Consider the following 72,089-nt stretch of genomic DNA (forward strand, 5'->3'; position numbering starts at 1 on the left):
GGTATGGACTGATTTTTTAGAAATAAAATTTAATAAGATTAAAGAAATATTTTTAATGGACATAATAATGACGATACGCATAAATTGGTAATTAGAGTAGAAGATAAAAAAATTTTGAGTAAAAACTTAAAAGAAAAATGTAATTTAAGCTTCATAATTCCTAATTCAAATTAAATTTTTAATGGAAAACAGGAAATGAATGTAACCAAAGTCACCAAATCGGAAATTGAATATCAGTGAACATTATAACAGGGATGAATGGGCTAAAAAGCTGAGTGGAAGAAAGGATATTATATATGTATTAAACATACTACTTTATAACATCAATATTAAAAATACTGAAAAAAAATCTATCACACGCGTATACGTGTCGAAAACACGCATTTAGAATATATATATGTATTTTTAAAATAGTATAATATGAATAATAAGATATATGATTTAGAACTAATTAATAATAACACACGAGTTAAAATAAAAATTAGATTAAATTGTAAGTAAAACAAAATTCAAACACTTGAATACATCAAATTAAGGTTACTAAATAATGCAATTATTTATCATAGTGTTGTCATCAATGCTAAGTCGGGGTTGAGTTAATTTATGACACCATCTCAATCAACAATATTATTAATACAATTGATGGACGTAATAAAGCGCGCATAATAAAATTAAAATGTATAAGTAAATCAAAATAAATATTTGATTGAGTGGTAAATTTAAAGTTTTCTAAATGTAATTGATTGACATTGTAACACCCCTATCCCGTAACCGTCGCCAGAATAGGTAAGGGGCATTACCGGACTTGTAACTCATGTCAGAACAGTAAAATTTTGAACTTTTTCTTGAAATAAAGATCGTTCGTTTAAATAAGTACTAAGCACAACCAGAGGTAAAATTTAAACTTCACTAAGTAAACATTCAAAAGATGCCATTTTCGCATGGCTTATATACATTAACCAAAGATATTCTTCCGCCACTAGTCTATTCTATACATGCCATAAGATAATCCAAAACGTAGCAGTACCAAACAATGGATAGTGATAGTGTGACTAGTTGCTGATGATCCCCGAGCCTGTAGCTTCCAAATGAGATCTATAAAACAGAGGAAACAGAGTAAACGGAGTAAGCATTACAATGCTTAGTAAGTTTTAAGCAGTGTCAACAGATATCAATCAAATTATAACATAGTTGTTCGTATATTTTATTTCACTCTTCCTTCGGGCATACCATCCCTTTTCCGAATATGCACATCTCATTATATACAATAGGCAGATAAACTTTCATATAAAAGTGAGCTCATGTGACATAGATATATCGTATGATTTCACATAACCTCTCACACTGATCTGATGTCACATAATCATAGGAATAGTCTCATAGATTGCTCTCTATGCATCACATAACTACCTTATGATTTAGTGCAAATCAAGCTCACATATAAACTTGGAGTACATACCTGTTTAACCTTTCGCATTGAATATATTTATAAGCAATTCTTATTACGAAGTCTTACCCGGGCATAATCTCCACACGAAGTTATCGGGTCTTACCCGGACAAAATCCCCACACGTAGTCATCGGGTCTTTAGAGCTCGGATATAGTACGAGCACGAAGCTTACGGACATTAATCAGTGATAATATTCTCGCATAAAGCCTGCGGGGTTTTAACCCGGATATAGTGCTGACACAAATGCCCTTCGGGACTTATCACATTTATACACTTTCACATCCATCACGTTGGCCACTCGGCCCTGTCACATATATACACTTTCACATTCATCACATCGGCCATTAGGCCTTATCACATATATACACTTTCACATTACCAACCCTTTTATTCATACACAAAGATCAACTTAGCCAAAGGGCGGTAGCTCATTTATCAACTGAGCGAATACTTATTTGTAAGGGCTCAACTAATTCAAAGCACATACGAAACATACCTCAATGTTGGGATGTTTCAAGCGTATTAACTGAAATTTTTACAGCAAGATCATTCATTCCCAAATCACATACCTTCGGAATTTAACCGGATATAGCTACTCGTTCAAATGCCTTCGGGACATAGCCCGGTTATAGTAACTCGCACAAATGCCTTCGGGACTTAACCCGGATTTAGTAACTCGCACAAATACCTTCGGGCTTAGCCCGGAATTAGTATCTTGCACAAATGCCTTCGGATCTTAGTCCGAATATGGTCACTTAGCACAAAGCCTTCGGGACTTAGCCCAGACATCATTCAAATAACCATGCACATTTAACAATAAATCATGGCACATTCGTATTTCATTTTCGTTAGCAAAACTCAAACACAAGACACTTATCATTCTTGCAATTTCGGCTCAATAGCCACACACAAAGAGCATGATTTTGATTTGCTTAAAACATGATCTAATCAAATCATAATTTAAGCTCTATTACTCAAGAACTTACAATATCACGATTTAGAATTCAAGTATGGGTTTAATCAATAGCTTGTGAGCAACTAAAACAAGTTTATCAAGGTTCACAACATAATCTCAAATTCAGCACAAGCTTTTTTTCCTGAGCAATAGTCACTAAATTATTTATAACTGGAGCTACAAAACTCCAAATCACTTTCCGTTAATTTTTCCTGAATATAGACTCGTATATCTTCCACCCATAAAATTTCCAGAATTTTAGGTTTGGCCAATCAATACCAGATTTTTCTTAAAGTTTCCCCTGTTTCACTGTTTGACTAATCTGACCACTCTTCACTACGAATCAAATTTCTCATTTTACAGAATTCAAAATGTGTTGTATTTGATTTCATTTGAAACTAGACTCATTAAGGAGTCTAAGCATATAAATTTTATCTTATAACCATTTTTTTACAATTTATAATGATTTTCTAAAAACAGAACAGGGGATTTCAGTGTCATTCTGACACCGTTTCACACAACTTTAAATATCTCATTATCGGAAATTCCTTTGCTTACACGGTTTCTTTTATAAGAAACTAGACTCATTAAGCTTTAATTTCATGTCTCATTCAGCCTCTAATTCAAGTCCATAAATTTATGGTGATTTTCTAAAGTCACGTTACTGCTGCTGTCCGAAGCAGGCTATTTCAAATTACCCTTAAATTCCCAAGCTCAAACACTTAAGAACTTACCATTTGAGCTTAGAACATATCATGGCCACATCATATCTTATTAAATCAACTCATCATGTCCTATTATAATTGAATTTACTCAACGTTTAAACACTTAAAACTTACCTCGGATGTGGTCGAACAATTTCGGCGACTATTCGATCACTTCTTCCCTTCCCTTATCCAACTTTGGTCCTCTAAGCTCTTGAGCTCTTTCTAAATATTCTCCAAGCCGAAATCAAACAAAGAAATTTTTTCTTCTTTCTAATCTCAAGTTACGGCAATGGTAGAGTGAGGATGAACCAACTTTGTTTTTATCACCCATTTCTTTTAATATAAGTTCATATTTCATATTATTTATTCATTTAACATTTAATTTATTAATATAAAAGGCATATATTTTGTATCCCATGCTCCTTATTTTATCATACTTCCCATGAAACACTAACTTAACATGTTTATGACATGTTCTTGCCCATCACACTTGGTCTACCATACTTGTCATGGCCGGCCACTACTAATTAGGGGGGAAATTGACATGCAAGTCCCCCCCTTTTTATTTCATGCACTAATAGATCCTTATGCTTTGACCTATCACATTTCAAAATTTTCTCACATAAGTCCTATTTGATAAAATTCACTTACTATTAACAAAATTCAAACATGAAATTTTCACACATGCATATGTACATATAATGAGCATCAACTATGACAGTTAATTATCTTTATGACTCGGTTTAGTGGTCCCGAAACCACTTTCCGACTAGGGTCACTTTAGGGGTGTCACAACTCTTCCCCACTTAAGAAATTTTCGTCCCCGAAAATTTCTACCGATGCATAGTTTAGGATAACGTCCTCATATTGAATTATATCCACAAAGACATTAGCTCATTGATAGCAATTGTAATTCATTATTGATTTCGCATCGATTTATAAAATCATTTTCTTATCTTAAAACAAATACATAAACATTTCTACAAGTATGCACATATATCTCATTTTCTTGATTTCATAAGTAATAATCACTTAACTTAATTCACAAATGCATTTCAAACACATATTAAACACATATTAACATGTATAATTCACATAATCAACTCACATATTTGTAACCCACATTTTCATTCATGAATAAGCTGTAACCTAACCGAAAGTACACATATACTCAAACATCCCAATAAATATCCTTTATAACTTTATCACATCTCAATATTCAACTTAACTCATTTCCAAAAGAAAAGTCAACTTCCACGTACCTGAACATTTAGTTCATTTAGCACATTCAATCATAGTTAACGTTACCCGTATACAGTCGAATAGGCATAAAGCCTAATATAATACACTGGCATGAGATTTATTCTAGCGCATAACTCGTATATCCAAAATTATCAACATTCATCAAAAATTCTTTCAAACTTTCGAATGTCGAAACTTAATCAAAATAATTTCTTGAACAAGATTAACAAAATAGTGTCCATTCAGCAATAGCACATATAGCTCTTACAATGCCATATCCTAGATATGGTCTTACATATTCTCACATATCGAGCCGATGCCATGTCCCAGACATGGTCTTACACACTATCTCAAATCAATGCCTTCGTCCCAAACGAGGTCTTACATGAATTCCACTTCACACGCTTAGTGCCCACTGACCGATCTCGCACTCATAGTGCTCGGTTAAAGGAATTCGCACACACACAGTGCCTCTAATTATTCACATACATAGTGCTCTTATTCATTCGTTAATACACATTGATATGACTTAACCAAGTCTATAAATATCATGTATGTACACTTTTAAACATATCATCTCATTTAAATTTGAATTTGTATAGTAATGAGCACTTAAACTTTGCTCAAATTACCGGCACGAAGCCTACTAGGCACGAAGGCCCGAATACACGTCACCAGCATGATTACTCTTCGGGACCTAGCCCGGATATAACACCAGCACGAATGCTCTTCGAGGTTTAGCACGGATATATTACTAGCACGAATGCTCTTCGGAACTTAGCCCGGATACATCACTAGCATGAATGCTCTTCGAGACTTAGCCCAGATACATCACTAGCACGAATGCTCTTCGAGACTTAGCCCGGATACATCACTAGCACGAATGCTCTTCGGGACTTAGCCCGGATACATCACTAGCACGAATGCTCTTCGGGACTTAGCCCGGATACATCACTAGCACGAATGCTCTTCGGGACTTAGCCCGGATATATCACTCTCAATTCTCATGTACATATACACATATAGCAATACACATTAGTATATCATTTACATTACTTGAATGCAAACACAACATGCTTATCGACCATTCAACTTCCAGTTCCATAGCCACATACAAAAATCACATTTATAGTCATAACACTCTTTCAAAATTGCATCACTTATACCCTTATAATTCAATCCAAATCGAAATTCAAATACGAGTACATGATACGTACCTGATCAACTTAATAATTTAGGCATATCTAAGTGAAGTTATATCGCAAATTCTCATAGTCAGAAGCTTGCTACAGCTCGATCGGGATCAAGATTCATTGCAATACAACAAACGCATTTTAATAACCAAAAATCATCACACTATCATTTTATCACTTTATGGCATGTATAAATAGACTAAAGCGTGCTACGTTAGTCCTAGAATCGACTAAACCGTAGCTCTGATACCAATAAAATGTAACACCCCTATCCCGTAACCGTCGCCAGAATAGGTAAGGGGCATTACCAGACTTGTAACTCATGTCAGAACAGTAAAATTTTGAACTTTTTCTTGAAATAAAGATCGTTCGTTTAAATAAGTACTAAGCACAACCAGAGGTAAAATTTAAACTTCACTAAGTAAACATTCAAAAGATGCCATTTTCGCATGGCTTATATACATTAACCAAAGATATTCTTCCGCCACTAGTCTATTCTATACATGCCATAAGATAATCCAAAACGTAGCAGTACCAAACAATGGATAGTGATAGTGTGACTAGTTGCTGATGATCCCCGAGCCTGTAGCTTCCAAATGAGATCTATAAAACAGAGGAAACAGAGTAAACGGAGTAAGCATTACAATGCTTAGTAAGTTTTAAGCAGTGTCAACAGATATCAATCAAATTATAACATAGTTGTTCGTATATTTTATTTCACTCTTCCTTCGGGCATACCATCCCTTTTCCGAATATGCACATCTCATTATATACAATAGGCAGATAAACTTTCATATAAAAGTGAGCTCATGTGACATAGATATATCGTATGATTTCACATAACCTCTCACACTGATCTGATGTCACATAATCATAGGAATAGTCTCATAGATTGCTCTCTATGCATCACATAACTACCTTATGATTTAGTGCAAATCAAGCTCACATATAAACTTGGAGTACATACCTGTTTAACCTTTCGCATTGAATATATTTATAAGCAATTCTTATTACGAAGTCTTACCCGGACATAATCTCCACACGAAGTTATCGGGTCTTACCCGGACAAAATCCCCACACGTAGTCATCGGGTCTTTAGAGCTCGGATATAGTACGAGCACGAAGCTTACGGACATTAATCAGTGATAATATTCTCGCATAAAGCCTGCGGGGTTTTAACCCGGATATAGTGCTGACACAAATGCCCTTCGGGACTTATCACATTTATACACTTTCACATCCATCACGTTGGCCACTCGGCCCTGTCACATATATACACTTTCACATTCATCACATCGGCCATTAGGCCTTATCACATATATACACTTTCACATTCATCACATCGGCCATTAGGCCTTATCACATATATATACACTTTCACATTCATCACATCGACCATTAGGCCTTATCACATATATACACTTTCACATTCATCACATCGGCCATTAGGCCTTATCACATATATATACACTTTCACATTCATCACATCGGCCATTAGGCCTTATCACATATATACACTTTCACATTCATCACATCGGCCATTAGGCCTTATCACATATATACACTTTCACATTACCAACCCTTTTATTCATACACAAAGATCAACTTAGCCAAAGGCCAGTAGCTCATTTATCAACTGAGCGAATACTTATTTGTAAGGGCTCAACTAATTCAAAGCACATACGAAACATACCTCAATGTTGGGATGTTTCAAGCGTATTAACTGAAATTTTTACAGCAAGATCATTCATTCCCAAATCACATACCTTCGGAATTTAACCGGATATAGCTACTCGTTCAAATGCCTTCGGGACATAGCCCGATTATAGTAACTCGCACAAATGCCTTTGGGACTTAACCCAGATTTAGTAACTCGCACAAATGCCTTCGGGCTTAGCCCGGAATTAGTATCTCGCACAAATGCCTTCGGATCTTAGTCCGGATATGGTCACTTAGCACAAAGCCTTCGGGACTTAGCCGAGACATCATTCAAATAACCATGCACATTTAACAATAAATCATGGCACATTCGTATTTCATTTTCGTTAGCAAAACTCAAACATAAGACACTTATCATTCTTGCAATTTCGGCTCGATAGCCACACACAAAGAGCATGATTTTGATTTGCTTAAAACATGATCTAATCAAATCATAATTTAAGCTCTATTACTCAAGAACTTACAATATCACGATTTAGAATTCAAGTATGGGTTTAATCAATAGCTTGTGAGCAACTAAAACAAGTTTATCAAGGTTCACAACATAATCTCAAATTCAGCACAAGCTTTTTTTCCTAAGCAATAGTCACTAAATTATTTATAACTGGAGCTACAAAACTCCAAATCACTTTCCGTTAATTTTTCCTGAATATAGACTCATATATCTTCCACCCATAAAATTTCCAGAATTTTAGGTTTGGCCAATCAATACCAGATTTTCTTAAAGTTTCCCCTGTTTCACTGTTTGACTAATCTGACCACTCTTCACTACGAATCAAATTTCTCATTTTACAGAATTCAAAATGTGTTGTATTTGATTTCATTTGAAACTAGACTCATTAAGGAGTCTAAGAATATAAATTTTATCTTATAACCATTTTTTACAATTTATAATGATTTTCTAAAAACAGAACAGGGGATTTCAGAGTCATTCTGACACCGTCTCACACAACTTTAAATATCTCATTATCGGAAATTCCTTTGCTTACACGGTTTCTTTTATAAGAAACTAGACTCATTAAGCTTTAATTTCATGTCTCATTCAGCCTCTAATTCAAGTCCATAAATTTATGGTGATTTTCTAAAGTCACGTTACTGCTGCTGTCCGAAGCAGACTATTTCAAATTACCCTTAAATTCCCAAGCTCAAACACTTAAGAACTTACCATTTGAGCTTAGAACATATCATGGCCACATCATATCTTATTAAATCAACTCATCATGTCCTATTATAATTGAATTTACTCAACGTTTAAACACTTAAAACTTACCTCGGATGTGGTCGAACAATTTCGGCGGCTATTCGATCACTTCTTCCCTTCCCTTATCCAACTTTGGTCCTCTAAGCTCTTGAGCTCTTTCTAAATATTCTCCAAGCCGAAATCAAACAAAGAAATTTTTTTCTTCTTTCTAATCTCAAGTTACGGCAATGGTAGAGTGAGGATGAACCAACTTTGTTTTTATCACCCATTTCTTTTAATATAAGTTCATATTTCATATTATTTATTCATTTAACATTTAATTTATTAATATAAAAGGCATATATTTTGTATCCCATGCTCCTTATTTTATCATACTTCCCATGAAACACTAACTTAACATGTTTATGACATGTTCTTGCCCATCACACTTGATCTACCATACTTGTCATGGCCAGCCACTACTAATTAGGGGGGAAATTGACATGCAAGTCCCCCCTTTTTATTTCATGCACTAATAGATCCTTATGCTTTGACCTATCACATTTCAAAATTTTCTCACATAAGTCCTATTTGATAAAATTCACTTACTATTAACAAAATTCAAACATGAAATTTTCACACATGCATATGTACATATAATGAGCATCAACTATGACGGTTAATTATCTTTATGACTCGGTTTAGTGGTCCCGAAACCACTTTCCGACTAGGGTCACTTTAGGGGTGTCACAGACATTGGTCCAAATTGCACCATATACATATTTTTATTTTTTTAAAATTAAAAGGGCCAAAATATACGCAAGTAATATAACCTTTTATAAAATATAAAAAGGTCATTTTTATAAATTTCCTAACTGAGTTGGAACCCGATTGACTTATGATACCAACTTAATAAAAGATTTTTATTAATAGTATAGGTCTCAAATAAATAAAATATATATAGACTAGAGGTGATCATGGGTTGGGCTACTCGGCCCGGCCCGACGGCCCGCCTGAAAAATGGGAGGGTTCGGGTAAAAATATAGGCCCGAAATATGGTTTGAGTAAAAAAACGAGGCCCGTTTAGAAAACGGGCCGGGCCTCGGGTAAAACTATTTTGGCCCTGGCCTGAATTATATATTAAATATGGGCCGGGCTCGTGCTTAGCAATTTTTTTCGGGCCTATTTTGGGTCGAGCCAAGCCCAGGCCTAGAAAACAGGTTTAAAATTTTGTCAGAGCCCGACCGGGTTGATCACCTCTAATATAGACAAACTTAAATGGATTTAAATTTATTATTTACAAATATAAATAAATTTAAACAAAATTTAAAACTCACATCTCGAATCGAATCAAATTTAAACAACTATTTATAATAAAAATAAATTGAATTTAAATCTGAACCAACCCAACCCTTAACACCTCTAACATTAGCGAAGATGGAGTAGATTAACTTGTTTAGAAGGCACACTGTACGAACATCTCCCAGTAGAGAGAGAGAGAGGTCACAAGCAAAATAAAAAATAAAAATCACCTTTGCTTTTACAATTTCATTTTCCAAAAAGAAAGTTATGAAGAAAACAACAATTTGTTACACTAATATGGACACCTCAACTTCTGCTTACCCGTTTCTCAAGTCAGACCACGAAATAAAATTTAAATATAAATTCAGATTCCTTCATACCGGGTTTTATCATTACACAAAAACTTAATGCTTTTAGTGTGCCAAATTGGATATTTAGATGTGGTTAGGTGAAAGATAAATCCATAGACAGCCAAAGCCATTTAGGGTTTTAGGCCATTCATTAAAAACAACAACAACAACATATTACGGACTTGGGGGGAAAACCTGCCATGGATGGATTCTTAAAACTTGGTTTCAAGGTCTTCTTCCTGCAGCTGTCTCCCTAACTTCCATCTCGTTCTTAGGTCATCTTCATTTTTAGTAAAGAAAAAAGCTGGCTCACTTTAATATAACAACAAATGTCAATATTTCAAGAATGGAAAAGACTCCATATTATATGTTTCAAATCATAAATAGAGAATATTTATTTAAAAATATCATATCATATCAATTCTAGTTTTAATTCTTTTAAATAATAATTAAAAATAGAGGATGAAATTACTGTTGAAGATTTCAACTGTGATTTGGAAGCCAAATATCTAGGGGTAACTATTTCATATATGTGCTTTTCCCAAAGCATCTATGCTAATCTTAAAAACTAGATGCTGGAACACTCAGATTTCAAGCTACAGTGTGATTAAAAGAAAAGTCATATATATGCTACAAGAATATGCACTTTTTTCCCCCTTAACTCATTCCTGGCATATTCTCCACATTAAAAGAATCAAATGCTTTAAAAAATAAAAATGTAGCTTGAGAATTTTTATAGCTCAGATTCACATAATCGAGCTTACCAAGATCCCCAGCTTTCCACTTCATGAACGCATTTCGTGTCACTGTCATGGATGCGCTCTACCAATAATACATGTATAAAAGTTTCTATGTTTTATTTTAAATATCAAAAACTTTTAAAACCACGTAATAATACAAATAAATAACATGTTAGACATTGTTAGTAAAAAGGGCGTTGTTAAAAGTAGAATCAACACAAAATAATTGGTACTTAAGTTGATGGGCACTTATCCAAACACTAAATGAGGAAATAGAAAAATATATAGATCACATGAAAATGATCATGCAATTCGATTACGCTATGTTTGTGGAGCCTAATTCAGTAAAAAGTATGTACTTTCTTCAGCAATTATAATATCAACCTACTCAATCACACACACTGTGATCATTTCTCTCACTCTTGTACTTTAAAGATACAAACCTCTCCCCACTATGATCACCCCTGTGACCACAACAGTAAAACCACAACGACATGTTTTCTTTAAAAATAGCACTCTTACACCTCTCCATAACAGATTAAGTGTCTAATTTTCAGTACATTTTCTATGATAGTCTCTCAAATATATAGACATGGATTCGAGACTTGCTTACAATCCAATATCTAATAAATCCCAATAAAATAGTAATATCTATACAATATAATAACATGTAATATATATATGATCTATTAAAGTTGTGTGACCCAAATTCTAAGAGATTGCTTGCAAGTCAAGTTAAACAAAATATATCTTCTTTCTAGAAGATTTAGTATTTATGAGTATAATATATTTAGCATTTATTAGCATAATATATTTGACTTTGATTAGAATTAGGTTTTTTCAACTTATAAATTGATGTAGTCGAAACTCCTCTTGTAATTATTTAAATTTGACATAGTGAATTTTCTTCTCCTCTGCCCGTGTTTTTTTTCGAAACGGTTTCCACGTAAAAATCTGTGGGTTCTTTATTTTTATTTATTTTTTCTTTGTGATATATTGTCGTTACCGACGTTCTATTTTCACAAATTGGTATCCGAGCTTCTGGGTTGTTCATCTCGATCATGGTAATGGCGTCTTTGAAGTATGACATTTCACTGTTGGATCGCAACACCAGATTTGCGTTGTGGCAGATTAAGATGCAAGTAGTTCTTGTGCAGATAGATTTGGAGGATGCCCTGCTAGGGATAGATAAGATGCCTTCGACATTAACAGATGAAGAGAAGAAGCGTAATGATCGAAAGGCGTTAACATAATTACATCTGTATTTGTCTAACGAAATTTTACAGGATGTGATGAAGGAGAAGACCACCGCTGCATTATGGAAGAGGCTAGAACAAATATGTATGTCGAAAACTCTAACCAGCAAGTTGCATATGAAGCAGTGTCATTATGCTTGTTTAGAGGAAGGTATGTCTGTGCACGAACATTTAACACTGTTTAAAGAAATTCTCTCAAACTTGGAGGCCATAGAGGCTCAGTATGATAAGGAAGATCTAAGGTTGATTATACTTTGTTCGTTGCCCCCGTCTTATTCAACCTTTAGAGACACGATTTTATATAGCTGCGAGTCTTTCATAATTGATGAGGTTTATGATTCTTTGAGCTCGTATGATAAGATGAAGCATCTTGTGATTAAACTCGACTCTAAGGGAGAGAGTTTTATTATTCGTGGGAGACAAGAATGGAATACTGATGATGATCGTGGAAGGACACAGGAACGAAATCCTCGTGGTAAATCTAAGGGTAGATCGAAGTCTTCAAATAGAGGTAAAACTTTTAACTTCTGCAAGAAGAAAAGACTCATTAAATCTAAGTGCTATAAGCTATAGAACAATATCAAAAGGGAGGCTACGAATCAAAAGGGAAAACAACCAAAAAATTCCAGTGAAGCTGATATTGTAGAAGACTACAGCGATGGTGAACTTCTAGTCGCTTTTATCAATAATTCTAAAGTGAGCGAGGAGTGGATCCTTGATTCAGGCTTCACCTTTCACATGAGTTCCAATCGGGACTAGTTTACAACTTACAAAACAGTGTCTGAAGGTGTTATTTTGATAGGAAATAATGTTTCGTGTAAAATTACAGGTGTTGGAACGATTAAAGTTAAGATGTTTGACAGAGTTGTCAGAACACTTAGTGATGTGCGACATGTTCCAGAATTGAAGAGAAATTTAATTTCGTTGAGTACTCTTGATTTAAAAGGGTATAAATATACAGCTGAAAGTAGGGTTTTGAAGATTTCCAAAGGTTCCTTCGTTGTGATGAAAGGGCAGAGAAAGACTGTCAAGTTATATGTTTTGCAGGGTTCTACTGTTACTGGTGATGCAGTTGTCGTTTCCTCTTCTTTGTCAGATGATGATATCACTAAACTTTGGCATATGCGCCTAGGGCATATGAGTGAGAATGGCATGACGAAATTGAGCAAAAGAGGACTTCTTGATGGGTAAGGAATTTGCAAACTAAAGTTCTGCGAGCACTGCATTTTTGGGAAGCAAAAGAGAGTTCGATTCACTAGAGGAATCCATAAAACGAAGGGAACGTTGGAGTATATTCATTTTGATCTGTGGGGGTCATCCAAAGTGCCTTCGAGAGGTGAAGCTAATTATATGCTAACTTTTATTGATTATTTTTTCAGAAAAGTTTGGGTGTTCTTCCTAAAGTAGAAAAGTGATGTGTTTTTCACATTTAAGTCTTGAAAAACTATGATTGAAAAACAGACGGGAAAATAAATAAAATACTTTCACACAGACAATGGCTTAGAGTTCTGTTCTGATGAGTTTAATAAATTGTGCAAGTTAGAAGGGATCGTGTGACACTTGATAGTTCGTCATATGATACGCCCCGGCCTCGGTGATGAGAGTCGAGTCGTTGATGTACTCGATCGTGAATTGGAGTAATATCAAGGTTTGTCGAAGATAGGTTAAGAAAGAAGGGATAAAGGCTCAAATTTAGTTCAAAAGGGGTTATGAAGTGTATTGAGGATGATAGGTGAATGAAAACCAAGTATTCAAGTTGAACCAACACAATATAAGTGTGTTAACCCGGGACTTATACGAATACTTAGGAAAGGTCAAATGTTGTATGGATGGAAAACGAATAAAATGGAACCTTGACCCACTATCAAAGATGATAGGAACCTCGGTATAACTTGAACGCCACACTTTGGATGCAAAGTGATAAGTTCGGATAAGAAGAATGGGTTGACGCCACAAGGGTTACTTGATAAGTCAAACTAGTCTTTGGAGAACAATGAGAGTTGTAAACAATCTCACAAAATGTAAAAACATTAATTCAAGGTTCTTCCCATTTTACAATGAAATTTAACACATATTTATAGGCAAAACAAAAGGGTAGCCGAATGGGTAAAATTGGAAGCCAAATTCGGCCATGGTGCTTCCTTAATTTGTTTCTTAAATTATGCGTGATGTTGGCCAAATGCTTCCTTAAATTCTTCCATGAATTATGCATGATGTTGGTCAAATGCTTCCTCAAATTCTTCCATGAATTATGCATGATGTTGGTCAAATGCTTCCTCAAATTCTTCCATGAATTATGCATGATGTTGGTCAAGTGCTTCCTTAATTTGTTCCATAAATTATGTATGATGTTGGTCAAATGCTTCCTTAATTTCATGCCGTTCACCTCCACATTAATTCGGCTTTTATGCTTGTTGCAGTCCACCTCTTCTTTGCCGTCCATGTACATTGTCCTAGCAAATTCAACAAATTTACTTAGCTTAAATCGCACACATTAAATAATTGTAATAAGGCAAACACATTTATGCTAGGTAATAATTAAAACAATTTAAACATGCAATAAACAAACATAATTAAAATGTCCAGATTTCTTAATTAAACACTTAGTAATTATTTGAGCTAAAATAACTAACTCAACTAATTAATTTATTCCGGCAAATTAAATTAAAAGAGCTAAAGAGCTAATAACGAGCTCAACGAGTTAAATTGAGCTTGAATGAGCTGACTTGAGCACGAATGAGCTAACTTGAGCTCGAATGAGTTGAACCACACGAAAAGAAATTCAAATGAGCTAAAAATTAGCTTCATCTTGCACTTGGGGCCCTCGTGTTTAGGCCAATCTCGACGGCGTTGGGTTGTGACATTACATGATGCGATCAGGATCACATCATCATACTCCTTAGCAAAACAGCGTTGTAGAACGAATAAACAGAACGATCATGGAGAAGGTTCGATATATGTTGTTAAATGCCAATTTACCAAAGTCGTTTTGGGCTAAAGTAGCCTCCACTGCATGTTTTTTGATCAATCGATCTCTATCTGTTGCCATTGAGAAAAAGACTCAACAAGAGGTATGGTCTAGTAATCCTACTGACTATTCTGATTTAAAGATATTTGGGTTTCCTATGTATGCTCATGTTGATAATGGAAAATTGGAACCGAGATCCATTAAATGTGTTTTTCTTGGTTATAAAGCTGGTGTAAAAGGGTATAAGTTATGGTGTCCTGAAAATAGAAAAGTTGTGATTAGCAGACATATTGTTTTTTGATGAAACCGCTATACTACCTAACTTATCTCTTAAAGACTCTTCCAATAAAGAAAATCAAAAGTAGGTGGAGCATCAGATTAATTTAAAATCTACAACAGAGTAGACTCCTCAAACTAGTACAAAAATTTAGAATATAGTTGCTTCTTTACCACAATACTTTATCGCCAAAAACAGAACTAGAAGAGAAATTAAACCTCCAAAGAAGTATGCCAAGACTGATCTAGTTGCTTATGCTTTAAATGTGGCTGAAGATATAGACGCAAACCAATAACCATCTAATTATTTTGAGGCGGTTAGCTGGGAAGACTTAGAAATGTGGATGTTTGCTATGCAAGAGGAGAGAGAATCACTCCACAAAAATATAACATGGGATCTTGTGAAACTTCCTAAAGGTAAAAAGGTTGTTCGTTGTAAATGGGTGTTTAAAAAGAAAGAAGGGACTCTAGGAGTTGAAGAACCCAGATATAAAGCAAAATTTATTGCAAAGAGTTACAGTCAAATTCCAGGAGTGGACTTCACAGATGTGTTCTCCCCAGTTGTGAAGCATAGTTCGATTCGAGCTTTGCTTGGTATTGTGGCCATGCATAATTTGGAGCTTAAGTAGTTAGATGTAAAAATTGTATTTTTACATGGAGAACTTGAGGAGGATATTTACATGCAACAACCAGAGGGTTTTACAGTCTTAGAAAAAGAGGACTATTTTGCTTGCTAAAAAAGTCCATTTACGGTTTGAAACAGTCACCAAGACAATGGTACAAGAGGTTTGATTCCTTTATGACTTCTCATGATTTCAAAAGAAGTAATTTTGACAGTTGTGTTTACTTTAAGAAAAACAGTGATGGTTCTTTTGTGTATCTACTCATTTACGTTGATGACATATTGATAGCAGCAAAAGATAAATGAGAGATAAGAAAAGTCAAAGCTCAACTAAGTGAAGAATTTGAGATTAAAGATTTGGGACCAGCAAAGAAGATAATTGGTATAGAGATTCTTAGAGATAGAAAAGTAAGTAAATTGTACCTAAGTCAGAAGGGGTACATTGAGAAAGTTCTTTGCAGGTTCAATATGCAGAGTGCTAAGCCTGTTAGTACTTCTTTAGCAACCCATTTCAGACTTTCATCGGCTTTGTCTCCACAATCAGATGATGAGATTGAGTACATGTCACATGTTCCATACTCTAGTGCAGTGGGATCTCTAATGTATGCTACGGTTTGTTCACGTCCAGATTTATCATATGCAGTTAGTGTAGTTAGCAGATACATGGCGAATCCCGGTAAAGAACATTGGAAAGTAGTTCAGTGGATTTTAATATGCTTATGAGGTACTATTGATGTTTGCTTACAGTTTGGAAGAACTAGAGATGGAGTCATTGGGTATGTTGATGTTGATTTTGCTGGAGACCTTGATAGAAGAAGATCTCTCACATGTTATATCTTTACAATTGGAGGTTGTGCAATCAGTTGGAAAGCCACTTTGCAAACTACAGTCGCTTTGTCTACCACTAAAGCTGAGTACATGGCGATTACTGAGGCTTGTAAAGAAGCTATTTGGTTGAAGAGACTCTTTAGTGAACTTAATGAAGACCTTCAAATCAGTAAAGTATTTTGTGACAGTCTGAGTGTCATCTTCCTTACAAAAAAAATCAAATGTTTCATGAGAGAACAAAACACATTGATGTTCTATATCATTTTGTTCATGATATTAATGCTCATGGTGATATTGTTGTGAGCAAAATTAGTACTAATGAAAATCCTGCAAATATGATGACTAAGTCACTTCCTATAACCAAGTTTGAGCATTGCTTAGACTTGGTTGGTGTTCATTGTTGAAGTTAAACCCTTAAGGGGTTTTATGGAAGAGGTGAAAAATTTGTTCGTTGATAATTTGTGTCAATGTGGAGATTGTTAGAGTTGTGTAACCTAAATTCTAAGAGATTACTTGCAAGTCAAGTTAAACAAAATATATCTTCTTTCTAGAAGGTTTAGTATTTATGAGTATAATATATTTAGCATTTATTAGCATAATATATTTGACTTTGATTAGAATTAGGTTTTTTCAACCGATAAATAGATGTAGTCGAAACTCCTATTGTAATAATTCGAATTTGACATAGTAAATTTTCTTCTCCTCTGCTTGTGGTTTTTTTCTCGAAAGACTTTCCACGTAAAAATATGTGTGTTCTTTATTTTTATTTCTCTTTTCTTTGTGATATATTGTCATTACCGGCATTCTACTTTCACATGAACTCTTAGCAACTTAAAATTGTAATCCAATTTAAAATCCATAATCCAAGAGATTGTTTTGAGAAATTTCAACCCAAATCAATTATCAATATTCATACTCCATAGCAGTATGATCTTCCGTAACAAGTTAGATGCTTACCAAGAAATCAACATAGCCCAAATATAATGTTTAATAAATTGTCAACAACTAAATATGAAAATTGTCACCACAAAAATTAGGTGGATAGGGGAGTAGACACTTCCTTCAATACTAAATTATCAATTATATATATTAATAGAAACAATGATAACATACAATATATTTGAACTATATGTAATTTTATTTATACAATTTCTAAATTTTATTAATAAAATTCAATTGTAAGTCATGAAAGCCAACACCAACCATATATTACGGTATAGTTGTGATAAATTTGGCTAAGAAACTATTCTGGGAAGCATATATAATTTAGGGCTATAGTAGCTTTCTAATGCTGAATTATGGGCAGAATAATGAGAAACAGGTTGTCCCATCCAGTGCTAACCGCTTAGAAAGTTAAAATGACAAAAAAAAGGTTGAAATGATGACGGCCCATATGAATTTTTCTTACCCTCAACAATATCTCAACCAATTACGTAAAATCTGAAATAAAAGGAACTTGGAATCATAATTGTTATTTTGGGACCACTAGGCTTCACTTGAAGAGCTTATATAATTAAGGTAAGAAAACTACATACCCAAAATGGGATTTCTCAACCATGCAGCAAAACAATTAATTTTAGCGAAAGGTCATAAATTATCCAAATATACAAGTACTTTAAGAGTTGATGGTAACTGATAAACCATAGCCTTGGATATATGTGCTCCACTGCACTTTTTTTTTTGCCTTTTTAAGTTCAACTTAACTATGAGCTTAGATTTCCCAAGGACATTCGTTTACGAACGAAATAATAAATTATTTAACCACTTGAAGTGGGCATATATACAGGGGCTCAGCCAACCTCCAAAATAATTGATGCTGGATCAATGGAAGAGCAAAGGTCCGGAGACTTGACTCATCAGCTTTGGAGATCCATTCAACACTTGGCTCCATCTAGATTTCTGGTTTTGCTTTATGTATATAGAATCTGTAGCTTTATTTTGTTTTTCTTCGTAAGTTCTCTTGATTTTCTTTTAATTATTCCACCGTCCTCTTCTTCTTCTTCTTCTTCTTCTCCTATATGAATAAAAGAGGAGGCATCTTACTAGCATTCTGTCTGATTTTGTTTTCTCTCCCTCTCATAATGTGTGTAAACACAAAATGCATACTTTTTTTTTCCCATCGAATCGTGCCTCTATTTGCTGCCATTTGTTTTACTTTGTTTGATAATAAGGAGGAGAATAATTTCAATTTTAATCTTATCTTTTTTTATCAAAATTCAAAAGGGAAGAGCAATATAAAATATAAGCGTATAGCTAGTGATACTCTTGTTGTGTATTAAAATCACCCATCAAATTATTAATAAATATCCAATCTGCAGTTATTTTTTAAGGTAAATATTAAATCATGGCAACATGGTCCCGTACGTAAGAGCGGCATGTTTGACCTCATTTAAAGCGGCACCATTGGTATAATAATAATAAACAACCTTCTTGTCTGGGTAATACAAAACGCAAACCAAGCGTAGATAAAAGTGAAAACTCAGTTTACTAAAAACAAAACCAGATTCCATTAAATGTACTTTAATTGTGAAAATAAATATTAGACAGTACTATACAACTACTACACAGATTTCCAGCAGATTGTATACTATTGTGCCACAGCAGCAGCCTCTCTACCATTGGAAGTTGAAGCATATGGCATTTTCTTTTTCCTTTTTTGAATTTAGTATATGTCGTTTTCAAGTTACAACTATATATTCTGTATAAGGTTTATATAATCTTAATTTTTTTTATATAACATTTAGGGTTGTCGATTCAAGTTTAAATTAAATTCAAACTTAATTTCGATGAAAATAATTTAAATTTTATATGTACTTTAATTTTAATAAATTATGTATACCAATTTCATTTAAATAATTTGATTTTGCCGGGAGTTAACTTTTTTTACATTTTGACCTACTCAATATTTAACTAAATTACATAATATTTATTATCAATTATTTATATGTAGCCAAGGACTAACCAGTAATGACAATGAGTAAGTGGATCCCTCCCCAAGTTAGTATAATGGTATTATTGAATATTTTTTTTGACAATTTTTTATAATAATTAATATTATTTTTTAAATTAAATATAAAATTATGTAGTTATGTGATTATATTTTATATTACCAATCATTATATAAAAAAATGTCATATAATTACACTCTGTTAATTAAGTATATTTTTAAAAAACTCCTTATAATTACAAAATAACGAAATTATTATCCTAATAATTATACTTCCATTAATATACAGACACACTCTAATTATTCAAATATGTGATATATAAATACAATTAGGCTTTCTGAAATGGACATATAATGATTGCTTGGGAAGTATTTTTTAATTTTGGGGTCAGAGGTACGTAATTATTTTTCTACCAATTTAATGTGAGATGATGCCCAAAACTCCCTCCGTCCAAATATAAAATCTCCGTTTCTAATTGGCACTTAAAAACTGAAAACAAACTAAAGCCGTCATTGGGGAGTTTTAGAGTATCCTAAGCTTACCGTATCATTTATACACATAATTTAATTTTATTATTAGTATGACGTGGACTTGCCGAAATGAAGGGCTGAGATTCATTCCTGGGTTTCTGGCTCTTCTTTTATCTGCCCCATCTCCACTTCTCCACTTCTTCACCTGTCTGTTTTCCCTTTGGAGACCTTTTTGTCAAGAAAATAACGAAAGAAGAAGATGCAGCTAGGGAAGAGACCGAGGCCGAGGCAACCGATGAAGAGAACGACAAGCTTGATGGAGATCACTTTTGATCTAAACACAAGCAACGTTGCTGAAGCAGCTCCACCGCCTGATCCACTTAACCCTTTTAAAAACCACCCTAAACAGCAAGCTGGCGTTTGGGGTCCACAGATACAGGCTGATGATGGAGGTTTAGATCAGCGGTCCTTGGCGACGGTGTCACCTAGAGTTCATAGGAGACACTTAGCTGATTTTATGGAAACCCCTCATTTCTTAAGGTCTTGCGGTCTTTGCAGACGTCGCCTTGTTCCTGGACGTGATATTTATATGTACAGGTTATTTATTTATTTTTCCCTTCCTCCTCTTTTTCTTTCTTTCTTTCTTTTAAAAAAATGGTATATTTTGATTAAATATATATATGTTTAGTACATTATCTGACAATTTTTTTATAAAGTAAGAACAAAGTTGGAATCTTAAATCTCAACTTCAGAAAAGTAGAAGAATTTCTAGATCATGTCTAGATTATTGATGTCAGAAACTTTCAATTGCCTGGTTTTTTGTTTAATAGATTGAATTTAATATTTATTTTGGGGTAAAACTTAATGATAGACAATTTATTTGGTTGGAAAATTCAAGTTCAATCTTTTTCATGATGAATCATTATCATTACACGATTAACTCATGATGGAACTTTATTTATTTGCTTAATTGCAGGGGTGATAGTGCATTTTGCAGCCTAGAGTGCAGGCAACAACAGATGAACCAAGACGAGAAAAGAGAGAAATGTTCGATAGCATCCAAGAAACAAGCCGCCGCTTCATCTGTTGCCAGATCCGGTGTCTCCGCCAAAGGCGAGACGGTTGCCGCCGTACAGTTATATTAATTAGCGTGGCCAAAAAGGAATTTTACCAAGCCCAATTTCCATGCTACTAGAAGGAATCAATATATATGTATGTATGGGGAGTGCAAGTTTTAGCTTTGTAATGCTAATGGGACAAGTTTTGGACATGTTATTTTCTGTGGATCCAAAAATGATCAAAATCATACCCCCAAAGTCTAAATCCCTACCTTTTCCTATAATATCTTCTTATTTTTGTTAGTACTTAATGCAAGAAAAAATTGCAGCTCTAAGTAGGTTTTGAATATTAGTTCTTCATTCTTTTTTTTTTGGTTGTTTTCTCTACTGGTCTTATTAATTGCTTCAAGGGTTGATGAAGAACCAATGGTGGAGCTATGGGGGCTGACAGATGTTTTGTACCCATTAAAATAGAAAATTTTTCATTCAGGTTTTTTATAATTTATAAAATTTTAAATTAGAAATTATAAAATTACACTTACGCTTTTTCAAAAATGATAAAAATTTAATTTAATTTTTTAAAAATTATAAAAATATAAATTATTAAAATAATAAAATTACATATTTACTATTATAAAAATATACAATTTAATTCTGACCGCACTAATGAAAGAAAAATTGCAATAGAACGAAAAGAAGAATATTTTATGAATAAATACATATTGTAGCAATAATTGTCCTAAGGATGGAAAATTTGTTCCCTTTATTATATTAGATGACTAAGTTTTAATTGCATAATAAATTAATTTTTTAAGAGAAATTAAATCCGAAGCACAAAATCTTTAAAGAAATAAAATTAAAAGAGAAATGATTTACATAAAAGGGAATTTGCTGCTAATATGATACTGACAATTGAGTAGTGGTGTGGCTTAGTCAGCTTTGCATGGAAATTTGCACAAAGTGAATGTAAGAAATAAAATGAGGAACAAAATGAAACACATTATTGTTATCAAAATGGTAGGCAATTGTTTGTTTCATTTCTTATGTTGTTGTTAAATAAGGAGAAGATCCATTGAAGGGCTCAAAAGCCGAAACCCTAATTAAAATCACAATGTGCAAAGTTTATTGTGAATACCAATCCAGCGTGTAGTTGTCTTCTTTAAAATGACCTTTCCCGTTTAAAAGAGTTAAATGCCATCCAATCAATCCACCACTTCACAGCCCATGCTTAAATCAATATTCTAATCATTTCATAAGCATTTAACACCTTTATTACATTAAATACACAACTCTCAACTCACCCTTTACTTCTCCATGCAATAGTCAACAAAACTATATTGGTAGCTTATCTACTTATTAGTAAATTTCTGTTTTAGTTATTAAATTATAAAAATTTATTAAATGATCACTCAATTATTTAATTTTGTCTTTTTCTTTTTTTACCATCGGCTGTTAAATAATTAACGGAAAGAGGATGTGATAGTTTTTAAAATTAGTATAATAATAAGTTTAGCTGTAACGCCCCAAAAATTTGAGTGTTGTTTGCTAAATCTTGTTATAATTAAGTTTTTGTAACTGTGGCTAAGTGCTCTACTTGTATGGTCTAGGGTGGGGGTTCAATTCTTTCTTTTGGGGTTTTGCTATTTATTTTGGTTTAACCCCGATCCTTAACTTCTTGGATTAAGTTTAATTTTGTGTGTTTTTATGTTAAGAATGAGTATGTTGGTTCAATGGTTAAACTTTTGTATACTTGTGGTCTTGAGTTCAATATTGACATAAGTGAAGAGGACTTTTTTTTTACACGGTGTGATAATTAGTTCACTTTTAATTAATTAAATATGTTTAAACAAAAGAAAGTTTTCCCTCTTACGTTCTTCCTTCCATTTTTTGTTTTCATTTTTGTTTTCATTTTATTTATTTTTGTTCTTGCTCGGTATTTTGTGACCTTCTTTTTACTTTGTTGTGGTGTGATTTATTAAATTATGTCATTCTGTGTTCGATTTCATTCGTTAAGGTAAGATTTTACGGGTTAATTCATTGTTTGTGTTGGATTCGTTGTAAATTGGAGTTTTTCCTTCAAATTCCATTGTTGTGTTTTAATTTCTCTTGTCTTGGTTGTTGTTTCAATATGTTAGGGGAAGATCAAAAGACGCCTAATGTTCCTCCTCCTACCTAGGATTTGAGTGTGTGTTGTTGGTTCGCAGGTAAGTATATTTTGTTCGTTTGAGGGTTGTGTGTCGAAGTTTTAGATGAAGGTTGATGGTGGTTTATTTAGCATTTAGTTCGATTGTTTCGTTAAATTGGTTATTTGATGGTCGTTTTTAGGTTCCAATTTCCCCGTATTGCTCTAGCATCGAATCTATACCAGGTGTGTAACGAAAACTCGAAACTTACTAATGAAAGAGGCTGAAAAACATGGTTGTCGACGTCACACGATCGTATATGAGGTCGTGTAACTCACTATTTTGGCTTTAGGGTCACACAGGCTAGGGACACAGGCATGTGTCTAAGCCTTGTAACTTATTGTTTTAGCTTTAGAGTCAAACGGGCTAAGGACACAAGCCTGTGTCTAGGCCATGTAACTCACTATTTTGGCTTTAGAGTCACCCGGGCTAGAGACACGGACGTGTGTCCAAGCTGTGTAACTCATTGTTTTGGAGTTTGAGTCGCACAGGCCAAGGACACGGGCGTATGTCCAGGTCGTATGAGATGTATTTAAGTTCTTGAGTCACACAGACATGTGTGGGGCTGTGTGCCAAACTGTCTAACTCATTGTTTGAGCCACACGATCGTGTGCCAGGCCGTGTAAACCACAAGGGCCAGCCATCCAGGCTGTGTGAATCCACACGAGCGTGTTGGTCAAATTCTAATTTTTTTCCTAAGATCGTAAATGTTGTTCAAATCAAACGTAGGTCTACCATAGGGTCCGTATGGTCTAATTTAGGCAAGAAAATTAGTTATCTGATGATTTGTTACTGAATATTCTGTTGTTTACATACATGTATTGACGTGATACCTGATAAATAAGTGCAACAACATTACATGATTATGGTCTGAATTGGTATTACCAAATACGTATATCTGATATCTGTTAAATCTGTATCTGCATTGGGTTGAGAGTGTATAAAAGAGGAAGTGTGGCAGTTTAATAATCTATAGATTTTAGTGGCTGAGCCACAAGCTTATATATGATTCTGGCAGTTTATCGCGTTTTGATCTGGCAGATAGTTTGTAATCATTTTGAAATGTGTCATATTGACACTCAGTGGTGTGTGAGGCTGGATGAGTATTTGATACCCTAAATGGTGTGCTGGGATGGTCAGAGATAGTGTGTAGTAGATGAGGGTAAGACTCTGCATTTGTATCTGAATCTGAAACTGTATCTAATATGTTCCGTTTTTAAATCTGTAACTGTATATGATATGTTCTGTATCTATTTCTGATTATGATATCCGACTAAATAATATCTGAAAGTGAGATCCGTCTGTACATATTTAGTTCATAAGTTACACACTGAATGTGTAAACTCACTTCGACTGTTGTTTGAATTTCAGGTAATCCTCAGACTTGATCAGGTCAGTGTGTTGAGAGCTCAGCTAGATTGTTTAACTAACTTGTTATGATATTTGGTTTTACGTTGTTACTATCTTTCTGGGTTTGTGGACTTTAAATGTTTGGTTTTACATTCTGATTATAAACTTTTAGATGTCTTGGATTGTCTAAACTATAATTATTAAGGGTTGGATTTTTTTCTATGAAAGAGTTGATGTAGCTCTCCAGACTTGGTCATATTGTCTAGGCTGAATTTGGAGTGTTACATTTAGTGGTATTAGAGTCAGGTTTCAAAAACCGGGCTGTGTTTTCTGGGCTCTCGTTTTTATGAAAAGTATGGTTTTGAATAAAACGTTTATATGATTAACTCTGAAAACTAATTTTATTAAAGACCGAGCCACTGACGTTGAACCTTGTTGGATCGCCAGCACCCCTACGGCGCAGCGGAAAAATTTAATAATCGGCGACCCTAACCACGGATCCATGTGTGAGGAACGAATCAGGGTGAAAAGGGTTACGAAATTACCTAATGCTGTTATGAGTAGACAGCAACTTCTCAACAACGTGTAGTCTGATCTACAGTCGAACTAAGCCGCAATCTATCGAGACTCTGACCTCTACGTGATCCACCCAGTTGACTACGAACGGAAGAAATCCCCAAAACAGTTTTGAGAGTGAATTTTCTTTAACGGCTGCTAGACCAAAACAAAGAAAAACGGGATACTTATATCCTTATTATTTATTTTTAGGGTTTTTATTTATGAATTAAAATAAATATAATAATATTTTAAACCGAAAATTATAATTACATTAATTATAATATAATTTCGGTAAACCATATATTTATTTGAATTCACATGCTAACCTCATTATGTGTACAACAACCTTGTACATAATGTGTTGGAAATCGAATTAAATTAATTCTATAATTAATTTAATTCAAGTGACACCTAAAAACAATACCAACTATGGTTTATTCCGTTCATTTTAACTATAGGGTGTGACCCTGTAGGTTCTTGTAACGTTAACAGAAATACTAGAACGATTCCAATGTTACAAACAATGAGTGGCATCTAGCAATGCATCATTGCTACCTAAGTCACAAGAGATCATGATTCAACATAACCTTTTATGATTAACCTTTTATGCAATAATCCTTAAGTCATTTATCTCTGGATTGGACACAAGTCATGGAATAGTCACACTTGTATAGTCCATTCTATGTTCCTTGATATTTTAAGCAGACTACGATATACAAATAAGTATGACATCTCATATCAACTTATTTGAGCATGGCCATGCATTTCTAGTCTCACTTAATAAGTGGCCTAAGATATTACTCCCATTATGTAGGAGGGACTTATTCTATATCGACCAACCATATCCCTCTACATTGATTGTGGTATATCTAACACCAGCCTTTATAGAACAACCAGTTACGGTGTACGTTTGACTGTATCAAAATATACTACTCACGATGTTGAGATTATGATGATCTCAAGTCTGAGGATCATATACATATTAATCACTATGAGTAATGTCGTGACAATTACATAATAATCCAAGAAACATACTCATAATGGGTCAATCCAATATGTTGTTCTCTAACACACATATTCATGCATCGATTCTGATATTCCATATCAATGATAACTCTTTATCATCAATCAACTACATGTTAGTCTTAATGCATTATTGTTATTGTTGTCCTATCCAACAATAATACTTGACTAAGAATCTTTTAAGAATAATCATATTATTCTTAGGACATTATTAGAAAAGAGTTTATTTATACACACAGAAAAGAAACTGAAATAATAATGGTAATGCCTTATATTAATAAACATGATAAATCAAGTATGTTATTACAACCATCTCATGATTGATCTTTGGGCATACTCTGACAATCTCTCACTAGCACTAAGACCAATCACTTATATATCTAATACCAAGTGACTTAGTGTGACGATCATGCTTCTGCTGTGTCAGAGGCTTGGTCAAGGGATCAACAATGTTATCATCTATAGGTACTCTGCATGTCTCTACATCCCCTCGATCGATAATCTTTCGAATAAGATGATAGCGCCTAAGTATATGTTTGGATCGCTGGTGAGATCTAGGTTCTTTAGCTTATGCAATGGCTCCATTGTTATCATATCGGAGTTCTATAGCATCCGATATGCTAGGCACAACCCCTAGTTCAGTAATAAACTTTTTGATCCAAACTGCTTCTTTTGCTGCCTCACTGGTTGCAATATACTCGGCCTCTGTTGTAGAATCGGCTACTGTACTTTGCTTTGAACTCTTCCAGCTCACAGCACCACCATTAAGGCAAAACACAAAACCTGATTGTGATCGAGAATCGTCCTTATCGGTTTGGAAGCTGGCATCAGTGTAACCTTTTACACTTAACTCTTCCTCACCTCCATATATTAGAAAAGTATCCTTAGTCATTCTCAAGTACTTAAGGATATTCTTGACTGTGGTCCAATGACATTCACCAGGATCTACTTGGTATCTGCTCGTCATACTTAAGGCATATGAGACATCTGGACGGGTACATAACATGACATACATGATAGATCTAATAGCGAAGCCTATGGAATTTTACTCATGCGTTCTCTCTCTTGTGGAGTTGAAGGACACATTTCCTTCGAGAGTGAAATACCATGTCTCATAGGTAGGAATCATTTCTTAGATTCTTCCATACTGAACCTTTTCAGTACTTTATCTATGTATGTACTTTGGCTTAGACCTAATAGTCGTCTTGATCTATCTCTATAGATCTTTACTCCTAAGATGTAAGTGGCTTCACCCAAGTCCTTCATGGAAAAACAACTTCCTAACCAAGTCTTAATAGACTGCAGGGTAGGTATGTCATTTCCTATGATAAGTATGTCATCCACATACAGTACCAAAAATGTAATAGTGCTCCCACTAACTTTCTTATAAACACATGGCTCATCTTCATTTTTGATAAAACCAAACTCTTTGATTGCATCATTAAAACGAAGATTCCAACTTCGAGAAGCTTGCTTTAATCCATAAATGGATCTTTGTAGCTTACATACCTTTCCAACATCCTTTGGATTGTCAAAACCTTCAGGTTATGTCATGTACACATCCTCTTCAAGTTTCCCATTAAGGAAAGCTGTTTTGACATCCATCTGCCAGATTTCATAGTCATGAAATGCAGCTATAGCAAGTAAGATCCTGATGGATTTAAACATAGCTACAGGGAAAAATTTTCATCATAGTCAACACCATGAACTTGGCGAAACCCTTTAGCGACTAATCGCCCCTTGTATGTTTGTACATTACCATCCATGTCTGTTTTCTTTTTGAAAACCCACTTGCACCCTATGGGCTTAACCCCTTCGGGTGGGTCAACCAAAGTCCATACTTGGTTTTCATACATGGAATCCATCTAAGATATCATGGCTTCAAGCCATTTCTTAGAGTCTGGGCTCGTCACCGCTTCTTGATAAGTCCTAGGCTCATCTTGATCTATAAGTAGAACGTTACCATGCGTTGTAATGAGAAATCCATATCTCTCGGGTGCTTGGCGTTCTCTTAAAGATCTACGCGGTGGTTGTGTTTCTACAGCAATTACTTATTCCTCAATCCCTTGTGGAACTTGCTGTTGTTCTATCTCTGGTTCAGTGGTATTTTGCGATTCTTGAACTTCATCAAGTTCAATCTTTTTCCCACTTCCTTTTCTAGAAACAAATTCTCTCTCTAGGAAGACACCAGTCCGAGCAACAAGTATTTTGTTCTCAGTGGGATTAAAGAAATAATATCCTTTGGTTTCTTTTGGATACCCAACAAAAATACATTTTTCAGATTTGGGTTCAAGCTTAGTAGACGTCTGAAGTTTAACATAAGCTTCGCAACCCCAAATTTTTATAAAAAAAATACTGAGACGTTTCCCAGTCCACATCTCATATGGTGTCTTTTGAATCGATTTAGATGGAACACGATTTAGTGTGAAAGCAGCTGTCTCAAGTGCATGTCCCCAAAAGGAAGTCGACAGATCAGCATGACTCATCATGGATCGAACCATGTCTAACAAAGTTCGATTTCTTCTTTCAGAAACTCCATTCCATTGAGGAGTACCAGGAGGAGTAAGTTGTGAGACAATCCCACATTGCTTCAAAAGATCATCAAACTCTAAGCTCATATACTCCCCACCTCGATCAGATCGAAGTGTCTTGATAGTTTTTCCTAGTTGATTTTGTACTTCATTTTTGAATTCCTTAAACTTTTTAAGGGATTCAGACTTATGGCGTATGAGATAGACATACCCATATCTACTGAAATCATCAGTGAAAGTAATGAAGTAGTGAAATCCTCCTCTAGCCTATGTATTTATTGGCCCACATACATCAGAATGTATTAAGCCCAATAAATCACTAGCTCATTCACTTTTACCAGTAAAAGGAGATTTAGTCATTTTTCCCAATAAGCAAGATTCATATACATCAATTTGTTCAAAAACAAATGAATCCAAGAGACCATCTTTATGGAGCTTGGATATGCGTTCCTCACTTATGTGGCCCAAACGACAATGCCATAGATAAGTTTGATTTGAGTAATTTATTTTTGGTCTTTTAGTATTTATGTTGTAGATGGGATTTGTTTGATCTAAAATATAGAGGCCATTAATCAATTGTGCCGAACCATAGTAAACATTATTGAGATAAAAGGAACAACAATTATTCTTAATAATTATCTCAAAACCAATTTTGTCTAAACAAGAAATTGAAATAATGTTTTTAGTCAAACTGGGCACATAATAGCAATCCTCTAAACATAAACCAAGTCCACTAGGCAAAGATAAATTATATGTTCCTACAGCTAATGCAGCAACTTTTGCACCATTTCCAACTCGTAGGTCCACATCTCCTTTAGCCAAATTCTTACTCCTTTGCAGTCCCTGTACAGAAGTACAAATGTGAGAACCACAACCAGTATCTAATACCCATGAAGTAGTAGTTGATAAATTAATATCAATAACATAAATACCTGAAGCAGACGTTCCGCTTATTTTGACCTTCTTGACTTCCTCAAGATAGATAGGGCAGTTCCGCTTCCAATGTCCAATCACACCACAATGAAAACAGTTTCCTTCCTTAGCCACCCCTCCTTTAGGTTTCAATGCAGCCTTAACTTTTCCAGGCTTGGGCCTACCTTTTCCCTTGGGCTTTGTCTGAACTTTGGCCTTTCCCTTGCCCTTATTATTACGGGCCATCAGTATAGGCTTGGGTCTAACCTTTTTCATGTTGCCTTCAGCAGTTCGTAACATACTGAGCAACTGTGGCAGAGTCTTATCAATTTCATTCATATTGAAATTGAGGACAAACTGGCTATAGCTATCCGGCAACGATTGCAGAATAACATCAGTGGCCAACTCTTGGCTCAATGGAAACCCAAGCTTAGACAGGCTTTCAATATAGCCAATCATCTTAAGGACATGAGGTCCTACTGGGCTTCCTTCAGCCAGCTTACATTGGAATAGGGCCTTAGAGATATCGAACCTCTCTTGCCGTGCTTGCCCCTGATAAAATTCTTTCAGGTGCTCAATCATTTCATAAGCAACCATGTCCTCATGTTGCTTCTGAAGCTCAGGATTCATAGTGGCAAGCATAAGACATCCAACGTCTACCATGTCATTGAGATGCTTCCTGTAAGCATCTCTATCAGCCCTCGAGGAATTAGCGGGTGGTTCGTTAGGAACTGGTTGTTCAATGACATATAATTTTCGTTCTTGTTTGAGGACAATCCTCAAGTTACGGAACCAGTCAAGAAAATTTAAACCATTCAACTTGTCCTTCTCAAGGACCGATCGTAATGATAGTGTATTTGTGTTTGCAGCCATAATATATCTACAACAATGAAATTATGCGTGTAAAAATTTATCAAATTTATATCAATCATTAAAAGGACTTAATTAAATGATGTTCCCACTATTTTATTACAAAACTAATACCCTCATAGATTAGTTTCGGAAAGACTTTCTCGAAAAGTATTTCAAGTGGGTTAAGGATCCATATTTCACCTCCTCTTAAGTCAGTTTTGGCTTTACTCTCAAGATTACGGTTATCTAGGTAAGCAACACTTTGCTAATTACATCATATGTAATTCCTAAAATTTGGTAAACAACTCTTGTTCTAATCATCTTATGATTTATCCAAATTACTCGCCTCTAGGTTTCTAATCCTATTAGAATAACCTAGTTAAGTCATTAACCAATTTTAACCAGCAAATATCACTTGTTTATTCTTCGCGTTTAACCAAGATAAATACTAGTACTTCGCTTTAGCAGAACCTACACAGTATTGATCGAGGCCTTAACGAGGGCAAAATTGGAAGGCTATGTTGACTTAATATTTTAATAGAGGGATTTTATTAAGATCATTCCATCTTTCCAATTATGGTTTACTTTAGTCCATTTAGCCATTTAATTGATCTCATCAATTAATATGGTTCAATATTATCAAATTTTAACATGCTTAAAATTTGGCATACTTTTGACATCCATAGCATCTCATACATGAATAAAGACCGAGCCACCGACGCTGAACCTATAAGTACTTCTGTCTTAGCTGTATTATTTAGCTAGAAAATATTGTAGGAACTGAACTTGTGTCTTAGGTTAAAGACTATGGTATGAACTGTGAAATGAGATATCTGATGAGAACTTTGAACTTATCTGTGAACTTTTAGCATTGTAGATAAACTGAAATAATGAATTCGCGCGGTAGTCATGGACGTAGTTCTCATTGGGCACCGCGGGAGTCGAGGGGGATCTCGAGCAAAGTCATCCTCTATGGGTAGTATGCCCGATTTGGAGACCAGCGAAACTGTTGGTACTCTTGCTGTTGAAACTGGGTTTTAGACTCCAATAACTAGGGACAACGCACTATCCCAAGCTATACTGCGTGTTTGAGAGAGGGTCGCTAGGACTTATTCTGGATATAGGAGCCAAGGGTCGGTTACTGAACGACTCTAGTCGAATGGTGCTGAGTTGTTTAGGGGTGTCACTGGATTCACCCCTATAGTGGCCGAGTACTGGTTAGAGTCCACCAAACGTATTATGAATGACATCAACTACACTCCTATACAGAAATTGAGGGGTGTCGTATATCTGCTTCGAGATAAGGCTTACCGGTGGTGGTTGATTGTTGAGCAGGGTTCCCAACCCGAACAGATCACTTGGGATTTCTTCAAGAGCGCCTTCCAAAGTAAGTATGTGGGGGCGAGTTATGTGGAGGCTGATAGACGTGATGAGCTTAGTTTAGAGTGAGAGGTCTGTGATCGGGTATGAGGCTGAGTTTCTAAGATTGAACAGGTATGCACTCGGTTTGGTTCTGAATGTCTATGAGAGGAGTATTCGGTTCGTGAAGAGACTGAGATATGATATGAGAGTTTTGATGGCTCCTCAAAGGGAGTGATTTTTTGCGGCCTTGATTGACAAGGCAAAGATAGCAGAGGAGGTGAAACGCATTGAGCGCGAGAGGAGAGACCGAGAGAGAGGTCACAATATGCTTAAGAGGGATTCAATTTTCTTAAAGTAAGGTTAGAAGTATATTCTAATTGTAACTTATATAAATGGTTTAATATAATAGATTTTGAAGAAAGCTTGAATATAACTCCTTGGATAAATATGTGTCAATGTATTCGAACTTAGATCATCTTGGACTAATAATAATATCGATATAAGTGAAATTAAGACTTAGTCGGCTATTAATCGAATTAGTAATATTGTGTTAATTTGAAATTTTGAATTTGAATTAAATTGTAAAAATAAAATGGTTATATTATAAATAAATTAGTTCACTTTCAATATAATATATTTGAAATATATATATAAAAAAATGAGTTTGTCAAATTCATAAATTTTTTAGGAATCTCAAATTCACTATTAAATGACATCCAAGAAATTTATAGATATGAAAAACAATCATGAATATTATATTTGTATATTTGATATCTCTTAATTTTCACTATTTATAAAATCTAAATTTTTTTTTTTAGTATGAGTTCTCAAACGCTATTTAAAAAAAATATTTGTGCTACAAAAACATGAAAAAAAAAATCAATTTATCAAAAAATTGAGAACATATTAAACAAAGCAAGCATCTATCAACACCATCCTTTCCACCTTACTTTCAATTTTTTTTTCCTAACTCTTATTCAAAATGAAATATAAAATTCATCAAACAGTGATCGAGTATAAATTTAAAATGGCCGAAAACAAAATCTAATTGATTTCACCTTAAATTTGTTTCTCAACCTTTTCCAAGCTAGTAATTAACCTTTGTTAACAAGGATGAGTTTGCATAGTTAAGAGCTTACTCTAATTATTGCTTCCCTTTTTCTTTTTTCTTTTTTTAAAGATTTCAACACTTGATTGGTAGAATTGGAGAAGGGATAACTTGGTGTTTGGATGCTAATAAAAAGTTTAACCACTTCTCTTTTGGCTCTAAATAATGAGTGTGGTGGTGATTTTGATGTACTAAGCAAGAAGGGTAACAATGTAGATGAAGCAAAGTTTGCATAGTTGCCTAGTAGAGGGAGAAAGAATTTGGGTATGTATCATAACAAGGGCCAAGTAGCTAGAGAGCTTAAATTATTATTGGAAATTTTAATGATGATTCCTTATGGACAAAAAAGGTCCCATCCTCAGTAATTGGTTCACAATATATGACCCACAACACATTGATCGTAAGATTACTTTTTCGTTAATAAAAAATGTAATTTGATAAAACAAGAGTTTTTAGCGTGAAGAGAAACAGAATGCAGCTACTCGATCATCTTGGTGGCATAAGTCTTCCAAAGCAAAAACACATCCGGGGACAGAACAGAACCCCGTTTAGGGTGAAGGCTCATGATTTTTGTTTTTTTCTTGATATATAACACTAAAAATTATAATTTTGTAAATTTACATCTACTTTGTCCTCCAAAAATTTAAACATGGATTGCTCCCTCTCTCATTATATTCACCCTATTAGAATACAACTAGCTCCATTAGATTCCAACCTAATTGCTTTCCTTTTTATTTATCTATTAACCCTTTTTTTTCTCCAAAATATTTATATTTATTTATTTTATTCTAAAAACTTCAAACAACTTTTTTCGAGGTTTCACGCTTTAAGGAAAAATAACTCAAACTTTTCCCAACCCACTTTGCAAGTTTTGGTGTTAAAGACAAACAAGGCAACCATAAATCATGATTTTAAATTTTAACAGAGATAAAATAGAGATAGAGCTTTTTAATTTGCAATATAAGATGTAATTTAAGTTTAGTTTATTTTTATACATCAATTTAAGATCATTCTCCCCATTAAAATTTTTTCCTTAAAAATTTAGTTATAAACTGAACACGAAAAATAATTTATTTACAAAGTAAATATTGTACTGAAAATAAACAAAATAAGTGTTCTCATTCTTCTTCAAAAGTGGAAACACAAGTATTTATATAGACACTAATTGTAATATATTTTTTTAAATGAGCAAGTATGATTCAATTGAAGGTTTGAAATTTCACCCAACTAAATTACTTATTAAGAAATAAAATAAGAGAGATATTATTGACTTTTAACTTCTACAATGTTAGAATCTCTTTAAATAAGATCACACTAAGATTTCTAAGAATTTTCATTACCTAATCTAATCTTTTCTCCAATTAAAATCTCGAGATTTGCTGCTCAAAATCCTAACAACAATGTAAGTAAATAATTAAGATATATAGGTCAAAACATGCCAATAAATAAGACAAGTTCCATAATATCTAGTTAAAAAGTGAATTGCAACTTGCTTTTCATATGTGATGTGCAACTAGCATTAACAACCTCCGCCTTTGCATTTGTAACCAAAAACCTTGCACCAAACTTTGTCGAACAAGGGATGTATGAAGCTTAAAATAAATATTTTCTAACTCTTCTTAAATGTCATCTTGTAACACCCTTTACCCAACCCGATCGACAGGCCTAAACCATAAGATGCTACATTTATTGCCGAAGCAACTACAATAAATTTCAATCAAAATAACATGCTTACTTGTATATAACACAATTCAAAATAACGTATAATCATTTTCAAGTCTTATATGAACTTACGAAAACTCATAATAACCCGAGCTAATGAAAAAACAACATCAAGTTTCATTTTCAACCTTGGGTCTAGAGCAATTTCGTGGAGTTGAAAGAAACACGAAGTGGTGGCCTTATCAACCTTTGATGCTGAGTATATTGCATCAACTTCTTCAGCTTGTCAAACAATTTGGCTAAGGAGAGTTCCTGTATATTTCAATTAGAAGCAGATAGGTGACATCTTTTGTGACAATAGTTTGACTAGTTGTATGACAAATAACCCAACTTTTAATGGTAGAACCAAACACTTCAATGTTTGTATCATTTTATTCGGAGTCTTATTTGTATTTTTGTAAAATAAGTGAGCCACTTATAAACATTTTATAAAATCAATTTCACAAGTAAAACACGAATTTTTCAGGCAACAACCTGGAGTTTGCAGCTTTGAGTGAAGAGGGAGTGTTGGATATGGATTCAAAGCTTTGATCGATTGTTGTGGATGTATGTTGGTGGATGCATGACACAGTATTTTGGTCAAAACTTGTTTCTACTAATTAGCTTAGTGGGTTATTTACTTTAAGATAAGGCTTGTTTATTACATGTAAGCTTGTATATAAAGTCACTCTCTATTTGTTTGTTTTTTAATCATTGAGTTTTAGAAGTAATAAAAGCATGAGTAAACTATGATTCACTCAACTACATGCTGGTTTTTTTTTTTGTCATAATTTCTTTTAATTGGTAACTCGAGATGATTGTTATTTTTATCCATTTTCGTTAAGTATTTGACGAGAGGGTGATGTGATAATGAAAAAATGGCATAATAATAAATTTAGTCTTTAATTTTTGCATATTATATCGATTTACTTATAATTTTTTTAAAAAATAACTCAAAATTTACAAATAGTCTCAATTTCATCCTAATTCTAAAATATTCAAAGAAATATATAAAAAAACATATAATAAATTTTAAAAATATATAGAAATAAATAATATTGTTAAAATTATAATAATGTTAATATTAATATATACATAAATATTTTTAAATTATAATAATGTAAATATTAATATATTCTCATTTAGACCTGATCATGGGTCAGGCCAGGTTCGGGCCAAGGGGATGCAAAATTTTAGGCCTGCTTTCTAAGCTCGGGCCCAATCCGATTCGAAAAATAGGCCTAAAATTTTTCTCAAGCATGACCCAGATAAAAATGCTAAACTTGAGCCCGACCCACCCGTATTAAAATTTTTATATTAATTTTTATATAAAAAATTTAAAAAATATATAATACATCAAATACACTAAAAACATTAAAATAAATGTTTCCTAACAAATTGAAAGTACATTAAAAAAAAGTCTTTATATTAAATAACACTAAGATAGTTGCAACTTAACAAGCAAATACCTCTAAAATAGTAGCAACTATCTTAGTGCTATTTAAGTATAATAACAAAATAGTTGTCATTTTGTATACTGAAATAGTAGCAACTAAACAAGAGTTATACAATATCCAAACAATAACAACAAAATAGTAGCAATATAATAATAAAATAACAATAAATTTAGGCAGATTCGGGCATGGCTTGAGCCAAAAAAAGTTTACCGAAGCTCTGTCCATTTGGAAAATGTGTCTTATTTTTTGTCCAAGTCCATTTTTTGAACCTATATTTTTCTCAAACCCTCTAACTTTTCGGGCAAGCCTTTAGGCTTGAGCGAATAGTCCGGCTCATGATCAGGTCTATTCTCACTCATGTAACTGAAGCACATTTCATGACTAGTTATTTACTTCTTTGAAGAATACTTACGGCTAGAGGATTAATCACTACTACTGATAATAGATATTTTAATTATAACAAAAAAAGAAATGAACGATTTTTTTTACAATGGGTTACAATATCATTTAAAAAGAAAACAAAAATTCGAGCAAATCGAATGTGAATTTTAATTATCATGCAAGTAAGCATTCAAACTAATCCTTTAAACTCATTTTACAATGAAATAATTTCTTTTAAATTTGTTTCTCCATTAAAATAATCAACGTGGGATGCATGTGTTGGACTCTGCTCCTAGGGAGATGAAAACACTTGATTTACAAGGGGTCATTGGCAATAGTTTTTAGGCTTACTCACTTATTTCAACCAAAAAAAATATATTTTTTTCAATTTGTTGTTTATCAAATCATAAAAAAAAATGTAAAAATTAACTATTATTATTTTTGTTGATTTGGTATTTATGTAGATGTCATAATTAATTTTTTAAAAATTAAAAAAATTCAAATAAATTATAAAAAATAAAAATTATTGAAAAAGCATAAAAATAAAAAATATATATTTTAAAATTAATCATTCACTAATGTGTTATAAATGTGGGTTGTCACGAGAATGTCACGTCGGCAAAGTTAATAAACATTAACTTTTCATCTATGTCAAGGTAATTTGACAAACAATACAAGTTCAAAAATTAAAAAAGACAGAAAAAATAAATAAAAAATTAAAATAATTTTTTTTATAAAGTTAGAACATCAAATAAATCATTATGCCTAATTTTTGTTCCATGTAACGCAGCTTTAATAACTTGTTATTTTTCTATTATAAAAAAAAACTAAAACTAAAACTAAAAATATTAACAATTTTTAAAAGGTATGTCGGTGAAAGAATTGAATATGTGTAAAGTAGACAATCTTTTAAGAGACTAAAAATAAAATTAATAAAACAAATTAAAAAATTGTTTAATATGAATTCTAAATCAATTTATGAGTTAATTAATATTTTGTTAAAAGTGTAGGATAATGTAAACTTGAGTGCATTAAAACATGTTTATCTTAATATTTAAGGGTTTAGAGGATATGAATAGTTTTAAATATTTTATAAAATAATAAAAACCAAAAAATTAAAAATCAAAACTAAAAAAGTATATATTTTTTTAAATCAAGTGTCGATAAAAGAATCAAACATATGTTAAGTGGACAGTCCAATTAACTTTTTCTTAAATGTATAGTTTACTTACTTTATTTTTTTGCTGAAGGTGTAGTTTACATTTTTTTCAAATTTTCCTGTTATATTTTTTTATTTTATAGTGGTGAATACTAATTTTTTTCTATTATTGATCTATTTATATAAATAAATAATATTGAGATATATTATATAGATAAATAAGATTTAATATTAGAAAAGACAATCTTTTTTTCAATTTTTATTTATGTTTTACTCATTTCTCACTGTTTATTATTGAATTTAATTATTTAAATTTCTAATCCCCACTTCCATCTCTAGCCCAAGCTTTTATTTAAAATTAAAAAAAAATCTAATACTTCAAATAATTAAACTATTTTTGTGTTGAAACAAATTATTTTTTTTAAAAAAAAGTTATTATCTATTCCCTAATAATAAAATAATTAAAATTTTAAAAATAATATTTGTAACTTAAATATATTTATTTATCATTAAAATTTTAAAAATATTTTAATAATTTTGGGTACACTATATTATTTTAATGCTTTAACTTCAATTATTTGTGTATAATTTTTTAAAATTTTTTAAAATAAATAATAAATTACAAAAGACTTTAAAATTTAATTTTTTTATCTTTAACTCTTTATTTATATTTTAAAATTAAAACCTTATTTTTTTTGGTGCAATATTATTTCACATAAATTATAAACATTTAAAACAGAAATATTTTTAAATATCAAATTAATAATTTAAATTTAAATTTAAAATTTAAAAATTCTTTTATCTCTAAATCCTTATTTAGCCTAAAATTAAAAAAAATTAAAATTTAAAATTTTAGGTCATCATTAATTTTAAAAGTTTCAGGTCACATATATATTTACAGCAATTTTTTTCAAACTTATTTTCAGTTATAAACTTGAAAAATGAAATCTATTATTGCTAGTTTTATTTTAATGTTCTGCATTACGGTGACAAAGGCTGAAATGTCACCTTCCCTATCTCCATCAGTGAGTTGTTCCACTATCATTTACGATATGATAGATTGTGTCTTGTTCTTAAGTGGCGACAGCACCGAAGATAAACCAACAACTGCATGTTGTTCTGGCTTTAAAATTGTGTTAGAAACAAATGTGAAATGCTTTTGCGAAGCTCTTAAAAGCAGTGCCGAATTGGGTGCCGACGTTAATCTTACCAAAGCTGTTATGTTGCCTTCAGCTTGTGAAGTTTCGGCATCTCCTATGAACAAATGTAACTTAGGTAAGTATTAAATTTTTTTTTTTTGGGTTTTTTACTTCTTTCTATTACTTATTTGATCAACAACATAATATGCAGTTTCTTCTCCACCTAGTGTAGCTCTTGGTACGTGCTCTTTCTTCTTCCCTATCATATATACAATTGTTTTCCAGTTTCATGGTTTGAAAATTGCTTTGGTAGATTATTTATTTATCAGTCTAAGATTCAAAACACAAAAAAGGAAAAAATTCCTTGCAAACTTATTTTTATCAAATACTTATATCAGTTATTGATCAAACATTTATAATGAAAATTAAGTTTAATTTCTACTATGGTATATCAAAATGCAGTGATAGAGTCTTAAGTCTTCATTTTAACTTAATTTTTTCTGCAACATTACAGTAGCAAACCCTTCCCCTAGCGAATCGCCAGTAGCTAATTCAGTTGAGCGATCGATTGCTCCAGTATCATCAGGAACACCAACACCGTCAGCTCTTGCAACTCCCACCGAGGAAGTTACACCAACACCATCATCCCCCGACAAGAAAATTACACCAACACCCTCAACTCCCGCCGATGAAGCTGCTAAACATGCTCCTTTACCAAACCTATCCGGAAGTTACTCAGTATCATCTTATTTCTTTGCTTTCTTTAGCGTGTTAGTGATTTCATTTTATTATATTTTAATATAATTTTATCTCTTTTTTTTTCCTTTTAATCAATCCAAGTAGTAGTAGTATGTTATTAATACTCTCTTTTTTTTTTTTGATAAAAACCCTTTATTTTTATATTAATTTTAAACTTTTATTTTAATAATAGTTTCTGTTGTTATAATATTAGTTTGCATTTCTATTTCTATTTTTATAATTTCTTTTTTAAAATTATAGACATTTATAATATTAATTTTTAGAAAATATTACCTTAAAATTCAAACTTCATTAACTCAAATATGATCTTAAACTTCGTTAACTAATAAAAATCATGCCAAATTAGAACAATTATTTTGATGAGGCAATATGTCAAAAACCTAAAGCTTTCCTTGCAAAGAAAATGAAAAAATTGCTATTCTACAATTAATATTAATAATTAATTTCCTACTTTTTTAAACAAACAAGCCAAAACATGGTGGTTTTCTTTCCTCTCGACTTTATAGAAGGAAAGAACTTCATAAAAAAAAAATGTCCAGTGACTACCAGCTGACCTTTCTAACAAAATATTTGATAAAACAAATGTCAAAGCAGCGAGTAGGACTGACCATAGAATGATTTGAATGGGTTTTTTTGATAAAATACACATCTTGTCAGGAGAAAGCATGCAATAATTATCAGAATAATTGTATTTCAAGATCACCCTTCTAATACACAACCAGTCAACTATGAAGCTAAAGATTAGGGACCAATACTGTATCTAAAACCAATCTAATCTTGGACATAAGCCTAAAAACAGGTTATTATATTCATATAAAACTAAATTAATTGCACACTTTTATAAATTTTTATAAGATTTAATAAACATGCATTTAACATTCTATGAAATACAGTAATTTCACAAAAAAAAAAAAAGTGATTTTACATCAGCTACTTCACAACCAACTATTTACCAATACAGAACTTACCAAAAATGTTAGATAAAATCTCCTCAGAAATGTCATCTCCACTTATCTGGCCAAGAGCCAATGCAGCCTCTTTTAAATCAATTGTCCAAAAATCAAGAGGCAGTTCCTCCTCTATCGTCGACTTCAATCTTACAAGAGCCTCCTTGGCTCGCATTAGCTGTTCGCATTGTCTCTGAGAAACACCCCATGAAAAATATTCCACAAGCAGCAGTCAGAATCAACATCAGACTGTCATGTTATAGCTTTATCTGAGAAATGAATATGGAACTACAATTGTCTAAAGCTAAGAGAAAAATGGCAGTTTTAAGAATGCTAACCTGATTAACGGTCCATCTACGGCCCGCAGCGGGAATCTTGTTTAGGCCAACAATCTCTCAGATTGATTTCTCCAAGTCATGTATCCCTTGACCAGTGATGGCACACGTAAAGACATGCTTACTGAACGACTTGGCTTCTCCATCGACCCAATCAGAGCAAGCAGATGAAGCACAGTCTATTTTATTGATTACTAGAATCATCGGAATGGATGCTGATCCCTGAAACTCAAAACAACACCCAATCTCACTATATATTCGAAGAAACTTACGTCAATGGAAAAGATACTTAAAAATGGAAAAAGCATCGAGATCAGTAGAAGTTAACCTTGATGCTAATCGCTTACCATATTGGATCGAATCCTCTCAAGAAGTTTCGTATCTTCCAGAGTCCATCCATCAATTGCACTCACCGTCATGATGATGACATCAGCACCCATAGCAACAGCTTCAGATCTTTCCACACCTAGAACAAAGTCATACAGATCTAAATAATGATTGACATATTAAAAAAAGAAACATCAATCATAAAAATTAAATACCTCTCGCGAATAAAACTGTTCAAATCATACTTAAATCAATTTCTCTGAAGATGCAAAGACTAACATTTGCTACTTTCTATATAGAGTGTAAAATCAATACACTCGATGAAAGGAAAAGACTGAGGTCCTAAACATTTTATAGAAATCAAACTAAATTGTACCTTTTGGCAATAAAAAGAAAAACTAAAATCTTGCATGGCCTTATTTGGAGATCTCATGATGAGAAATGACAAACTACAGAGTATAGCCCAGTCTTCTGACTACCAAAAAATATAATCCATACCATTTCCGATTTTCATTTTGTGTGTGAAAGTTGACTGGCAGCTGGATTAAAGATATATTTACAGGAATCAACTTTCTTATTAGAAAAGCATTATCTAGTAGAATAATCAACTTGGAACTCCTACTTGATGCTTGTAAATTACATGAGCTATTTTTGGAGGGAAGGAGAAAATTCTTACCAATCTTCTCCACGATATCATCAGTTTCCCTGATGCCTGCAGTATCAAGAAGTGTAACAGCGACACCAGCAACGCTAACACTGGCTTCCACCACATCCCTAGCGGTTCCTGCAATCTCTGTAACTATTGCTCTCTCACTCTGCACGCTAAAAGCAAGACATGGAGTTGAACTAAATGCCATACGGTTTCTATGTAAGAGAACCAGTGAACAAATGAAAGGACTAATAGTTCATGGGTCAAACAAATTGTTTATATGATGTGACACAGACATCAAAACCAAGTAATGGCAATTCAAATAATTTATGCAATAGGAAGAAAGGAGGGATAACCACGTACTTTGCTCCATCCATTAAGGAGGCTTGACTTCCCAACATTCGGACGGCCAACAATTGCTATCTGCAAGATTTTGTAAATGGAAGCAACTGTATTATTAAAAACTAACCCTAAATATAAGATGCACATACCGTCTCCAAACATTTAAAGACCAAAAGCTCAATTTATCTTATTATCAAAGCAAAATAGCGATAAGTAGATATAGACAACCCAACTGAATGATCAAAAGTTGGATGGTGCTCAGTTAGATGATATGTTTGGGGAGTAAAAATGTGAATTCTAAATAAGAAAAAGCCTCCTGCACTTTAACTCACTAACATAAAATTTCCACTTGATACACATTCAAAGATCTCAGATACACGGGGATTGTACCTGCAATCCTGATTGCAGAAGTTTGTCATAATTGGCAGTTTCCAGTGCGTGCTCTACATCCTGAGACATGGCATGCATTCTATCCATAATTACGTTGACATCGAGTGGAGGCATCTCATCCTCAAAATCTAAACGAGCCTCTATCTCAGTAAGCAATTCAATGCATTGTTCTCGCAATGATCTGACTAAAGTAGAGAAGCCCCCCTGTCAGACAGTCAAGCTCATCAATGTTGTTAATCACACTGCAAACCAACTCTAACTAGAAGATTTAAGAAAAATGGCTAAAACAGAAATTCTAAAGGTGAGTTCATGCCTGCATTCCTGCCAAAGCTGCATCAGCGGCAGCAACAGACTTAGCTGAAATTAATTTTCCAACATTTTCAGCTTGGGAAAGATCTAATCGACCATTTAAGAATGCACGGAGGGTAAACTCGCCTAAAAACAAGAAAAGGAAAATAAAAGATTAGGACAGTTTGGACAAAACGATGTATGTAAACAAAGCTTGCAACGCCTCTCCAATGCCTCATTAAGAGGGGTCTAAGAAGATATCTACTAGAATCTTGTTTTCAAGGACACTGATCTTTAATCAAACTAGAATCAAAAGTGCCAATAAATTTAATTTTGCATAAGTTAAACCCAACCTGGTTCAGCAAGCCTTGCTCCAGCTTCTAAACAAGCCTTCAACACACGACGCAGACACACTTCACTCCCATGGCACTGGAGCTCAACCACATCTTCACGAGTATATGATTTTGGAGCCAGCATTGGCACAGCTAAAACCTTTAAAAAAAAATTGCAACTTTAACCTCCAACAATTCCAATAGTAAAAACACGAACAACCCAGCAAGAAAAAGTTTAACAAATGCAATTTTTTTTCCTGGACAAAAGCATACCTCATCAACTACATTCCCCTGAGAATCCAAAACAACGCCATATTCAACAATATGACTTTTAGGTTTCCAAGAACCCGAACCTGAATCAAACCTCTTCTTCTTCTTAGCCGGGGAAAAAACACGGCCAGCGATATCGACAGCGTTGGGACCAGACAAACGAACAATGCCAACGGCAGCAGGAGGGCCTCCTAGAGAAGTGACGATGGCTGCAATGGTGCTGGTCGAGCTCTGGGCCTCAATTGAACCACCATTGTTCACTGAACCCAAACCCACCAAGCGCTCATCTCTGTTGGAAACGAAACTAGTCTCTGCAAAGGTCAAAAGGTGAAATGGGTAGTTAAATATAAAAGTGAACATGAAAAAAAATGAATTTCGGGGCAGGGGGACGGAGAAGATGAATAACCTTGGCGAGTGGAGGCAAGGGGTTTAAGTGGTTGGGGTTTAGGGGGGAGAGGGAAAAGAGAAGAGAGCTTTTTGGGGAACAAAAGCGAGGAAAAGATCAGTTGTGGAGGCGGTTTCGTTGGCCTGTAAAAACGAGTGATAATAGTACGGAAAGATGGGAGTAAAGCCATTGTTGCCGTGTGTGAGTTTTCACTGATTATCATATCAATGAAGCAGAAGCTGAGAGGATGAAGAAGCAGTTCTGCTCTTTCCTTCTGATGAACTATGGAGTCTGGAAATGTCCATGGCCCATGCTTTGGTGGGCTGAACTGAGCTTTATTTCCATTTTTAATCAAATGGGCTTTATTCATGTCCCAATCCTGAAGGGTTCATCCATTTTTTTCAAAGTTCTTTGGAGTTTGAATTTTCTTTAAAAATAAGTAGTGTTAGAATGAACTAATATTTAATTAAAATCATAAAAAAATATTATTTTGTTTTTATAGTTTTATAAGGGTTAATATTTGGTAATCTGACAGTCTAATTTTTTATTCGATACTAAGATTTAAAGAACTCGTCATGTGTCCTTTTTTTTAAATATTTTACTATATCCTTATAAGATACATGTTAACCCCCTAATTCTGCGTATGGATCTAAAAATTTTATTAACAATGTACCAAATATTTTCCTTTTTTATAATAACTTCCAGTAAATTAAATTATCTACTTCAACATCTATCTATACTTATATAAAGAATTTTACTAATTAGTGCTACGAATCAATTTGAAACCGACTCAATTAAAAAATTACCTAAGTGCATATTTTCGTATTTTATTATTTTTATATGAAATGTTTAAATAAATAACTATAAATGGAAGGTCTAAAAATGTTTAACTTTAAGCTTCACCAATTTACCTATAATTTAATTATTAAATTTTTTGTAAGTATAATTTTACCATCGGTTGGGTGTAACATTTTTAAAAAAAAATAAAAACAATTATTATGATAATTGGATTGAATGAATAAATTAACAATTAACTTAACAAAAATTAAACTTTAAATTAATTACTAACCAAAATAAATTTGAAAAAGAACTCCACATTTATATAAAGTGAGCAACACTAACTTAGTTCAGGCAAGGAAATTTCCTAAACTTCTTAAGTAGGTAGTAATTCAAAACCGGTGGAGACAATGATGATGATATTGAATTGAAGGATAAGATCTTATTCCCAAAGTGACCAAATTCTTTGAAAGGGACCATTATTTAATTCACAGTAGTCTAGAACAAATTATTATTGTTAAACTTTTGGGTAAAAAGATTAGACGTAATACACTTTGAAATAAGATTCATGCTCTTTAGAAATCTTCAAAAGTCTTTCGCATATACATCTTAAGAATGATGAAATTAATTACGATCTAAAGTTTTATCAAAACATCCTTGGACTATTTTTAGACACAACGTTGCCGTCCAACCATGGTCAGTCTTTTTCCACTACTCATGAGTTTCAATTCAATGGGGGAGTGTAGGTTCGTCTCTTACTTCTTCGAGGACAAATGTACAAAAAAAATGTCTCCAGACTAATAATGGCACCCGTGGGAAATTTGCTAGAAAAAAAAAATTAAGGGTCGAACTCAACAGACCGAGTATGAAGGACTTCCTAATATTTTTGCTTTTCTTGTGTTCATTTTGGCCATCTTAAGAATTTTCGTCCTTCATCGACTTCCACTGTTAACGAGGACGGGGTAGATGTTAGTCACCTAACACCTAAAGATGATCTGAGCAAGCAGGCAGAGGTTGAAAATTCCGGTATGTGAATGGTCTTTGAGAGAAGAAAAAGAAGGCAAGGTAATAAAAATCTCGAAAATTCCGCTAATATCCCGAGGAATAAAGCGAATAAAAATAGGTTTGGGTTTTCTCTAATCTACACGAAGATGCGACGAATGGAATTGAAGGAAAAATATAACAGTGATGTAGGAAAGGCCCACAAAAGAAGAGCCCAATTGTTAAGGGCGATTTAAAGTGACTGAAGCCCAAGAAGATCCAAAGAAGTTTTTCCCAAGATAATAATCAGAGTTCCAATCAAATTTTGTCCAAAGTTGTGTCAATCGACACTTTCTTAAATTTGGAGAATCATTCAGTGGTGTGGTACACAAGAATAAAGATCCTAATCAAGCGGTTTCTATAAATAGTTTCATGTGTTTTCTTCAGTTAAATGGAAGTAGATGAAGCGAGGGGTTAAGGGCTCATCTATGAAATTTCGGTTGGTGTAAACTGGGAATTTATCACCTAAAATGGCAATGTTGCAATTGGTTGAAAAGATTGATAAGAAAATTCATGCTATTCAGTTAGACTGGAATGATGGTGATAGCCAACCTTCGTGCATGCATAGATCGAAAAGAAGAGTACTGTGGGAGTTGCTCACTCGTATTGGAGATGAGATGGTTGAGCATTGGTTGACTGTTGGTGATTTCAATTCCAATCTTCAATTTGATGAGAAAAAGGGGTGCTTTTAGTACAAGTAATGGTTTGTTTTGTGATTTTATTTTTAATAATGGTTGAGAGATCTGGGAGCTGTTGGACCTAAATTTACTTGGAGTAGTGGGAGGAGCATTCATGAGAGACTTGATAAAGCTTTATGCAATGATAAATGGAATGAAGTGTTTCCAGATACCACAGTTTTTAACCTTCAATAATTGAAATTCGACCATCGCCTTCTTTTTACTCAAATTAGTCGTGATGTTAGCAATAAACCCCAACGTCCTTTCTGTTTCTTTGCTGGCTGGGTGAAGCATCAAAATTTTAAGGAGTTTATCAAGAATCAATGGCATTGTGATAAGAATATGAGTGTTACTTTATTGACTTTAACAAAATCTATTAAACCTTGGAATAGGGATGTGTTTGTAAGTCTTTCAACTCATAAAAAGGAGAATATTGAGGAGATTACGGGGTATACATGAAGCATTGAACACTCATACGAGTAAAAATCTTTCCAAGCTTGAAATTGATCTCGAGGAGTTACATTGGAGATAGGAGTTTAGATGCAAGTGGGTTAGTCAAGGGGATAGCAATATGAAGTAATTCCATAACCAGGCCATGGCTAGAAGTTGAGAGACGGTTAATAGTCTTTTGATGTGAAGATTATCAAGAATGAGATGATTTCTTTCTTTAAAAATCTTTTCACTGTAGAGGGTACGGTACATGGTTACTTTCCGATTCATGATGCTTTTCCTAGGATCTCCGTTGATGAACCCAAAATGCTTGGCAATCTAGTTTCGGATGAAAAGATTAAGAAGGCATTGTTTGAGATGAGCCTGCTTAAAGCTTTTGGTATTGACGGGTTTCATGCTTTGTTTTTTTAGCCATGGGATGTTGTAAGTGATTTGATTTGCAAGATGATTCATGAAGTTTTCTCGGATAAGCCAATTGACCAAAAATGGACCGTACATGGTTGGTTCTCATTTCCAAGATCAATAACTCGGAAGGTATGTCCCATTTTCGGCCCATTAATCTCTGCTTTGTACTTATAAAGTGATACCGTTATGCCTAAGTTGGTAAGACTGAATCAAGTCAGTTTTGTCTCTGGTAGGAGTATAACAAATAGTATTATTATAGCCGAAAAAGTTTTACATTCCATGAGATTATTGAAGTCTTAAACAAATTCCTCTCAATCATGCATATGAGTGCTATTATGAATTATATTTCCATAGTGTCTTTGCAAGTTCTTTGGAACGGAAAGACGATGGATGAGTTTCACCGTCGAGAGGGGTGAGGCAAAGTGACCCTTTAACACCGTACCTATCGTCCTTGGTATAGAATGGTTAATCCATAGTATTAATAAGTTAGTTGAGGATGGGCTATGGAAGCCGATTAAATTGGCTAGAGAGGGTCCAAATATTTCCTTTTTGTTCTTTGAAGATGGCCTTTTTTTATTCTCCAAGGTAGAGTCATCACAGGATGATGCCATCAAAGGAATCGTTGATCAATTTAGCTATTTCTTTGGGCATCGCATCAACCCCCTTAAGGCTTAGATTTTCTTCTCGAGTAATACTGATGACTCCTTGCTAATCACATTAATTCAGGACTGGGTTTCAAAAACCTAATAATCTTAGGAAATATCTCGTTGTTTCGTTGTTTCATAAATAGATTACCAAAGAAACCTTCGAATTTGTTGTTGATAAAGTCCAAGCTCATTTAAATGGGTGAGATGCCAAACTTTTTTCTAGAGCTGGTCGCGTTACGCTTGTTAAGTTGGTTCTTCTTGCAATCCGAATTATTTCATGCAAAGACACTTATTCCAGCTTAATCCATTCTGAAATAGAAAAGATGGTAAGAAGATTTATTTAGGAGGTCGACGGGGATTATCAAGATGATGGCACTGGTTAACTGGGATAATCGTTGTAAACAGTTGAGAAATGGCGCCCTTGGCATGCGGAAGTTGAAAGAGCATAATATGTCATTCATCATGAAACTGGGTTTTCATACCTTGACTAACAGTTATGAATTCTGGGCTTGGATTCTTAAGAATAAATATAAGTTGGTGATGAAGTACCGGACGATAATAGTAAGCCAAAAGCTTCTTGTTTCTGGAGATCTCATTTCAAGGTATGAGGTGTCCTGAAGAATGGTATCTCATGGTCCATTGGCAAGGGGAACCGAATTAAATTTTGTTATGATGTCTGGTGTCTGACTTGGGAACCTTAAAAGCAACGTCATTTATGTCGTGGTCATGGTGAGGATAATATTTTAGTAAGGGAGATGATTAATGATAGTGGGCATTGGAATTGGCAAAAATTTGTAGGCTGATTTAGTAGTCAAGTTCTTCTAGAGATTGCAAGGACTAGACCTCCACAAGCTTATGATATGGATGACAGGTGCTCATGGCGATGAACCAACAATGGAAGGCTAAAGGTGGCGGATGGTTATAAGATTTTGAATCAACACCAATAGGGTAGTGCAGACTCTAAATGGGACCTAATGTGGAAGCATAGAAGAGTAAGACCTCCACGGTTGAAAGAGTTTTTGTGGTTGGCTTGTCATGGTAAACTGTTGACTAACTTGGAAATTAAGATGCAAACGAAGAATTGTCGATCATCCTTTTTGTAGTGTATTTGGAAGATGTTGGGGCAGTCACTCGTGCTGAGAGATTGCCATCTAGCATCCAGCTGTTGGAATAAAGTTGTTCCTATTTCCTGCAGAGACGATTTCTTTAGGATGCCAATTCAAGGTTGGTCATTAAGTAATCTTTCAAACAGAAAACAAGTTGATCATGCTGGGCGGGACTGGGATATTCTTTTTGAAGTAGTTTGTTGGCAATTATGGTCTCAGAGGAATAATTTCATATTCCGTAATGATAATGGCTCTAGTAACTCAGTTATATCTAAGAGTTCAGCCTTTGTTAGCTGAGGCTATGGAGAGTAACTTTGGGTGCGATACGGTTATGCTTCAGGATCCTGGATGGTTCAAACCTCAGGTCGGATGGATGAAGCTTAACAGAGATAGGGCGCTTAACCTTAGAACGAAAGAAATTGGAGTTGGAGGACTCATCAGAGATTGCAGGAGCGACTGGGTTGTCGGTTTCTGCAGATTCGTTGGATTGTGTTCCCTGTTACAAGCTGAGCTCTGGGCCATTTTGGAGGGGATTCAGATGGCTTGAGATTTAGGTTGACGCAGGGTGGTAGTGGAATCGAACTGTCATAATGCCTTGGATATTTTGATAGATGATAATGCTGATTTCTGTCATCTTAGTCTGATGAGGAGCATTTTGGTTTTTAAAAATAGACCATGGGAGTTAGCTTTCAAGAAGGTGTCTCGTGAAGCTAATCAAGCTGCGGATTTTACGGCAGCCCTACATTCCAAAGATCACACTTTGTGTAACAGGTTTGAGCAGCCTCCGCAAGGGATTCATGCTATCCTCAGGTCCAATGCTAGAGGTACTTCCCCTGAGAGAAGAAATCATGCGTAGTCTCTCCTAGAGCTTAGCTCTCCCTTTTCCAAAAAAAAATCAAAGATAAAGTGACAACAAATTAGTGAATCCTATGTTTGACTTTTGGATACCTAAAAAAAGCTCTCATGTAACAAACTGTTTAAAAAAAAAACTATCAAGTAATAAAAAATTACCTTAAAAATTGGCAACCAATGAGTTGTATAATGTTATATTGTTATCCTTAAAATGCGTTATTCAAATTTAAATAAAAAAGGAAGACGACTAGGATGAAAATAATAATGATAATAATAAGAGTCGGCAAAAATCTTACGTCTCTAATCTTCAGTGACGACAATCGAACATATGTAGTGGGTAGGGTTCTTAATGAATATAGCTCTCCTTTTAAGTCTATTTTCATTCCGTTGCCTACCATCATTAACATATATAAATTGGTTTGAAGTTTGAATGATATATATATATATAAACTGGTTATCTACCTCGTTGAAAACCAAACACTTGGGTTTTGATAAGTGATTCTATTGGTTAACAAACTATCGAGATTAAAAAAATAAAACTGGATTATATGGATTTATTTTATTTTATTTTTTTGCAAATAGCAATATGTCCGAGCCAAACATATTGCTTTTGGCCAAAAAATCAAACCAAACATATTGTACACTTGTTGCATTGGAGAATGATCTCAGACACACTCAGCTCCTCCCACTTAAACCACTTCTCATAATCGAAACCTTCATTATTAATCATATGCACCTCCCTTCTTACTATATATATGTACATTAGAGTCATAGTTTAAGGATCATGTTTTTAAAATGTTCATACTTGTTCTTGGACCGGTTTTGGAGAACATGATGACACTGCATCTGCAACAGTGAGGAAAATCTTGTCGTCCCCGATTAAATTCGCAAAATTCGATGCGTGAAGCTTCTCTATCACCACTGGTCCCGGATTTGCCAGAATCAGCTGTTCAATAAATGCAGGCAGCCTCAATCAGGTAAATGGTAATTAAAAGCTAGCCTTTATTAATTTTTTTTCAGTAAGCTTTTACTATAAATTTAATTTTTTATTTATTTGAGCCATCATTTTTTGAATTACCTGAATATTCTTTTTCTGGAGACTACTGTGTAGTTCTTCCAAGGCATGGATGCCACTGGTGTCAATGTCAGTTACAGCTAACATACAGGAAATTAGGAAAAATGAGCTAAAAAAAAAACTTTAAAAGACATAAAGATTGAGAATAAGTCAATGGATTCTACGTGACATCTCAATTATCAAAAACTGGATTGTCGATTGGCATTCAGCTTTTACTTGCTCTTCTTCATCCATCAACCATCTCAATATCCTGCAAACCATGTCCACCAATTAACTTTGAGCATCTTGAGAGATCTAATCGAAACTTGGCTCAATATAGCCAAATTCTTAAACTTCCAAACCCCATCACAATTCTAAAACTCTAGAATTCCTATATCAGAATTAGAGAGAAAGGCTAAGAACAATGTATATACCTCTCCCTGACATAACTGGAGTTGGAAAAGTAAATCGCAGAATCAACTCTGACTATCAAAATCCCTGGAACTTTAGTTGCTTCAGGATATTGTTGGATATTTCGATACACAGTAGTCCCAGGGAGCTTCCCAAGAATGGCAGTTCGAGGCCTAGTAACTTGTAAGAGGATTTTAGCAAAGGATATTATGACCTGCCATGCATGGAGTTACAGTGACAAAAGATTTATATCGAACACATAAAATATATATCTATATAGTTGATGTAAAGGAAGTTTAGGTAGTGGACAACTAAGTTCTTACAGCAATTAGGAGGCCAATCTCAACCGATGAAAAGACTGTTCCAAGAAAGGCTCCCATGCACGCAAGAAAATCAAATTTATCAATCTTCCATATCAGAATTGCTGCCTCAAAATCCAAAAGCCCAGCCACAGCTGATATAATGATAGCAGCCAGGATAGCATTTGGGGTGTACTTGAAAAGAGGTGTTATGAATTCCAAGGTCAAAAATACAACACAGGACATAACGATATTTGAGACTGCAGTTTCGCATCCAGCCATGAAATTAACTGCAGATCGAGAAAATGAACCTGCAAGAACAATAACATCAGTTATATTATATATGCCTATATTATTATGTGACTACATGTGTCCTATCTCACCTGTGGCAATATAACAGGAAGTCATGGAACCAACGATATTCATTGTTCCTAGTGCCACCATTTCTTTGTTTCCATCTATTTGATAGTCTTTCATCGCAGCAAAAGTTCTTCCAATGGCAGCAGCTTCCTATATAATCGACCCACAAAGAAGAATACGTTAAAGGGTCTATGTAGATGCAATTTCATAGTTAATTTTTTGGTTAGTGAAGATGAATAAACAAAAATGGCTTACCGTCAATGCGATCATACCAGCTATCACACCAATCCTCATACCTTTAACAAGATATTCACCAGTGAAGTAAATTTGATTTACAGATGAGGGATTGATTCCTTTTTCAATATGCTTCACCTGCAAAGATGAAAGAACAGTGGTTCTGCTGTCAATACTCAATTAGTACAATAACTACTAAGATTTGTGCCATCACTTTGAACAGCTGAACTATTAAATTGCAATATTGTACCATTAGAGGTTAAAGAAAAGAACAGTAATGCTTACAATCACAACTCCTTGCTTTTCTGCATGTGTTATAAAAACGAAAAAGGTGGAGAGAACAACAGATATCAATGGAGCTATAGCAGGCACCCAGAAGAATTTCTTGTTCCTTTTTCCCTATTTCACAAACCAAAGCATGTCAAAGTGAGCAAATGGTTACAAACCTGTTATAGTCGTAAACAGAATATATAAGAGTTTAGACTGATCTCTTACAATGTATTTCGCAAACAAAAGGAAGGATAAAAAGCTAACTCCAATGACTATAGTCTGCCAGTTCCACTGCAAAATATATATAGTATCATACAACTTTAGTAACTGTTGAATGTAGTGGTCAATGATAACATTGATACTGGTTAGTAATTCTTTAAAAAGAGAGAACTGAAATGCTTTTTTTTTTTTTAGGAAAAGGGAGAGAGTGGATATATAAATGCTTACTCCATGCTCGACGTTGCTCCATACAGACTTCATTACCGAAATAATGTCTGTATCCTTAGTAAAATTTTTTATACCAAGAAGTCCCTTAAGCTGTTGGAGGGCAATTGTGACAGCAGCTCCGCCCATAAAACCGACGATGGCAGCATGAGAAAGGAACTCAATCAAATACATAAAGGTAAATACCTAAGAAAACCAAGAGTTGCTTGAGTGACGCCTGCAAAAAAGGTAGCAGTGAATGCAAGCCGCAGATACTCGGGTTTATTTTGGACAGGGTCGAGCTCATCTGAAAGCATAGTCCCTAATAAAAGAGATACCACAGCGACTGGTCCAATGGCGATATCTCTTGAACTTCCCATGAAGGCATAAATCAATGGTGGAACAAAGCTGGAATCTGTAACGGAACGGTCGAAGAATAACAATCATTTTATATAAAAAAAAGGCAACAAAAAGCTACTTTATACAATGTAAGACGAGGATAAATAATACAATAGAAACTTACAAAGTCCATACTGTGGATCCAAGTATGCTAGCTTTGCATAACCAATGTCCTGTTTTCCAAGTAATTTAAATGAATATATAGGTAAATAAATCTGACATCATATCATATGATCAAAATTAGTGATTTAAGGAGTGTGTTTGAGTAGGAGTGTGAATATCCACCTGAGGAATGCAGAGACTGGCAATAGTGAGTCCAGAAATGAGATCACCCCTAAATTTTCTCCAGCTGTAACTCCTTCCCCATTCAAGAATTGGGAAGATGGCCTGCGTTGCCAGGACGAACTTTCGAGACCTGGGTTGATCCTTGAAGGGACGCAGTGGGTCATCAGCGAAGAATGTTTCTCTCACAGTGGCTTTGAATTCCTGGAACAGGTTTTGCTTAGGGGGGACTCCCACCTTGTGAAGATAACGTGCACTGTGCACGTAACGCCGAGAGGATGACATGCTTCTAATGTCCATTTCTTTGGTTTCAACTTCCTCATTTTTTGAGTGAGACATCGAATCCATGCCCACTTAGCTCTCCTGTACCACAGCCAAAGTAAGCCTCATCCATAAAGACAGCACTTACCAAGTAAACCCATGCATGCAATTCATTATAAAACAAATATCACTGCTTAACAAAGTATCTAAAAGATCAAATATATTGATCAGACGATATGGAGTTTACAGTCTACGGGTGGACTAGAGGGTAACCAAAATTCACTAATATAATCTCAAAGGGATAAAAAAACGAGACTCCTACGTCCAACGAAACCCTAAAACCTTATCTCAGGATCTCCATGCTAAACTAATGGAATTTTTAAACTACTCGCAGGATTTTATTTTTTAAATAAAGGGAGGGTAGAAGAAGTTATTCAAACAAGCATATTGCTTGTATATAAAGGCATAAACAACTCAAAACTCCTTTACCATAACCATGTAGGGCACGGGTTATCTAGTAAATTACCGACTCTTATTAATTAGAATTTATGTAAAGACACCGAGTTCAATTAAAGCTGTATTAATGAAGAAAGATTAGCTGACCAATTAACACAACCGTACTAATATTTCTTAGTTATTACTACATGTAAAATGTTTCCCTAAAACTCGGTAACCAAAGAAACTAGAAGACAACATAATGAAAAAAATGAAATTAGAAGCTAACCAAAGAAAGTTGATATGGAGGTAGTGGGCGGAGAAAGTGCAAGCAAAAGAGTTGTTTAACTTGGAAAGAAGCAAAGGAAGATCGTGCTTATATAAGTACGGAAGGAATTCCAATGTCAAACTTTTACATGCTATAATCAGCAATAATTTATGAACCTGGACCTCTTACTTGTCCCGCAGCAGATTTTAAAATTACAAAGCTATCAAGCATGTGAGATGATTCGATGTCAGCATCTGATCATCTCTCTTCCATGATATGCAGCTGGGGAAGATGTTCACTATATATGCGCGGGTGGCAGCATCCATAATGTGAAGACTCATCAAAGGTTATTTGACTAGATGAAATGTTCAAAAAGTTTATATTTGTTATTTTTATTATTTTTCATAAAAGACTCATTTTTCTAAAACTTAGACTTTTATATGCCTTTTTACTATTGTCTCTTTTCATTTTACTCTCTTCGAGATGCTTTTCACTTTCACTTTCAAATTGTGTTTTCTTTTTCACTACCAATGCTTCTCTCATCATCGATTCCAACCTTTCTACTTCTTTGGCCAGGCTTAATAGATCGATCGTGCCAAGACCATATCCTAGTTGAAAACTCTTGTCAAATGTGTCTCGGGGTGTGTCAATGTCCAACACTAATACCAGGGAGTTCCATATGTGCCTCGCAGGCTTTCATTATCTTGTCAGGAAAAAAATTCCTTTGAAGTTTAATTCCATTTATTAGTAATGTACCTGCCACTAGTACCATTAAAATTTGTGCTGATGTGAGACGCAAACCAATCAAACTTACCAATTAATCCAAATAATTTTTACTTTGCCAAAATTGAATTAAATAAAAATAAGTTTCCCTTTTCTAATTAATAGAATAGAAAAGAAGAGAAAGGGAAACCTAACGTTTAGAAACCCTCTCTTCTGAACTTCTATTTTATTTTTAAAATTTTTAACTTAGTTCCACAATAATTCTGTCGTACTCAAAACCACCATTGTTGATGGAAACCACCGTGCCGGCCATTGTTACTGATGTTCGATTCCCGATGGCTCAGACCATCGCTCTTCAAATCTTAGACTAAAAAAGGATAAAATTAACCAAATCGCAAATCTTACTCAGATCAAAGATTGAAAATATTAGCCTGAGGCTTTGAAGCCCACATACCCATAAGCCAACATTCAAAATCCAAAAGGGTTGGAGGCAAAAATTCATCAACAACTTATTGAAATGATAATAATAAAAAGTAAAATGAAGGCAACAATATATGGGAATATTTACTTGTTTGATATTTCAAGCACCAATGTTGAAACTTTATTCATGTAAAAGAATAATAGAGTGTGTGAATAAAGATGAAACAATAAATCTCAGTGTCTTTTTCTTCTTCACCATTTATACACTTTTATTGGTTCTAAACTTTTAAAAAACACCCGACTTTTCAACACTATTGGTTGGAATTTCGTAGAGAAAACTAATATTTTAAAAAATTAGAGTAAGATTAAATGATTATGGATAAATCTTATAAGTCTTTATGCTATACCATACACATGTGGTGTAATGCCAAAAAATGACCTTATATGAGCTTTAACCTACTAATACATATTATTAGGGATCAGAATTAGGGAGAGCTACTTTGATTTTCTTTTTTCTTGTTTGGTTTTCTCTCGACATGTATTGCTACTCTTTTTCTAGTAAAAGAAATTTAAAAATTTTGATTATCAAGATTGTATTAGATTAAATTTTTTACGTTTCTTTTTAAAGTTGTTTATCGATTTTATTAAGTATATAAATATATTAAATTGTACACACATAAAAATATATTAGGAGAAATTTTCAAAGTTTTTAAGTCGGGTGAAAACTAAAGTATTGTAAAGTCATATTAAATTTATATTTTAATATTATTAAACGCATGCTTAAATTTTAGATTTATAATTTATATATTTTTTATTTAAAATATAAACAGATAAGATGTCATAATAATAATATTAATTAAAATTTTAAAAAAAATATTTTTATAATTTAATCATTGTAAGTCAACCATTAATCTGTTTTTGAAACGTTAGGATATCAACTGTGCTGTCGTGGAGGTTGGGTTGTTTGTAATTAAAAAAACTAAAATGTCAGCGATGATGGCGTGGCATCTACTTTGATTCCCTTTTGAGGTTGCTTTAGTTGCACACGTTGGTTGAATATGGACGATTTTAAGGTTGAGTTCAGTTTTTCCATAATCCAATGGGTTAGGTTGACTTCTTCTTCTTCTTCTTTTTTCTTGTTGGGTTTGAATGGTGTTTAAATAAAATTATTATTTATATATATTTGAAAGGATTTCAATAAAAGTAATAACATATTATTTTTGTTTATTTATACATTCTACTTATATATATCTAATTAAAGTCAACCTTATCCGTTCAATGTATATATCTCTTTATATTATATTAGTATGATAATTTGAAAGTTAATACATTTTAATCCTACTTTTATTTTCAAAATTTTAAATTATTTACTTTTTAGATTTAAAATTTTAAGTCCAATGTTACCACTATTGAAATCTTTTTATTGCATTCACTAGTATAACATTTTGAAATTAAAAAAGAAAATTCAATTGGTAGTCATGTAACAATAAAAATAACAATGAGAGTGTTTATATAAATTTTTTTCTTAAAAGCATTCATTTGAACTCGTCATGATAAAATAATTATTTATTGGAATAGTGCTCCTAAGAAACATTGACGTAAATATTTTGATTAAAGTAGTTAACAATATTAAATATTTAGACTAATTAATGACATTATGAAAATAGTATATGATCGAATTATGTCAAAAATAAGGTATATAGATTAAATCTCAAGTTTCAACATAATATAATAGTTAAAATTGAAGTTTGATTATTGTTTTATAATATGATCAACAATGTATTGTATATTTTGACCTAGCCCATAATCTTTATTTATAAAGAAAAACGCGAGTTCTAATTGAACAAGAGATAATAAAATAATAATATTGCAATAGAAAATGCACATTGTCCTATTAGGACTTCGCCATAGGTGGAGCCACTCCTCTGGGAACTAGGGTTGCTACCCATCAAATGCTAGATGAGGATATTGGACCTATATCACACATTGGGTACAATTATATGTGTTATTTAGACCTTAAATCAACTCATATAATTTATTCAACCCAATAATTAAATTTTTATTGCAAAATTTTATTTATTTTATTAATTAAAATTAAATTAAATATTTTTCACAATTAATTTTTTCTTAACTCATATCTAATTTCATGAAAGTCATGATGACTTTATCATCCTAGAATATATGAGTAAAAAAATTTAATTGCCTTGTTCAACAAAACTGCAATGACTAATCAATTTAATTATTACTTTGAACTTCAAGTATTTAATTACAATAAGTTAAATAATAATTCAAAGAAATTAATTTAATCTCTAAGTCATCTCTTGCTCATAGAGGGGAAATGCATTCACTGTAGATAGTGATACATGCGATCTGTTTCTCTAATTCATCGTTTTCATTCATTCAATTGTATCGATTCAAATGCAATTCGTATAAAGTTGTGTTGAGCTAGCGGAGAAACCAATTAAACATATATATTTAAGACTCAAATAATTTGTAATTAAGTTCCAAATCTTCGTTTATTAATAACAACATTATTTAGTCATGAAATTAAGTACCATGGCTAAACTCTCCCCATTATATACCATTACAAAAGCAAATTTTTTTATGCACGTTTAATGATTTTGTCATATATGTGTTACCATCACAAGATATCATTAATTTCTTTGGGTTAAATTCGTTCACCCAACATGATCCTGTTTTATCTCACGGTAACCATTACATTTTCGTTTATGAAAAAGTCAATTACTAACATATAGTAATCAAATCATTCGTCCTAGACGAATGACTCGTGGTCACGTCACTTTTTCATCAACCATGTAAAGCCAATGAGAGGATATTATTTACCATCTATTGGGCTTTGAATTCCATTATTGCAAATGAAATCATACCATGGAGAAGCCATATACCCAACGTACCAGCTTTTGGCTCTATTACTAATTGAATGCAAGTTTTTAATACATTAAAGTATATGAGTCACACATGCATAGTTACACACTATATGAACATCACAAGTAAACAAATCCATAAATTGATCTAGAATAAATCCAACTTGGGTCCTGTCAAATGTATTGTCAGTCCAGACAATCACACATATGTCTCTATCTTCTATAAGTCATTCGCTCTAATACCGTATATAAAATATCTCCCCAACTAGACTTGATAAAAAACATGATATCCTTAAATTGATTTGCTCAATTTCGATTCATCAAATGACGAATTATTTAGATTATCTACTAATATAAGTTATCTTCTCACATGGTGATCTGACCACATAATGCAACTTAATATTAGTTAAACGAAAGGTAATCGATGAATCAATATTTGCTTATACATTTTACTTTGTGTGCAAAAACTATTGAGGAGAAATACGGTCAATAATAATGTGAATGATGGATTTTTATTAAACCAATTTGTTCAAAAAAATATAAGTATATATGACGAAAACTACACTAAAGACACTAAATCCCGACTATAAAAATTTTTAAAATGGTCACTCGACTAATCAAGTTTATTTCTTTTGTCATTTTCTATTAAATGTCATCAAGTTTTTGTTGAGGGTGAGGTGACCGCTCAAAACTTAGTATAATAATAAATTTAGCCCTTAACTTTTACATATTGTCTGAATTTAGTCATATTTTTAAAAAATTAACCTTGAACATTTTTATGTTATAGTAATTTGATCCAAATTTTAGAAATTCAATATATATATAGATACATTATTTTAAAAAAACCTAAAAAAACTATAAATATAATAAAACAAAAAAATTTAAATTTTTAAAAAAATCAATTTAGTCGTAAACCCGAAATATTGAAGCCACAAAAATTTTGATCATTGATTTTCGTATCCACTAACTTTCTGTTCTTCAAAAGAGGGGACGAAGGGAATGACACAAAGTTATAAAATAAAATAAAATAAAAAACCCCACATTCCCCATTTATGAAGGGAAAAAAAGGAAATTTCTAAATCAATTTTCTAGGTTTAGAACTTTGTTGGAGTTTTTTTTTAATTCATTTTAGAAAAATCCAAATCTATTTTTGAGAGTTGTGACGATAGGTGGAGGGTTGGGTTCGGTAGACTAGTGATGGTGAAGGTTTTTGGGTTTAGAATTTATTAAAATTAAATTGAAGAAACAAAAATAACAAGATGAACATGTGGAAGATAATAATTACTATTAGAACACGAATTTTTTTTGGGTTTAGATGTAAATTGATTTTTTAAAATTTTATATATATTTTTTTAAATTTATAATATTTATAATATTTAGATTTTTTAAATATTATGTTTTTAAATATTTTTATTTTTTATAATTAGGATTAAATTGAGATAATATATAAATGTTTGGATTAATTTTTAAAATTATGACTAAATTAACGCAATATATAAAAGTTTAGAGCTATAATTATTATTATATTATTTTTTAAATTGCCACTTCATATTCCCATTAAAAACTTAACCTGGAAAAGGATAAAAGAAAAGCTAGTGTAGTTTACCTTTGCTTTTATTAGGAATTTTTTGTTTGCAATAAGGGTATATGAATAGTTTGATGAATATGAATTTTTTTTTGTTATGATTTTGGCCAAAGGAGAAATAGGGAGTAGCCTAAGAATGAAGGGTTGCTAAGTTGGTTGGGTTAGAGGTGAGGCATGAGATAAACAATGCTAATTAAGTTTTGGGGCTTGAGTTGTTGTTGATATTGTTCGGATTATCGAGTTAAGGAGTAATGGTGCAAAGATTGAGTAATCAAAATGTAAACTTGTATGCTTACTAATAGTTTAGTTGCCAAATTATAAATTTACCCGTCCCCACATTTGACATCCATTACATAGTTAACGATCTAGTGATCAAAATATAACTTTTTGAAATTAAGTGATCAAAGTGTAAATTTACTAACAATTAAGTGACCTTAAATGTAATTTGCCCTTAAAAAACCTAATGAAATCTTATCCACTATATATCTTTCGAAGGCCAAGCTTTGCTTCAAAAGGAAAATCTGTAAAGTCCTTTCCCAAAAATAATAAAGAAAGGAAAAAAGCTCAAAAATGAGTTCAAAATCAGAGGGTCATAATCTGTCTGTAATAATACTTGTAATAAACTGATAACAATGAGATGACGTTGAAAGAACCATATCTCATCCAGGTTCAATGAACCCAACAGTGCGTTTCCATGAATAAATAAATTTGTAGCTGCTTCAACTGAAATACTATATAATATGCTTTCAACAGATTTAACCTTTCCAGGCACTCAAACATACAAGCAAGTGTTGGGATATCTAAGGAGCTGATGCCCACGTTGGTCGGTTTGTTTTTTCTTTTCTTTTTTTAAGAAGCCAAAAAGTCAGAGATAAAGGCGTGGCATGTAGTAGCAAACGTAGTCCAAAAATGGTTGAACATGGAGGATTCCAAGGGTAGATTCATCTTTTCATAAATAATCCGTTGGGTTTGTATAGAGTTTAAATAAAATAGTTAGGTTTGAACATCCGATTGGCATAAAAATAATTGGTTTTGGAAGGATTTAAACAAACATAATTTCTCATTATATATGTACCATGTCTATTCAAATCGTTGAAAGGGCATCCTTAATTTGTATTATCTTATGCTTTCTTTTTTAAGTTCTTTTGTAAGCACTAAATTTTTGTCCGACTAGAGTTTGTGTTTAATTTTCAAAATTTCAAAAAAAAAAAAATTTAAAAAATAAAAATTGCATTTTGACACCTAAACTTTTCCTAAATTTCATTTTGACCCTTAAACTTTCTTTAAATTTCACTTAGACCCCTAAACTTTCATTAAATTTCATTTTAATCCTAAATTTTCTAAAAATTACATTTAGCCCCAGAAGTTTTGCTGCATTTGCGATTTGGTCCTTCAGACAAGTTACATGATTTGGGGCACCCACTTCCAGATTTTCAGGCCATAAACATGGGTGGCTGCTCCTTCCCCACTTGCTACCTGCAAAAAAGAAGCAAAACCAACTATAAAAAGGAGTTTAAACTCCAAAAATGAGGACACCCACGAAAAAAAATAAAAAAAAAACTTGCAAAAAGAGAGATTTTTTCGAAGGAAAAAAGAAGAAAAGAGAAGAAAAGAGAAAGAGGAGAAGAAAAGAAAGAGTACCGGCGTCGGAGGAGGTAGCGGCGGCGCAAGCGGTGGTGGAGGCTAGACTTTGAAGAAGAAGAAGGAAGAAGAAGGAAGAAGAAAAGAGGAAGAAGAAAGAAAGAAAAAAAAAGAAATAATAAAAAATATTATAACAGTCGGGTCAACCCGACCCGACCCACCTACGACCCGATCCGACCCAGCAGCCCAAGAAAAAACAAAAAAAAAAGAAACAAGCCCAAAAAAAAATCAAAGCAAAAAAAAAGCAAAAAAAAGAAGGGAAAGAAGCAGCACAAAAAAAAAGGGCAGGCCAACAATAGGCCCAATTCCAGCAGCCCAACAAGCAGCCAACAGGCCACCAGCCAGCAGGCCCGCGCAGGCCAGCCCAACAAGGCAGCCCAGCAGAAAAAAAAAGGAAGAAAAAGAAGAAAAAAGAAAAAAGAAAAAAGAAAAAAGAAAAAAAGAAAAAAAGAAGAAAAAGGGGGTTCAATTTTAGCAACCCGTTCGGCGAAGCTCGTGTTTTAGATTTTTCGGTAATTTTATTTATTTCTCTTTTAATTTAATGCTCGTATTTTTATGTTATTTCATTTTAATATTATTAGCATTTTATGCATTTTATATATTTTTATATTTTTGTATTTATATTTACAATTTAATTAAATTTTAATTTTACTTTATTTTAAATAATTTTAATAAATAAGGCAACGAATCGGTTTAGCATCGAGTCACTGAATTCATCGCTATGTTGGGTGAATATCGATGGCTTATGTTAAATTCGGGACCCGTTTTAAAAATAAAAAATGTTCAAAAATCCTCGTGTTTCAAAAAAATTTTCTCGTGTTTTAATACAACCCGATTAAATATTAAATTGAATTGGTTTGACACTAATTCGTCGATTTCATTGCCATGTTGGGGTGAATATCATCGATTCGTGTTAAATATGGTACGTTTTTCTAAAAAAAAAATTCTTGTTTCAAATTTTCGAATCTTTAAAAATTACTCGTATTTTAGAAATTTTCGAATTTTCGCGTTTTCAAAAGTTTTCGTGTTTGAAAAAAATTTTCGCGTTTAAAAAATTTCTCGTATTTCAAAAATTGTCGTTTTTTATAAATCTTCGTGCTTTCAATAATCCTCGTGCTTTTAAAAATTCTCATGTTTCAAAAATCTTCGTGTTTTCAAAATTCTAGTGTTTCAAAAATTTTCTTGTTTTCAAAAAAAAAATTTCGTGTTTTAAAAAAAATATTTCCGTGTTTTAAAAATTTTCGTGTTTTAAAAATTCTCTTATTTAAAATTTTTTTTTAAGAAAAAATTTTGTTTCAAAAAAATGTCTTGTTTTAAAAATTCCCGTGTTTCAAAAAAAAATGTCGTGTTTTAAGAAAATTTCATTTTTTTCCAAAAATTTTCGTGTTTCTAAAATATTCGTGTTTACAAATTCTCGTGTTTTCAAAAATTCTCGTATTTTAAAAAAAAACTTTCGTTTTAAAAAAGAAATACTGCGCTTCAAAATTCTCGTGTTTTTTTTTAAAAAAAGGGGTTCTCGTATTTCAATCGGATCACGACTAAATATTAAATGGAACTCGTATTTTTGAAAATTAAGACAACATGCGTTTAACGAGATACCAATTTTGGGCGTCGCGAGGGTGCTAATACCTTCCTCGCGCGTAACCGACTCCCGGACCCTAATTTTCTCTGGATTTTGACGTGGACCTAAAATTGTCTCTCTTTTTTTAGAAAAGTTAAAAAAATTCTTCTAAAAAAGGATTTTATTTGGTGTCCGATCACACCTAAAAAAGATCGGTGGCGACTCCTCTTTTGTAAATAAAATTTGAAACTTTAATTTTTCAATAATCATTTCAAATAGCGCCTATTGCCAAATTTTTAGGTCGCTACAGCTGGCGACTCCGCTGGGGACTTTTTTTTTCGAGAGTCGAGTCTAATGTTAAACGCGTGTTGTCAAAATTTTCAAAATTTCTTGTTCAAATTAACATTTAGTCGTGATCCTTAAATTTTTTGTTTTTAAAAAAAAATCATGCATTTGCATCGTGTTGTACATATTCTAATTTGTTTTATCAGGTTGTTTTTCAGCTTTAAATTTTTGCGATTTTATTTTTGGTTTAGTTTTTTCTAAATAAAACGTAAAGGTTTACAAGTTTCTCCCCACACACCGTGCACTTGCATTTTTTTTGCATAACATGAGCTCTATACCCGGGCTTCGTCCCTGTTAAGAGAAAGTAAACGCTACGCCTTCGTGAGTTAACTCGTTCCTCCGCACAGGCTAGTGAATACTTTCGGGTTACATATGACTTATGCTTTCGTGAGTTAACTTGTCCCTCCGCATAGGCATAAGTAAATGTAATCCCTCGAATTGATCATCGTAAGCCTATGATGGGCCATGACCGAGGCTCTGTACTAATCTTAGTAGATGACAGTGCAGACGATTCGAGTACCCACCTAGAACCAAAACCGCATATAGTGAACCATACGAGCTATCCAATTAGAGCCATGCTGAACCTCTGTCCGCTTATAGTCATTAAAATAAGTACACGGGGAAAATGCCTTTTGCCTTTCATTTACGCTGTTTATGCAAAATAATTGGATTGGGTAGTTTAATTTGTTTTTCAAATTATATTTGTTGTGTTTACTAACCAAGTTTATTTGTTTTTACTTTTATTTTCATCATGCATCATAGGCATCATATTAGGAAGGTGTTGATTAAAAGTTGGTTGCCAAAAAAAACGGGTTTCTGATGGAGGAGTCAATTACACAAATAACCGAGAAGAATGCCGTGGTTCGGGACTGGTCTCTAAAAATTCAGAGAGAAAAGGGGGATAGTCTAGTGGAAGGGTGTGTCGCTAATTTGCCCGAACATATAACTGTAAATGTTCGCCAAAATAACTTTGAGGATTTGGTTCGAATTTGGAATCAGTGGGATTCAGACACTAGAGACATTTTCACTGAGAGGTATGGAGATATAGCTCACCTGATCACCATCCGTGTAGACGAACAGTTGATTCAAGCCATGGTTCGGTTCTGGGACCCAGCTTATCAGTGTTTCACCTTCAATCAAGAAGACATGACTCCAACCATAGAAGAGTATGCTGCTTTACTCCGCATCGACAATGTACAATTCGGCAAAATATATGTGAAGGAGCCTAAGCCGATGACCTTCAAGAAAAAGTTAGTGAGACTGACAGACATGACTGATGCATGGGCAAAAAACAGATAAAGAAGAAGAATGAAACCATTTGCATTCCATGGTCCTCCCTACGAGATTTGGCTCTGAACCATCCCAACATGCTGAAAAGGGTAAATCTATTCGCTTTGGCCATTTACGGTTTGGTCATTTTCCCAAAAGTTCTCGGACATCTCGAAGTTGCAGTAGTTGATTTCTTCGAAAGGTTAAAACAAGGAATCAACCCTGTCCCGACCATCCTAGCCGAGACCTTCAGGTCCCTGAGTAGTTGTCGAAGAAAAGGGGAGGGACGATTTATCGGATGCACGCAGTTGCTCAATGTTTGGATTTTAAGTCACTTCTGGAAGGTAGAGCGCACTCCGTTCCATATGTTTTCTAAAACATTCTCCCCGCTAGAAGCTTACCTCAATAAAGAATGGCCGAAGGAAGTCACCAAGCAACATTGGGTATCAGTTTTTCAGAATCTTCGTACCGAGAATATAACATGGAGAGCACCCTGGATCCGTCCTTCAGTTCTGCTATACAAATGTGGAAGCCAAGATTGGGTACCTTTACTCGGGTTATGGGGAGGAGTTGGATATGCTCCGCTATTAGTCCAAAGGCAATTTTCTTCGCGACAATTTCTCCCCGCAACTGGAGGATTAGCACAGTTCGAGTTCGCTTTCGCGGGTGAAGGATATATGAAGAGAGTCCGAGACACTGCAAAGTATTGGAAGGAAATTCATTTCATGGAATTAGCTTTGTATGTTGATACCCTTACCCAAGATTACGACACATGGAGGAAACAACGGGTAAATAGTCAGCAAATCTCATCAACAAACTACACCATCCAGAATCCTTTCTCGGAGGAAACGCCGTCTGAGCTAGAAATGGCAAGACAAGAATTCGAACAAGAAAAGGCCAAGATGTCTCGGGACCTTAGTGCCCTTCAAGAAGAAAACTATCAACTGAAGATTGAAGTTCAGGTTGAAAGGTCCAGGACTGAAAAAGTACAAAGAGAAGCCGAGATTGTGAGAAACGACTTAAGGGACCTTCATTTGGAAAACAAGAAATTAAGAAACACTATAAAGAATAGCGGGTTGGGCAAGTCGACAGCAGAATGGAAGGAAGAAATTAGCAATATCAAGGGAGGAATGGAGTTTTGGAAGGGAAAAGCAAAGAAAGAAGAGGAAAAGGCTGCGCGTGCTGTGATAGAGTTAAGAAGGAAGAACGCCAAGTATGAAATAGTGACTGCAAAATTGGCGAATAGTCAGTCTGAATATCAAGAATTAAAAAGGAAAACACGAGATCTAGAAAATATACTGCAATCTCGCCAACAACAATTAGATAACCTCTTGAAGGCTCTAGAAGAAAAGAGTGAGCAGTACGATAGGGACATTCACGCGTATGAAGGAACTCTCAAAGAAAAAGAAATGCAACTTGACTTCTTGATCAATGAAATTCGTAAAGCGGCTATACTAGTTGTTCAATTATCAGATGAAGCCGAAGTTCTCAGTTGCCAATTCCCTCCGAGCCAAAGATCGAGCATATCAGAGTTTTTAGAGCAAGTGAAGAAACAAGGCAATGTGGCTAGGAAATTTGTGTAACTGTTGGAAAAATGAGAACTTTGTGTAATAGACTATGTTGATAAATGAAATGCCTAAATATGGGGCTATCTTGAAATCAACACCAATTTCTTGCATTTCATCCATAATTTACATTCATTTGACATTCATGCATTCATTCATGCATCAATTCATTCATTGCATATCCCATACTCGTTCGCTGAGGTTAAAACATACAATTCGCAGTTGCAAGACTTAAAGACTGGAACCACGTCATCCGTATAAAACGCGCCGACAAGCTAGAGTAATGGAGAATGAATTCAATGAGAGAATTGAAAGGATGGAAAGGGCTCAAAAGGAATTACAAGAGCAACTGGCCAAATCGCAACAAGAGACGAGAGACCTAATGGTGAGATCTCGAGAGGAATCGCTCGAGCAAAGAGATCAGATGGCTAAAATGATGGAGATGATGACAACTTTGGTCAAAGGAAAGGGACCCATGCAGAACTCCGATGTTATGGAACCTCGGTCAAGAATTCACCATGATCAGGATCCATTCTATCCCCCGGGATTCACTCCACCGCCCGCATATACAATACAAAGAGGGTATACTCAAGAGGAACCCACTGGCTTGGAACATAGACCTATGCCACCTGCTCCACCCACTAATTTGGGGCAAGGAATGTTAGCATCGAACCCAGGGGCTAATCCTGCTAATCCACTAGTTCCAGATCTGGATGACCCAACAGAGGTAGCCAAGTTGAAATTGGATAACCATGACGCAAAATATAGGAGTCTAGAGGAAAGACTCAAAGCAATAGAAGGCACTGAAGTCTTCTCCGCACTAGGTGCCAAGGAACTCAGTTTGGTACCTGATCTAATTTTACCTCCAAAGTTCAAAGTGCCTGACTTTGAGAAGTATGATGGGACAAGGTGCCCAAAAGCACATCTCATTATGTTCTGTCGAAAGATGACCGGTTATGTGAACGAGGATAAACTACTCATACATTGCTTTCAAGATAGTCTAACAGGGTCAGCTCTTCGATGGTACAATCAACTCAGTAGAGAAAAGATTCGATCTTGGAAGGACTTGGCGTCAGCATTTTGCGAGTAGTACAAGCATGTATCGGATATGGTGCCAGACCGTATGACCTTGCAAATGATGGAGAAAAAGCCATCAGAGACCTTTAGACAGTATGCGCAGAGATGGAGAGACGTCTCAGCTCAAGTGGAACCCCCACTAACAAAAACGGAGATAACTGTTCTCTTTATCAATACTTTAAAGGCACCGTTTTATGACAAATTAGTGGGAAGTGCCACGAAAGATTTCGCGGATATTGTAATATCCGGTGAACTCATAGAGAATGCCATCAAGAGCGGTAGAATGGAAGGATCAGAAGGCTCAAGAAAAGCAGCACCCTTAAGGAAGAAAGAGCCAGAAGCCCTCATGGTGGGAACTGGAAGTCGTTACATTCCCAATTCGTATCCTAATCAACCCCGACCTCGAAATTATCCACCCTCGAATTTCCATTATCCCCCTCAAACCCCTTACTACCAAGCACCACATCCGTCCTGCCCCGTATACGCCACGAACAACCAAAGACCCGTCACTACTTTCCTACAAAACACGGTACCCGCCCAAAGCCAACCCAGAAATGAACCAAGACCATCAAGGCATAATCCCAAGATACCGCAATTTACCCCATCCCTGTGTCGTATGGGGAATTGTACCCAAAACTTTTAGAAAAATAGCTAATTTCTCCCCATTACATGGCACCCCTTAAACCTCCATACCCAAAGTGGTATGATCCAAACGCTAGTTGTGCATACCATGCAGGGAACCAAGGGCACTCTACTGAGAACTGTCTCGCTTTCAAAAGGAGAGTTCAAGGACTCATTGACGCGGGTATCCTACGATTCGATAGTGCTAGTAACGCCACGGGGAACCCGTTCCCTAACCATACCGAAGGGAATGTGAGCACAGTGGGGAAAGAGGATGAATGGAAGGTCAGAAGATGTGTGGCAGAAATAAGGACGCCTCTGCAGAAAATCTGGGAGGTATTAGTTAAGAAAGGATTGCTCTGTCACTCTGATAGAGTTTTTGGAGAAGAAGGTCAAAGTTTTTACAATTTTCATGGGATTGTTGGGCACGACATTCAGTCGTGCGAGGACTTTAAAAGGTTACTTCAAGACCGGATGAATAATAAGGAGATCAAGGTCCTTAACAAGAGTGAAGATGCCAATGAAAGAGAAGTATGCGTCTCTGATAGCCAATCATCAGGCCCCCTTATAGTGCTGATCGACCGTTGGTAATTTATTACGACGCGATGAGAGAGCCATTGAAACCACAGATGGTAATTGAAGTACCATCTCCTTTCCCGTATAAGGACAACAAAACAGTACCGTGGAGATATGATGTTAATATCGTTACACCGGAAGTTGAAAAGTCCAAAGCCATAATTGAAGATGTTGGGGAGGTAGGTCATTTTACTCGAAGTGGACGATGCTATTCTAAAGAAGTTGAACCGGTAAAGAAAAGTAGTGACTCGAAGCAAAAAGGGAAAGCAGTGATGCACGAGGTCGAAGTCGAGCAAGAAATTCCACCCGTGCAAGAAACTAAAAAGCCTGTGAATGAGGAAGAAGCTCAAGAATTCTTGAAATTTATTAAGCACAGCGAATATAGTGTGGTGGAACAACTGAGCAAGCAGCCAGCACGAATCTCAGTTCTATCTCTACTGTTAAATTCAGAGCCACACCGGAACGCTTTATTGAAGGTGTTAAATCAAGCTTACGTGGCCACCAACATATCTGTCGAAAAGCTTGATAGGTGGGTAAACAATCTGAATGCGGACAACTTCATCTCTTTTAGTGATGATGAGATACCGCTAAATGGTAGAGGTTCGGTGAAAGCGCTGCATATCACGACCCGCTGCAAGGGCTACATAATACCGAACGTACTCATCGATAATGGGTCAGCATTAAATGTTATGCCATTGGCTACACTTTCCAGAATACCGATAGATTTGTCCTACTTAAAGCCCTGTCATTCCACGGTAAGGGCCTTCGACGGGACGAGGCGTGAAGTCATGGGAAAGATCGAAATCCCTTTGGAAGTGGGCCCCTACATATATGAGGTCGAATTCCAAGTCATGGACATTACACCCTCTTATAACTGCCTTTTGGGAAGACCTTGGATTCATTCTGCTGGAGCAGTCCCGTCATCCCTCCATCAAAAAGTGAAATTCATCATGGATGGTTGTTTGGTCACAGTCGAGGGCGAAGAAGACATCATCGCATCTATCTCTGCTGATGCGCCATATCTGGAAGTAAGCAAGGATGCAGTGGAATGTTCCTTTCGATCCCTTGAATTCATCAATGCCACTTTCGTCGCTGAGGGAAATAGAATTCCAATGCCAAAACTGTCGAGAAATACCAGAATGGGTGTCAAGTTGACCGTAGGAAGGGGAGCTCGTGCGAAAAGAGGTTTAGGGAGATATATGCAAGGAATAGTGAGGGCTTTAAAGCCAGTGCACCACAAGGCCCGATACGGTTTGGGGTTCCAGCCTGACATGCACCAAAGAAGAAGACAGTGGAAGAAGGATCAAGAAAGAAGAATTGCAAGAACTTTGGGCCGAGAACCAGAATGGGAACCAATAGAGTACCCTCCTTTGTCAAAAACATTTACATCTGCGGGAATGATGTACCCTGGACAAGAGGATCCACGAAACATGTTGGGATTAATTGAAAAGGATTTTCAGAATGTTAGTATAAATGTCATTGACAAAGAAGCTGGTGCAAGTAAAGATGTCTCGAGGATACGCCCTTGCCCTCCTGATTTCATGTTGAACAATTGGATTGCTGAGGAGCTTCTTGTAGTTTATAAGCCTTCAGAGTAATGCTAAACATCAACCTTCTATTGTGTCCTTAGATATAATAGATTTCTTTTGTAAGAGTTTGCATTCGCTCTTTATCATTTAAATGAATATCAACGAAGATGCATTTTGTCACGATTTTTTCGCATTATCACTAATTTCATAATCATTTTCTCATTTCATAGCCTATCCTTACATTTGCCTCATTGCCATGACATAACATTTTGTTCGTTGTTTCCAATACTTGGATGTCCCCCGATAGCTTCTTTTCCATTCAACTTTCAGGTGCTCAGATATTGACGACATGAATAAGCCCGTTACGAATCTTGAAATTGATTTTGAGAAGGCTGTTTGCTTAGGAGAATTTGAAGCCGAAGAAAATGCTGAAGATTATGTCTCGTCTCCTGAATTGTTAAGAATGGTGGAACAAGAGGATAAACAGGTTCTGCCTCATGAAGAATCTGTAGAAACAATAAATTTAGGCACTGAAGAGAGGAAACAGGAAGTGAAGATTGGGACTTCTATTTCAGAAAGTACCAGGCGTAGTTTGATCACTTTACTCCGCGAATACAAAGATGTTTTCGCGTGGTCATACCAGGACATGCCAGGGCTAGATGAAGATTTAGTGGTCCATAAGCTCCCATTAAAGCCAGAATACAAGCCCATCCAGCAAAAATTAAGACGGATGAGGCCCGAAATGCTGTTGAAAATAAAAGAGGAAGTCAAGAAGCAATTTGACGCTGGCTTCCTACAAGCCTCCAAATATCCAGAATGGGTGGCTAACATAGTCCCGGTACCAAAGAAAGATGGAAAAGTACGAATGTGCGTGGATTACCGTGACTTAAATCGAGCAAGCCCAAAAGATAATTTTCCCTTGCCACATATTGACACGTTGGTGGACAACACAGCAAAACATTCATTGTTTTCTTTCATGGATGGATTCTCGGGGTATAATCAGATCAAGATGGCTTCTGAGGATATGGAGAAAACTACCTTCATAACAATGTGGGGAACGTTCTGCTACAAGGTGATGCCATTCGGGTTAAAGAATGCTGGGGCAACATATCAGAGGGCTATGGTGACGTTATTCCATGACATGATGCATAAAGAAATAGAGGTCTACGTCGACGATATGATTGCTAAATCTCGAGGAGAAGAAGAGCATGTAATGAACCTCAAGAAGTTGTTCGAAAGGCTGAGAAAGTTTCAGCTAAAGCTTAATCCAGCCAAATGTACATTCAGGGCTACCTCGGGAAAGTTGCTAGGCTTCATTGTTAGTGAAAGAGGTATCGAAGTTGATCCAGATAAAATAAAAGCCATCCAAGAATTACCACCTCCGCGCACGCAAAAGGAAGTTAGAGGATTTTTAGGGAGATTAAATTACATCGCCCGATTTATCGCTCAACTTACCAACCAATGCGACCCAATCTTTCGGCTTCTTCGAAAACATAACCCGGGAGAATGGAACGAGGAATGCCAAGTGACCTTTGATAAGATAAAACAATATTTGTCCAGTCCTCCAGTGCTAGTACCGCCAACTCCGGGAAGACCATTAATTTTGTATCTGACAGTGTTCGAAAGTTCAATGGGTT

The 72,089-nt window shown here is 34.3% G+C and overlaps 3 protein-coding genes and 1 pseudogene across 6 annotated transcripts; 2 read left to right on the forward strand and 2 right to left on the reverse strand.

Moving 5' to 3' along the window:
* The first annotated feature begins 20,350 nt into the window (after nt 1-20,350).
* On the forward strand, nt 20,351-21,596 carry LOC107905047 (FCS-Like Zinc finger 6). The gene is made up of 2 exons (XM_016831609.2): nt 20,351-20,803; nt 21,183-21,596. Exons 1-2 carry the CDS (start codon nt 20,466-20,468, stop codon nt 21,349-21,351), a joined length of 507 nt encoding a protein of 168 aa, XP_016687098.1. The 5' UTR covers nt 20,351-20,465; the 3' UTR covers nt 21,352-21,596.
* A 17,101-nt stretch (nt 21,597-38,697) lies between these two features.
* Nucleotides 38,698-39,814, forward strand: LOC107903133 (non-specific lipid transfer protein GPI-anchored 11). Of its 3 annotated transcripts, none has more exons than XM_041094293.1 (3): nt 38,698-39,116; nt 39,213-39,218; nt 39,495-39,814. In XM_041094293.1, exons 1-3 carry the CDS (start codon nt 38,783-38,785, stop codon nt 39,782-39,784), a joined length of 630 nt encoding a protein of 209 aa, XP_040950227.1. In that variant the 5' UTR covers nt 38,698-38,782; the 3' UTR covers nt 39,785-39,814. The 3 variants fall into 3 exon arrangements, with proteins under 3 accessions (XP_040950227.1, XP_016684668.1, XP_016684669.1); XM_016829179.2 differs by having other exon boundaries at nt 38,719-39,116; nt 39,192-39,218; XM_016829180.2 differs by lacking the exon at nt 39,213-39,218 and having other exon boundaries at nt 38,727-39,116.
* A 739-nt stretch (nt 39,815-40,553) lies between these two features.
* LOC107905049 (tRNA modification GTPase MnmE) lies at nt 40,554-44,286 on the reverse strand. Of its 2 annotated transcripts, none has more exons than XM_041094295.1 (10): nt 44,026-44,286; nt 43,623-43,930; nt 43,371-43,509; nt 43,043-43,164; nt 42,730-42,933; nt 42,361-42,420; nt 42,025-42,163; nt 41,350-41,487; nt 41,025-41,243; nt 40,554-40,879 (listed from the first exon to the last, which is right to left on the reverse strand). In XM_041094295.1, exons 1-8 carry the CDS (start codon nt 44,225-44,227, stop codon nt 41,357-41,359), a joined length of 1,305 nt encoding a protein of 434 aa, XP_040950229.1. In that variant the 5' UTR covers nt 44,228-44,286; the 3' UTR covers nt 40,554-40,879; nt 41,025-41,243; nt 41,350-41,356. The 2 variants fall into 2 exon arrangements, with proteins under 2 accessions (XP_040950229.1, XP_040950228.1); XM_041094294.1 differs by having other exon boundaries at nt 41,369-41,487; nt 44,026-44,283.
* A 3,155-nt stretch (nt 44,287-47,441) lies between these two features.
* On the reverse strand, nt 47,442-54,843 carry LOC107905050 (sulfate transporter 1.3-like; annotated as a pseudogene).
* Nucleotides 54,844-72,089: the final 17,246 nt, after the last annotated feature.

Source organism: Gossypium hirsutum, chromosome D05 (assembly GCF_007990345.1).
Source record: "Gossypium hirsutum isolate 1008001.06 chromosome D05, Gossypium_hirsutum_v2.1, whole genome shotgun sequence".
NCBI classification, from domain to species: domain Eukaryota; kingdom Viridiplantae; phylum Streptophyta; class Magnoliopsida; order Malvales; family Malvaceae; genus Gossypium; species Gossypium hirsutum.

Excerpts from the sequence above, each read along its gene's own strand:
- LOC107905047 (XM_016831609.2), top strand. The coding sequence starts at position 20,466 with ATGCAGCTAGGGAAGAGACCGAGGCCGAGGCAACCGATGAAGAGAACG. Across the intron at positions 20,804-21,182 it reads CGTGATATTTATATGTACAG|GGGTGATAGTGCATTTTGCA; the intron begins GTTATTTATTTA and ends GCTTAATTGCAG.
- LOC107903133 (XM_016829179.2), top strand. The coding sequence starts at position 38,783 with ATGAAATCTATTATTGCTAGTTTTATTTTAATGTTCTGCATTACGGTG. Across the intron at positions 39,117-39,191 it reads TATGAACAAATGTAACTTAG|TTTCTTCTCCACCTAGTGTA; the intron begins GTAAGTATTAAA and ends CATAATATGCAG. Across the intron at positions 39,219-39,494 it reads TCCACCTAGTGTAGCTCTTG|TAGCAAACCCTTCCCCTAGC; the intron begins GTACGTGCTCTT and ends GCAACATTACAG.
- LOC107905049 (XM_041094294.1), bottom strand. The coding sequence starts at position 44,227 with ATGATAATCAGTGAAAACTCACACACGGCAACAATGGCTTTACTCCCA. Across the intron at positions 43,510-43,622 it reads AGGGGAATGTAGTTGATGAG|GTTTTAGCTGTGCCAATGCT; the intron begins GTATGCTTTTGT and ends TTTTTTTTAAAG. Across the intron at positions 42,421-42,729 it reads TTCTGCAATCAGGATTGCAG|ATAGCAATTGTTGGCCGTCC; the intron begins GTACAATCCCCG and ends AAAATCTTGCAG.